The sequence below is a fragment of a genome, unplaced genomic scaffold, assembly GCF_019419815.1.
Source record: "Pyrus x bretschneideri cultivar Hongxiangsu unplaced genomic scaffold, Pyrus_bretschneideri_v1 Contig29, whole genome shotgun sequence".
Lineage (NCBI taxonomy): Eukaryota > Viridiplantae > Streptophyta > Magnoliopsida > Rosales > Rosaceae > Pyrus > Pyrus x bretschneideri.
The window spans coordinates 1,743,033-1,797,016 of NW_025999601.1; the positions used below are offsets into that span (position 1 = coordinate 1,743,033).

Consider the following 53,984-nt stretch of genomic DNA (forward strand, 5'->3'; position numbering starts at 1 on the left):
CGTTCTGTCACCCTAGCATTTTAATTAGCAAAGGAATGGTGTATTTTTCTTTTTTGAACAAAAGATATTATTTACACAAAAGGATGATGTATTACTCAACTAATATTTTTATACCATATGTTTGACACCGTTATTTTTTCTAAACTCCATATAAATTCATTCAACCACTGAAAAGTATTTCGTAAAGTACTATGAACTCGTAGGGCTTGTTCGGTATGGGATACAAAACCGAAAACCATGTCCTGATTCCGAAACCAAAGTTTTCAAGAATCCCAATTTCAAGACCAATCCAAAAACCAATTCCCGTACCGAAAGTTTGGGATCGGTTCAGTATTGGGTACCGAAATTTTTGGGATTTTCGGTTTGGTTTCGAGATTTTTTCGGTTCGGTTTGGAATATTCGGTATTTTTTTTTGGGGCATTTTGATATAGGTGCCTCGTTTTTTTAATTTTTTAGACTAAACATACACTCCTTTTGAAGATTTGATCAAACATTTTCCTAAAATTTTGGTTATTAATTTCAGTTTTTCACATAAGTTCAATTTTGTTTAGAATTTTAGTTTTTCACGACTTATCCTGGGCATTTCATTTTCTTTTTTCTTTCTTTTCCTATTATCCCCATATTTATGCATTTATTATCCATCTCTATGCATTTTTTTATTGTTTGTTATAATTTTTACCTTTTTGTGAATATAGTAGAATATTTATTAAAAATAAATTGTCAAATTTTATTATTTAGAAGACCCAAATCATAATAAAGATTTGTTTGATTATATAGCTACGTCTAGTTACCTATAATATGGACACATTTAGTTTTATAGTGGATTTGATTTTTTGTATTTCTCGGTACATTTGGAATGTAAATGTACCAAAATGGTTATCTGATATAAACATTTGGTTTTGTGGTACATTTGGGATTTTTTTGTTCATTTGGTCTTTTGGTACAATAGGAATCTAAACGTACCAAAATGGTTACCTGACAATGGGCACATTTGGTTTTATGGTACATTTGAAATTTTGGTACATTTGGTTTCTTTGTATATTTGAAATCTAAACGTACCAAAAAGGTTGCATAACAATGGATACATTTGGTTTTATGGTACATTTGTTTTCCTGGTACATTTGAAATCTAAACATACCAAAAGTCAATACTTTTGTTCTCAAATGTACCATAAGTTTTAAGTGTATTTTTTATATATCTAGACAGGAAAAAATACGTATTGAAGACTTTTATTGAGACAATTTTAATAGAAAGAAATTTTATTAAATGAGGAATTAGTTAATTAATTTTTTATTTTATTTTATTAAAAAATGTCATTTAATGTAGAAGGGGATTGACGAAATTAAATTTCTATATTATAGGAAATTAGTTGTTAAGGTACCTTATGCCTCTATATAAATGCATTTAAATTAATGACATGGAAATTAAATAAATAGAAAATTATTGAGGTGACAATTGATTGAAGCACATTAATCAAATCTTTAAAAGGGATAAATGCTTAATCTAACAACTATAGAAAAGATGTAGGGCATTTTAATTTTCCCTTTTAATAATTCATTGGTCACTTTCCACCATGATAGTTACTTTCGATTTAAAAAAAAAAAAACAATTAAATAGTTATTCAAAGACTTATCAATTGACCATATATTAGCGTTAGCATATACTTCTTCAACCTTAATTTGTCAAACCTAATCTTATCCTCGTCAAACTGATATTAATTTACCTATCAGATAAGTGGAATTTCCTTTTTATACTTTTGTCCAAAGCCCTCTTGAATAATGAGGTCATTCATCACGCCTATTTATTTATTTATTTATTTTTTCTAGTAGTTCTTGGAAATCCATGGTTTAACCTAGTGCCGGTGGGATTGTTGGGAAAAAGAGGTTTTGTCTTTTAGTAGTCCTCTCTATGGGATCGTCCGGCTTTTTATCCATTATATTGACAAGTAAGAAAATAAAAGTATTTCTTTAATTTTATTATGACTATTTATTTTTTGCATTATTTAATAGTTCTGAAGAAAAATTGAACAAAAAAATAAGGAAATATTTATGAAAATATGAAAAAGGAAGAAAGATAATGTGTAAGCCTTAGTGAGAATTTGAAGTAAGCATGAGAGTATTAGGATGTATTTAGAAGTGTTTTTTAAATGACTGAAAACGTTTTTAATGAAAGTGTCTGATTTTTTTAACAAACACACTAAGAGGACAGGGTGGGCTTTAGCCTCACAATGAACTAACAATAATGTGGTTTAAATTCGTCTTTGGTGAAAATCAAACCTAAGACCTCTCACTTATAAGTAAAGAGGACCGTAGTACCAAGTGGCAATGAAAGTGCCTTTAAAATCAATCATCAATAAAATTCAAGTGCATCTTGAAAAAGAATTTGAAGTGTTTTATGCAAGAAGCATATAACTGGTGTACTTTCGTGTTTTTGAAACCCAAAAATATTTTCATTAAAAAATATTTCAGTCATTTTAAAAATGGTTCCCAATAACCTTAGATTTTTCAGTGAACAATGTTTAACTACTCAAGGATGAGTAGAAACTACAATTCAAAAGTCTTCATGTTCGAATCGCAGAGTTTTATGCTTATGATCAGAACCATTATATTATGAATCACTTTGTAAAGATCATCTCTGCAAAAAATGAATTAAAACTAAGGTCGTTTAGTTAATCTATTGTAGCAATTACATAGATGATTCAGAATGTTTTTACCACTTTTGTTCATCTAAATTTATACAATCCGATGACTAAACGACCTTAATTTTAATTGATTTTTTGTAGCTCGATCTTTATATCGTGATTTATTATATCAACGTTTCCAAGAATAAACACAAAGTTGTATGAATCAACAATAAACATATTTGAGTAGGAACTCCTACTCATCCTTTGGGTAACCAAGTACTATTCTTTTCAGTATAATTCTTTACCAACACTAGGAGAAATTCTTCACACCTTGCAATTAATGTTAATTACCTAGCAAGGGTCGCAAGAAGATCAATAAAATGGCATTAACGTTCCTTGTAGAAACATATTGTTCACCGCCAACGTTTAATATGGTTGGGAAGAATAAATTGGTGTCAAATTAAATTTGTTATTCATGATATTCAAATATAAAATTTCTTACTTACAAGTGAAAATTGACTCATACATATTCATTTTAAGTAACACTTTATATACAAAAAACACCCGTGCTCCCATAATACACTACCATGTAACATGGAACTATGGGTAGTAAGGTTATCTCCAATGAAGAGGGTTAAAGGTCTAAAAGTCAAAAAATGACTTGATTTGCTCATAAACTCATCTCTAACCAGTAGCTGAGCTACAATTCTATGGAGCCCACCAAGTCATTATTTGGTCTCTCTTAGCCATTTTTTTTACACCCAACATCTTAGTTGCAATAATTGGTTCAAATTCAACATATAGATTTAAAACCATCCAACGTAGTTAAATTAATTAACCAATAAATTTAATTTAAAACTTAAATTAATAAATCAAGGGGCTATATTTAGCCCCTTCAATTAGAAATGGTATATGAATATGGCCCAACATTGTTCATAAAAAGATTTTTTTTGCAAAGCTATAATTTTGGACGGAGTTATGTTTATGTTGAAGATGGCCTAAAGTGGATGGATGGAGCACAAATTGCTCTACGTACGGTTCATACAAATTAAAGAGTAAACAATATTTTGACATTATTTACTTGAAACCCTAACACTTTAATGTAAATTATACATAAAAATGCGTAATGTGCTCGTTTGTTATAATGTTGATGGTCGAATTTATTACTCGTGAGTTCTAATAGATTTCACATTATTTACGTGAAACACGAATGCATTACACGCATTTCATATATTTTTATCGTAACTTTTCGTTTTTTCGGGATATATCTTATCAAGGTGTGAAATAAATTTGATATAGGTTAATTTTAGTAATGTTCTACAAACTTTACCTCTAGTTTAAATTTGGTCTATAAACTTTCATATTTGTTTTTTTTAGTTCTTGAACTTAACAATGTGTTGCACCATTGGTCATTTTCACTAACCTCATCGTTTTTTTTTTTTTCGTTAAATCTAGAGGTATATTAGGAACTTCAACTTAAAACTTCAAAAAAGAATAAAAGGAAGCTAAAAAGCAAATAAAAATTTATAAATTAATATCTACAACTTAAAACAAAATGAACTTTGAACTATAAAAGTACAAAATGAAAATGGTTGGACTTTAGCAACTTGTAAATATTAGGCAAAGTGATTTCAAAGTTGATAGGAGATCGAACTGGGGCTAGACTTAAACAACTAACAAATCACATATTGAACTATGAAAAACAAATTCCTATGTATTCAATTTTCTTAGGAAAAATATCTGATTTTTTTAAGGTTTTTTTTTCTTCTCATTTCTCAAGAACTAAAAATCTAAATGTGAGTTCAAGGATTAAAACTAAACTACGGATAAATTCAATTACCATTGTTATAATTAAACCATTTGATATTGATGAAACGGATTGTGATCGATCAATTGTTACACACAGTCTACATCAAATGAATTGCAAGATAGGATCCAATTGTGGCCTCCTCTAAACTTTTTCACTAAAAATGGTTTATGCCATCAAGGTGTGTCTCTTCTTTTCTGGCTTAAAAGAAAAAGACTTCTATGAAATGAACTCTCTCATGTGGCGTGTGTTGGTTTAATAAACCATTGTTATGTGGGATGAAGTTCCTAATATGCCCCTAAATATAATGGAAAAATGGACAATAATAGTGAAAAAGACCAATCATACAACACATTGTTAAGTTTAAAGACTAAAAACTAAACGAAAGTTCAAAAACTAAAACTAAACTAGGGATAAAATATAGCGACCATTGTTATCACTAAGCCATTTATTGATGGAAATGGATTGAGATCAATCAATTGTTCCACACAATCTACATCAAATGAATTGCAGGCTAGGATCAAATTGTGGCCTCCTCTAAACTTTTTCACTAAAAATGGTTTACTCCATCAAGGTGTGTCTCTTCTTTTTTGGCTTAAAAGAAAAAGACTTCTATGAAATGAACTCTCTCATGCGACGTGTGTTGGTTTAATAAATGCATTGTTATGTTGGATGAAATTCCTAATATGCCTCTAAATATATTGGAAAAATGGACGGCAATAGTGAAAAAGACCAATCGTACAACACATTGTTAAGTTTAAGGACTAAAAAACTAAATGAGAGTTCAAAGACTAAAATAAACTAGGGATAAATTTCAGAGACCATTGTTATAATTAAGCCATTTATTGATGGAAACAGATTGAGATCGATTGATTGTTCCAACACAATCTACATCAAATGTATTGCAGGATATGATAAAAAAACAGTGGCCTCCTCTAAACTTTTTCACTGAAAATGGTTTACTCCATCAAGGTGTGTCTCTTCTTTTTTGGCTTAAAAGAAAAAGACTTCTATGAAATGAACTCTCTCATGTGGCGTGTGTTGGTTTAATAAATGCATTGTTATGTGGGATGAAGTTCCTAATATGCCCCTAAATATACTGGAAAAATGGACGGCAATAGTGAAAAAGACCAATCATACAACACATTGTTAAGTTTAAGGACTAAAAAACTAAATGAGAGTTCAAAGACTAAAATAAACTAGGGATAATTTTCAAAGACCATTGTTATAATTAAGCCATTTATTGATGGAAACGGATTGAGATCGATTGATTGTTCCAACACAATCTACATCAAATGTATTTCAGGATATGATAAAAAAATTGTGGCCTCCTCTAAACCTTTTCACTGAAAATGGTTTACTCCATCAAGGTGTGTCTCTTCTTTTTTGGCTTAAAAGAAAAAGACTTCTATGAAACAAACTCTCTCATGTGGCGTGTGTTGGTTTAATAAATGCATTGTTATGTGGGATGAAGTTCCTAATATGCCCCTAAATATAATGGAAAAATGGACGGCAATAGTAAAAAAGACCAATCGTACAACACATTGTTAAATTTAAGGATTAAAAACTAAATAAGAGTTCAAAAACTAAATTAGAAATAAAATTCAGCAACCATGGTTATAATTAAGCCATTTATTGATGGAAACAGATTGAGATCGATAGATTGTTCCACACAATCTACATCAAATGAATTGCAAGATATGATCAAATTGTGGCCTCCTCTAAACTTTTTCACTAAAAATGGTTTACTCCATCAAGGTGTGTCTCTTCTTTTTTGGCTTAAAAGAAAAAGACTTCTACGAAACAATCTCACTCTCAAGTGGCTAAATGCATTGTTATGTTGGATGAAGTTCCTAATATGCCCCTAAATATAATGGAAAAATGGACGGCAACGGTGAAAAAGACCAATATACAATACATTGTTAAGTTTATGGACTAAAAAATTAAATGAGAGTTCAAGACTAAAACTAAACTCAGGATAAATTCAGCGACCACTGTTATAATTAAGCCATTTGTTGATGGAAACGGATTGAGATCGATAGATTGTTCCACACAATCTATATCAATGAATTGCAGCATAGGATCAAATTGCGGCCTCTTCTAAACTTCTTCACTAAATAAGGTTTTCTCCATCAAAGTGTGTCTCTTCTTTTTTGGCTCAAAAGAAGATTTCTATAAAACGGACTCTCATGTGAAGTTTTAGTCTAATCATGCATTGTTAGGTGTAAATTTTTTCCTCCGCATGACTTCCACCGAAATGCTGTAATGACAATCTATCCGTACTACGTGAGTCGCTTTCCGACTCAGAACTTCAAGAAAATGACATGTAACGGTCGCTCACCTGCCCCACCTACCATTCCATATTTTTCCAATTTTCTCTCTTCCCCGATGAACCATAAGCCAAGCCACCATTTTTACAGCCCCTACTGCTTCTTCGGAAGCGCGTTTCCCGCAAAAGCACTTTTATATTCCCACTCCTGCCCCTCCTATATATGCACACTCCCAAATAACCCCATCTTTCTTGCCAAATAAATTTTCCCCAATTTGCTCTCCTGCCTTCAGGTTTTTTTTCAAATTCCCTCCTCCCAACCCCTACCCCTTACCCTGGGGAGAATTCAGTTCTCGCGATTGCACCATATCTAGGGTTTCCGTTCCGGAGTCCTCTCTTTCTCAGGTAAATCTTTTCCAATCTCATCCTCCTTGATTCCAAATTTAGGGTTTTTAATCCCAAATTTTGTTTCTTCTTTCTGTTTCGTTGTGGGTTTTCTGAATTCTTTGATTTTCCAAATTGGGTTGATTTCTGATGGAGTGAAAAGTATTGAGATTTAAAAAGTTTGGATTTTCTATCAATCACACCCCTTTTTTCATTTGAAATATAAATGGTAGAATTGGGTTTTTTTATTTGTATTATTTGCTTATTGTAAAGTATATCGATGTGTTGCTTGATGTGATGATTGTAGTCTGAGAGTTCCACGCAAACCTGTCCTTTTGTAAATTTCTGCTGTCTTTGTTTAATGGGGTGTGCTATATTGTTAATTTTTTATTTTATTGTTAGATTTTTTTTTTTTTTTAAATTTTGATGTTAAATTATTGAAATTCTGTGTCTTTGTGTAATTTCGGACAGGGTCAACGTATTTTTGGTTGGGGGAGGTGTGGGTTACAGCCTGCATTGGAGGATATATAAACTGGAGTCATCGCGATGCTGGGTTTGAATCGTGATGGCTTCAATATCGCGAGCTGTTTCTTTCATTTGGCTGAATGGCATCCACTTGAATAGCAGAGTTCAATCGGGCTATTGACGCCCTCTCCTCTCCCTCTGTAAACTCAGGTTTGGATTCACTGCCACAAACCCAAGTTGTTAAATTGTGATTGGTACGGTAGATTTTCACCCATTCAGAATTAGTATTTAGTTTAACATGAAGAAGAATTTGGAATGTACTTATCTGAAATGTTAAATGAAGAACAAGAAATTCTAACAGAATGGCTTGGTTTGGCTGTTGCTTGATATGATTTTGCAGAAACAAATTGATGGTCAAACAAGAACCTTTCTTTCTGACTTTCTGTTTCAGTTCTAATTGAATTTTGTGAAGGCTAATATGTTAAAGTTACTACATATATGTGTGTGTGTGTGGACGCGTTACATATATATGTCAGTCATGAAATCTATGATTTGTATAATTATTTGATATGTTCTTGTGCAGGCTTCTGGAAAACATTTCGTTTGTTGGTGGGAGCTATAGTAATTACTACAAATATTGAGTTTCTAATGTTCCTTAAGAGTTCCTCTCTTGCTAGAATGATGGGCTGCTGCAGTTGCTTTGGCTTCATCAGAAAACCCAAGCGGAAACCAATGCCTAATTATGGATTTAATAATCACTGTTCCCAGGAGCTGTTGTTGGATGATGATATAGACAATGATGATGATGGTTCATATAATGGTGAGGTTACAAGAACTACTCACGCTGATGAAAGTGAGCCACAATGCTACGGTAATCGTTCTGAGGAGATTCTACACATCAGAGAACTGAATGGAATGATTTGTAGGCCAAGCCCTGTGAAGGAAACCTGCAAAGTTGTTCGCACAGAGGTAAATATTTTATGTTCTTTTGGGGTACAAGGTACCATAGGTTTAGGTTCAAATTCACTTCTCATACCAGTTATACATTTTTGCATGCAATTTCAGGATGAAAATGGGAATAAGATGGTCAATGAGTATGTTCGTGAGTGTAAGATTGGTGCAGGAAGCTATGGAAAAGTGGTAATTTTTGTCACTGATAGTGGTTTTTCTCCCTACTGCTTACTGGAAATGTTTCTTCACTCCTTTTGTGTTGACATGTGCAACAGGTTCTGTATCGAAGCCTTGTAGATGGACAGCATTATGCAATTAAGGTAGTTTTTCTTTGTCTTAAATTTCTGGCTTCAGCATTTTGGATGAAAGAGATCACTCTAGTCATGAAAAGTGCTTTTCCTGCTCCTAGGAAATTTCTGTGCAGTAGATGAAAAACAGTTTTGATTGATGATAACTTTGTAAAACTAATTTGCTTAGATAAAGGCTAAGATAGTATTTAGTATTTTCTTGGTATGTTCAAGGTAGAGATTTGGTTGTGTTAATATATGATATGAGCTATTTATTTATTTCTTATAAAGGTTAAATGAGTTGAATTTTTGCAGGCCTTTCATAAATCTCATTTATTAAAGCTTCGAGTTGCACCTTCAGAGACAGCTATGACAGATGTTCTTCGTGAGGTATGCCTTTTATGTCTTCTTGTGTGAGTACATTTCTAGGTTCATAATGGGAACTCTTAAACAGTTGCCTTGTAGATTATGACTATTATATTTTCTAGATTCTTTTATTTCTTCTTGTTCAGGTGTCATATAAGTTTATTTGTGTGCATATCTTGGGTCTGTAATTTATATTTATGTTGTTCTAGTTGGCCAACAATGCTGCATATTCTACTCTACTAGAGCCTAACATTTGTTATACTTTCGGGTTTGATTGTTTTGCTTTTATATTAATGAAAGATAACTTAGGGATTCAATTTTTATTCACTCTATTGATGAATGCTCACTAATACTGTATTCCTTTACCATACAGGTTCATATTATGAAAATGTTGCACCATCCTAACATAGTTAATCTCATTGAGGTGATTGATGACCCAGAAATAGATCATTTCTACATGGGTACTAACTGCCTCTCTCTCTCTCTCTCTCTCTCTCTCTCTCTCTCAATAAACTTATTTGCTTGATCCGGCGATGATGTATGCTGTTCCAAACTTATCTCAAAAAGAAAAATGATTTTAGAATGTGGTCCCTTACAAGATTTTTCTGGAAACTCTGGTGGTTTTTAATTTTTATACGTCTGAGTCGCTACAGAAATTCACCATACAAGTACGAAAAAATCAACAAAAATATGACCCAGTTGCCAAAATTAAAGGACACCATTGTCATGTCTTAATTTTTCTCATCAACATTATTATTGTTATTTCGAAGATTGAAGTATCAATATTTTTACAAAGTTTGTATTTTTGGACAACATACATGGAGATGTATTGAATAAGACACATGGTAAGTAAAAAATTATCTGGAAAAAGAAAGTGAATATCTTGTGTTTGTGAGATTATCCTAATGCAATATAGTTCACTTTTTCACATTAGGATTACTTTCATGATCACATAACAGATATGTTATTCCTCATATTTTGAAAAATTACAAATTTTACGGCAAAATAAAATAAAATGAAAGGTCAAAAGGTCATAATATGTTAAATTTTGAGAAGAAAACAAGATAAAGAAACGGTGTGATATTAGTGTTAATTAGGTGAAAGGATTGGTTAGTGTTTTTAATTGTTAGAAAATGACAATGGTTTTCTTGGTAATTTTCCAAGTTGATACAATCAGCCCATATAAATAAGCATGTGCATCACTGAAGGTGACATTAAACCTTACAAACTCTATTAGACAACGGACATAACTAAAAAGGAAAAGAAATCATATTTCCATGGCGAGGGGACTTTAGACTAATTAATAATCACTATGCTTTAGTGTTAAATGTTACCAATACCATTTGTTTAGGCCCATGCTTAACTGCAAGTTGTTCTTTTTCTTTTTCATATTCTGTTATCAGTTCTTGAATATGTTGAAGGCAATTGGGTTTGTGAGGGCTCTGGTCCACCAGGTGGCATAGAAGAACATACTGCAAGGAAGTACTTGCGGGATATAGTTTCAGGGCTAATGTACCTCCACGCTCATGTATGATCTTTAAAATTCAGTTCCATATATATGCTTGGCCGAGCCCTTCTCTATTTTCTGCTTTTGATGGGGATACATATTGTAAAGGAAATAAGTTTAATCCTTGTTTATCCATTTGGCCATATTTCTGGTGGTTAACACGTGGAGGATTTTATTTAATTTTCATGTGAATAATAAAACCATCTTAATATAGCAGGCACAGAATTCAACCCTTTTTAGTGTCAACGTATGTGCGCTTACTAGCTTGCATTGGTTATAGAAACAGCTGAAGCCAAATAGAAAGAACATTACAACTCTTTTTTCACACACACGTACGCTATAATTGGGGATGTTAGTTGAGTTCTCTGAGTCACAGAACATTGCTTTTTCTACTCTTTAACATTAGGGTACTTGTGTTTTCTTTATCGTGTTTGGGGTAATCCCTCTTAGGTAGATCTTGTGCATTATCCTATTTGATTGTTAAAACTGTTAGTTGAGTTCTCTGAGTCACAGAACATTGCTTTTTGCTCTTTACATTAGGGTACTTGTTTTTGTATATTGTATTTGGGGTAGTCCCTCTTAGGTAGTTCTTGTGCATTGTCCTATTTGATTGTTAAAACTGTTGAATATTTATTTTATAACTATGATTGATGTTCCATTGTGTGCGAATGCATGACAACAATTTAGATTATCCCAGAAAAACAGGACTACGCGTACAGCACTGTAGTTTTTTTCCACCACATATGATATCTATCTCACTTTAATGCACATTGGTTTTCCATTTTTACTGTTGTGATTTTCTTGTGGTTCCTTTGACAACAGAATATAGTGCATGGCGATATCAAACCTGATAATCTGTTGGTTAGTCGCGATGGTACGGTGAAGATAGGGGATTTTAGTGTCAGTCAGGTTTTTGAGGTAATGGAACTTCTGAATGTTGTACAGTTTAGACACTCTAAGATTTTTCTTTATTTCAATTCTGCTGAAGGAGACCATAAGAGCTATTTTGCTGTATAATTGTCATTGACTTGAGTTTATTGTTGTTGTGGATGTATTGCTACCTTGTAATCCTATGTTTGCGTGGGGGACTTTCAAAGTCTAGGAAATTTTAAGTCAATTGGTAAAAATGCAATATAAGAAGATTACCAATGAACTACTTAAGCACTACAAAACTATGCACTAAACAAAGGACTTTCATAATGACACCTTTGAAGGTACTTAGCCTAAGGAATTTAGCCCAAGTTTCATGGAACTTTGAAGTCCCTTATCCAAACATAGGGTTAGAGCAATAAATTACTTTTCTGATTTTATCTGTTTAGTTCTTTTTTTTACTTTTGTTTAAGCCATGTTATTTGGAGTAATAATAGTTCACAGTTACAATTAAGTGTTGTATTGGCTTCATGCAGGATGATCATGACGAGCTGCGGCGATCTCCAGGAACTCCTGTTTTTACTGCACCTGAATGTTGTTTAGGTTAGATTTTATTGCTATAAGATAGGTCAAATTTTTTTTGCAAGATATAAAAATGTGCAAGTAGGTCTTCCAGTGGCCTTTTTGGGCCTAAGGGCACATCCTCCTCCTCAAGAGAACTGGTGGAAGCTCCTGGATTCAATCTATCTAGCGTGAGCGTGCGGTTAATTAAAAAAACAAGTAAATATCCATCTGCAGTGAATAAAGAAAAATGGCATATAAAAAGTACCCATCTGCTTCGAGTGCGAGTTCTCGGTTGACCTGATTTGACGTATAGCTTGATCAGTGCCTATTAGATTTAAATGTGGACTTGAATAGGTATCTGCAAATTGCAATTGAGTTCAGATCCATAAAAACAAAACAAAAATGTCTAAAATTGATATGAATCTCAGTTTATATTACATACACACATCTAATTTTTATTCCTTAGGGGATATCCTAGTGGTTATTGTTCTAACTTCCTCAAGTAATACTTGAGTCCAAACCTTGTTCAGTGTCATTTCATAAGAAAATAATATTGTATAATTTTTTTTTTTTTTTTTGTGTTCTTAGATGGCTAATTAATCATATGAAGTCATATGAGTATGCCTATGCTATTATTGATTTTTCAACTATAAGTTATTTGGCCATGAATTATTCCATTATCTTGAGTCTAAGTTTAAGAAGATTCCAGGTTTTGATCTGATATCCGACTGCTAAAGTTAAAAGTATGATGATAGAAAATCTTATAGTTTAGTAACTCAGGAAGATTAGTACCTTACAATTATTTTCTGATCAACAGGGCTAACCTATCGCGGTAGAGCTGCTGACACATGGGCAGTAGGGGTTACTTTGTACTGTATGGTATTGGGACAATACCCATTCCTTGGAGACACACTTCAGGATACATATGACAAGGTATGAAGACACCAGTATTCCTATGCAAAACCTAAGTATGTCATAAGTTTTTAGCCGGTGTTTATGGTGTCCCCTATAACTTATCTGAATGGAACTTTCTCCTTGCAGATTGTTAATAACCCTTTAGTACTTCCAGATGATATGACCCCACTGTTAAAAGATTTACTTGAAGGTCTTCTTTGCAAAGGTTGGTGACAAGCAATATTTTGATTTACGGTTGGTGCTTTTCAGTTTTTCTGCAACTCTGTCATCCTTATTCCTCCACATCTTCCCCCCCGTTTGTATCTTATGTAGACCCAAACATGAGGTTGACACTGGAGGCTGTCGCAGAGCATACTTGGGTTATTGGAGATGATGGGCCGATACCTCAGTATTCATGTTGGTGCAAGGGTAAGAGTTTGCGAGAGGAATCTAATGGGATGAAAGATGAGTGTAGCATAACCAATACTGACTAGAGTGTTTAGGTTGGATTTGTTTATTGTACAGTAGAAAACTTAGGTTTTGCTCCTTATATTTTCTCTCCTTGTGCTTGCTCTATGATCTGCAACTGCAAGGGAGGTAAATCGTGACAAAAACAAGTCTCAAAGAAACTATCTGCAACTGCAAGGGAGGTAAATCGTGACAAAACCAAGTCTCAAAGAAACTTTTCTGGAAGCCTGGAACACGCCTTGCCTTGACCGAAAAAGGAGGCAAGATGTTTCGGCTTTCCAATTTTGGTTTTCCAGTTGCAAAAATTGTTCCGGTATTGTCATGACTTTACTCTGGATTTTCGGAATTGTCATGACTTTCGTGAGAAAATGGTGTTGTAAGTTATACTGCATCCGGCCCTTGGAAACTTATCGTTTTTGGAGTACCTAAATGAGAAACAGAACCTTTTTCTCTGTTGTGTATTTTGTGTTGCTTCTTTTCCTCTGGTTCACTTGGTTTTATAGAACAACTCATCCGGTCTGAATAGTGGACCATTCCTATCTCTGCATAAGCTCATCCAGAATCTCACAAGTCAAATGAATGGCCACTTTGGATCTATTTTAGGAAGTACTTCTGCTTAAAAGTGCTTTTCTTTGTATCGGCTAGTGCCTGAAACAAAGCTAATTTTTGTTACACAAACAATCTGGTTGCCGTAGACACTACAACCAATGTGCAGGAAGCGCTTTCTTTAGAAAAGTGCTTGGGAAGTGCTTTGTAATTTAAAAGTATTTGAAGTTTGGAACTGCCTTTGGAAAAGTATTGCTACACTTGCCACATTTGTACAACCTACTTGATAGAAATACGGCCTGCAACACGTGGTATGTAGCACGCAACAAATCGTCACACAAGGAAAACTCGAATTTTATAGCCACCATTGTCCTTCTAGACGGACAAAATTATGACTTCTTGTTGATCCACAGAGATTCGGAGGTAAGACGTCTGGTGGCAGCTGCAGTTTGTCCAACATGGCGTTGCATAAGTAGAGGGCAAAATCAAAGATTTTCTACTTGTGTGAGGGGGGAAGGTGATCGGAGCACATTTTCCATTCGTTTTTGTCATCCGCCATGTCGAAGTAAAACATTTTAGAATATAAAGACGAGACAAAGATTGCATGGTCGAATGCAATAGGACTGCCACACTCTTCTGGGCCTGGATAGTACGGCTTCAAAACTGGAGGTTCCGGCGGATCTAACCAGACCAGCGTCCGATTTCTGCCGAGAATACCTCAAAAGAGGGGACGAAGTGGACACCAGCAAGGCTAATGGGGCGATAAGAAAGAGCGAAAAGGCTGGAACTTCCCTTGTATTAAGGTTGGCTCCATTTGCATGCCCAACTTACGCGTATCAATATACCAGACATCTTTGCATGGATGGTATCTCATTTGGCCTTTTACGGGGTCGTATCTGCTTCTCACACCGCCGGCCATAACAATGCGGTTGCCATAAGCACCGCAACCCATGTGGACCGGAAGATCGGTGCCATGAACAAACCATGCTACGCGTAAACTACCTTTGCAGGGCGATGAAGATAACAATTCGCTCAAATCGAAAGAACGAACGGCAAAAACAACTGTGCCATCAATTTTGTACTCGGCAAAACATAACAACAAGACTCTCTCCCATAACTTCTTCTCAGGATTGCACGGGCTTCACATCCCTCTCGCCAAGGTATGATCCTACGATCCGTATCGCAGGAAAGAAATCCTAAACTAAATAGAAAGAAGAAAAAAAAAATCTAATTAATCGTAATCCCAATAAGCTCAAAATTTTATGTAATTCATGAACTCTTGACTAATTTATCACAATGCGATAATGATCTCGCATCAATAGTTTAGGGTCATTAGCTATAGTTTGGATGAGATGTGGTGTAATTGTGACACTTTACCATTGTGGTTTAATTAAATGTTCGGTAGAAAAATATTGTGGTTTAATTAACCACTTATATAATTCATAGTGAAACAACGAGATGGACTCTCTGTCCACAAATAACCATAGGTCAACGTTCCCGTTGGCTTATGGTGATTCCTGAAAACAGCAGTCCCATTCATCATCAAAACCAAAGGCACACCTACCACCTTACCCTACTTTGTTAGGGAAGTACAACCTTGTGGGTCAATGAAATTCATTGCCAATGTATTTCACACTCTCTTCTTAATTTTCGATCGTCGAATTGAATGAATTGAAGAAGATCAATAACAAAAAATTAACAAAGTTGTCTAGACGTAAAAATCAATATGTAAATATCACTTTCCTTCATGTATTCAAAGAAGGAATAGAATTTTCTCTCGTTAAAATATTTTAAGAAGATAATATAAGGTAGTTGATTTTGATTAAACAACTTGTAACTAAATACTATGTTCAATATTTTCCTCAAAACAAAAAGAATTTGTTTCTCCACTACAAACTGATTAGATTAGTGTGTGGTGTAGAAACAATTTCTTGATTTTGCTGTACATATATATTTGCATTGTATGTTTGTTTCTTGTTTTTGTTGTATTTTTTGTATGCATTTTGAGGAAAGGCTCATAAATGAAATTCACTCATGCTATCGGTTTTTATTATTTGTTGTATTAAGAGTGTTCTTTAACAAGTGATGTAGCCTAGAGTTATAGCCCACCGGAGAAACAAATTTTCAGGATTGGATTTGGTTTCCAACTGCTAAACTTGAAAGAAAGATGATTGAACCTTCATTGTTTGGGCAGTGAGCAATGTTAGTAGACTAAAATTTTAAACCAAATGATGTGCCTGTTGATCATTGAATTATTACTTAAGTTTTGATTAACGTGATTAATTCTTATTGCTAGCACATTATTTGGTTTACAAATTTAATTTACCTAGCATTACCCTTGGGCAATAAAGGTTACCATGTTGAGTGGCATTTGAATTTGTTCCCTTTATATCCTCACCCTAATCAGGAATTTAACAAGTCAAATGAGGTCGTATTGGGAATTCTCTTCTAAGAAGTACTTCTGCTTAGAAGTGCTTTTATAGGAATCGATTTTGCTAGGGCGCACCACTTTTCCTTCTTACTTGAGGAAGGAGCAAAGCCAACACACAAAAATGGGCTGGCCCGTCAAAAGCTCGGGGCTAATTTCCTTCTGGGGTAAAACAACGCATAGAAAAGTGTTCGGCTATCAAAAGATCGGTTTCTTCGCAATCAAAGTAAAAACATTTCTATTTTTATATTGTAAGAAGCATGTTTAATTGTCTGAAAACGCTTTTAGTTTTTCTAAAAACAACATCAAACGTGCTAAAAGACTATTATACTTTACCACCAAGGATTATTCAGATGTATGTGCAAAACTATTTCTAAATTTCAACAAAATACAACAATAAAGAACCATATGATTCATGCTCTCCACCAATTATTTCCTTTTTTTTTTTTTCAACAAAAGACAAACAAAATGAATGCCACTAGCAGCTCTGAAGTTCTTGTTTGATGGTTTAGTTTGCTTTTTTGACTTAGCAGACTAATTAATTATTGAAATATTAAGCCAACAAACACATCACATTCTCCACGTCTCCCTAATGTCAAATTATTCCACACGCCTCATTTTCTGAGTCTCTTTTTCTTCCTTTGGAAAACGGAAAGCATGAAAGCAAAGCACAACCGACAACACGTGGAGTTGGTTACAAATATTATTGATGATAAAATATGAATGGCTCATGCATGATGACAAAACTAATAGCCTAAATTTGACGAGAGAAGAGCAATTTGCATGGTGCGGGTACAAATACATCGTTATTAGTATCCTATGTTTATTAACATGAACACAGAGGGAAAAAATTCTTATATTATTGAAACAGAATAGTAGCGTGATTGTAACTTTGCTCCTCAACCTAAGGGTATTAGCAGCAGTTTGCAGTTGTTGTTCCCCTCAAAGCCAATTCGCTTTCGTTTTGACAAAGTGTGTGCTACCTTATTCTTTTTGAGCTTTGAGCTTGGCTCCTCGCAAGAGAGATTGGGCCAAAACAAATCATATTTTGACTATTAACATTCTTCAATGTACCCATGCAATACAAGTCATTCTCCATAATTAAAGAGAGAGATAAAGACAACAAGATTTTAGAGGTTGCATGCCTGTCATTTAATTTGACTCCTTATTTGATAGGAAGTTTTGTTTGTTTTCATTTTTATTCAAACCACCCGGAATCATTCAAAGTCGCATGCTAAGGATGTAGGCTGTAGTAGTGGTGTGATTTTCAAACAAAAATCTTTACACAACAAAAGAATAAAAGAAAAACTGATGAAAAAAGTTTGAAAACTTTGAGTTTTAACGATAATGATAAAATAAAAGGTAAAGTGAATAGTATCATGATTGACTTTTTAATGTAAAAATATGATTTTTCATTAAAGAAAACAATACTGAAAACTTTTCGTTAAAATTCCCTAATAAACCCTAAAAGAAATCTGGAACATCGTCAAGCTGAGTTGCATTTTTGAATTATTAATCTTTTGTTACTAATTTGGCATGGCGTGGCGATCAGCCACAATTTCTAAAAGAAGAAAGATAAAGCATGACAAAGGAGTTGAAGAAGAAGACAAGGACATATATAATATACATTATTAATTTTTTATATGAATTATATGCGAGAGATATTCAAATTTGAGATCTCGAAGGTAGGCGAATTTGAACAAACATGATGTTAGGCATGTATTTTTTTTTTTTTTTTTCGGTCGAACGTACCACAATGATGTAGAATTAGGGATGATTTTCGGTTTCAGAAAAACATGTTTCCCATTCTTTTAAAAAAAAAGGTTTTGAAAATGAAGAATATCATTTCCAATTTCGGAATTGAAATTTCAAAATTTTATAAACTCAAGACGATAATTTTAAGAATTGGATTAATTTTGGAATTTCTATGGGTGTTGCATGGCTTTGATCTATACCAAAATCAAGAGTATCTTCATGGCTCCCTCTGGTCTCTATATAATATATGTTTTATAGTGCTGATTTTTGTATGTAATATATTAAGAGATTTGTAATTGAGAAAATAGAATCATTTTAACAACGCATGAAGCATCTCCTATAATCAATAATCTATAAGTACATAATTGAGTATATGTAATAGTTAGGCAAGCTTTTTGACACACCCCGACCGAAATCAGGGTATGCTGGCCATCACACGAAGGTGACGTAGCCATGTGCGCGTGTGGAAGCTATTAAGATAGTAATATAAAAGTATGAATAATTAAAAACTAGCATACAAAGTACTAAAACAAGTGCTAGCGTATGTGAGACGCAATTTCAGAGCAAGTCTACAGCAGTCGAAAAGGAAAGATACGACATAATTACACCCGAAGGTGACCCTACAATGGTGAGTGTCTGTCAGAAATGCCGGGACGCCCTCTGGGAAAAACCACTGAACCTGCTAGACCACTAGAACCTGGAGGGGCGCAAAAACAAAAGCGTGAGTGGGCAAAAACAAAGCTCTTTGAAAATTCTTTAGCAAAATACATTCTAACCCCTCGCCGTAAAACCTGTATACTTCCCAGAAAATGAACATATATACGTATGTATAGGTATGCCAATTATGCTCCACCATATGCCATTCATGCTCACAATATGCCATCCATGCTCACAATATGCCATTCATGCTCGAGAATATGCCACAACAGAATCTCATAATCAAATATAAATGCTCAAGCGTAATTCACATCAATAACATATAATCTGGCAGTCGGGAGTCACCTAACGTGACCTGTACGGCTGTATATAGAGCTCCAATCTCAACTCAATATCTGAATCTGCACACGAGTCGGAACCACCTAACGTGGTTTGTACGACAGGACTGGGTGTAATATATACGCTCTAGTGCTACGATCACGTGAAGACTATGCGAATAATCGCGGGTCACCTACGAGTCGGAACCACCTAATGTGGTCTGCACGACAAGGCTATGCACCTAGTTGGATCCAAGGCGAGCGTGTGGTGCGGGTGAACATCACGTGAAGGACTCTGCCCCTCTCTGGGCGGGAGCACTAACACCGGGGGTGCAGATTATGAGCTCTCTAAGCATCTCAAACTGCTACAGAAATACAAACATGAATACCACTTACCTGGCACTTACCTGTGCGTCCACAGCACCAAATACACATATATATATGTATGCCACTACTAATACATGCGATGATGCGTAAGCGACATTCATATGATGCATGGCATAAAACAAATAACCTTTTCTATTTAATTTCTGGGAATATAAATGTATATAGGTATATACGGAAAACAAAAGCCCACTCACTGATAAGTGGAAGGGTCGTAGCCGCCCTGCCTCGAGTGTGAACGCTCGTCCTCGGAAAACGAATCACCTATACGCGAAAAAGCTACGAAAACGTTAATTTAAAAGCACATAACCAACTTCTCGTAATAACTTCTCATACATTGCTCAAATTGGACAATTGAATATACCAACGTGCTCTACACAACCTCAGGATCACACCCATATTTTTAAAATAATTTTTGGACCACGCACGCGCCCCCACGCGCCTGAATAGTCACGGACCTACGCGCCCCCACGCGCGGCCACGTGCCATGCACACTGACGGCGTCAACTGGCGCCGTCAGGAATATTCCGTTAAACTGACGGAATATTCCGTTAGACTTAACCGGACGCCGTTAACGGCGTCAGGAATATTCCGTCAACTTTGACGAAATATTCCGTCTCCTTCTCCAGTCTGTCACCGACGCCGGCGCCGTCGCCGTCGCCGTCGCCAACGCCGTCGCCAACGCCGTCGCCGGAAAACCTGCAACTCACTATTTCTCTCTCGTTTTTCAACCGTTTTTCATGATTTAAACGCCAAAATGAAGCTTAGAACTAGTAGAACAACGTTAGACCACTTTTACAAGCTAAAACTCACTAGATCATACCTGCAACAACAATCCAAGTTCGGCCAACTTTGAACAGGACGATCCCGACGTCCAAACTCGTCCAACGAAACACTCCCAAGCTCCTGGGAACCTCACAAACACAACTACAAGCTTAGAATCTCCTAAAACAAGCTAGATTAGGTTTGCATGAACAGTGTTCAAATCGGCCATGGTGATATCGACGTGAAAACATCAAAGTTCTTACCTGGAAATGGCACCACTGGACTCCTCTCAGTCTCACGAGCACGAGGGTGGTCTTGGTTTCTCGATTGGTGAAGATTTGAGTATGTTTGTGTGTATGTCCGTATGTAGAAGAAGAAGAAGAGAGGAACTCGGGGAGAGAGAGAGAGAGAGAGAGAGAGACAGAATGACAGATAGTGAGGGAAAGAGGGAGGGAATCCCGGGAGAAAAGTGAAGGTATGAGTGTGTGTGGTCCTACAACACCACACAACACAACACTAATGTGTAAACGAACAAATTAGGGGTAAAATTGTAATTTCAAATGTACGTTTCGTTAGTTTTGGGACGGGATGTTACATTTTTGTTTTACGAAGTGATTCAGAATATTCAAATAATTCCAATTGCTATCTAATTCCTGTCTTTTTTTTCAAATATTTTGAAATTTCGGTTTTGGATTTAAATCAGATAGAATAGTTTGAAACTTTTTCAGCTCATGTGAAATCTCATTTCTGGATTTCACTGTTATAATCTACGTGTTTGTATTATTAAGCTTTTATATTATTTTTCACGAATTTATATTAATTTATTTAAATTTAGATTTTAATTAAACTAGTTACGAAGTTTGAAGTTCAGAAATTAATTATCTAAAATCTGTAGACCTTTCAAGGTCACAATTTATATTTTCGAATAGAGATTAATCTCACAAACACGTAGGCGTAAACCATTCATGAAACGGAGTTATAACGAAAGAGTTATTAACGTATAAAGTTAGGGACTTTTTTGTAATTTGGCCCTCATTTAGAAGGCTCGGGCAAAGAGATGTGACACGTGTGTGGCTGGGATGAAATGAAAAGAAGAGAAAGGAGAAAGATGGATGGTTATGATGGAAGGGAAGAAATAGAAGGGAGAGAAGGGATAAGGAAGGGACCGATCAGAAAAAGAAGAAAAGAGGGAAAGGAAGGGGGAGAGAAGAAGGGGAACCCACACCTCCCTCGACCCGGTTCCTCCCCACCGACTAGACTCGGTTTCTTTGCCCTTCTCCGACGGTTTTTCATCGATTTTTCCAGCAAACCATGTCAAGCAACCACCTGGGAAACACTCCATGACCTTCCCTCTACCTATTCCACCCTAAAAATTGATGAAAATGGCTTTGAAATTGTGAAAACCGCACCAATGGGTGTAGGGGTCCCTTGCCATCGATCGACCAATTCTGAAATGATTCCCTTTGATCACCACCACTTATAGCATCATCTTGAGCCCAAGAACAAAGCCCAAACAATTGTAGGGGCATCAAAGCACCGGAAGTGACAGATCAAAGCCATCTATTCTTAGGGTTTTCGGCGGGTTTAAGTTAAATTGGGGCTTTTCTTGGCCAAATTGGCCTTGGTCACATGTATGAAACTTGCTCTACTCATTGAGATCTACAATTCTGTGAAAAAATTGATAATTTTTGGAGTTAGTTGAAATTTCCGGCGAGTCGAGGCGGCTGATCGCAGTGTGTGGCGGCGCATGGGCCAAGGCACTCCCTGACCTTCCTAGACTAAATTTGATACCCCAATTCCATATGTGAAGTCCGATTGACAAAATCTCATTGTTGGAGCATAGTTTTAATAGAGACTGCCACTTAGACATTATATGAATTGACGATCCGACCGTCGAATCAGCACCAAACTTAAATACGTAATAGTACATAATAATTGAGGATATTAGGAACTAATAGATTAGGAATCTAACTTACGGATCTTCCCGAATTGGATTTCTAAGTTTGTAAAATAAATTGTTGACCGCTACCTAATCCTAGTAATTGGCGGAGATCTGACCATCGGATCGTGATGAGATTTTAGCATGTTGTTCCATGAGTATAATGTGGACCTTAGGAAGTCACGGATTCAAAATGTGATGTATGGATCTTCCGGATTAAATTGCTTGGGTATGGACCCCACCGTTGACTGAGAGTTGACTTTTGGTCAATAGGTCTTGAACCATTTGACTTACAAAAACTAGTATTACTAAAGACTCAGTGAGGGTTTACGGGCTTATCTCGGTGAGTGACTTTAATATATGTGATATGGTTATTACCCTGTTTTCTTATATTAGTATCCTTTATGGATATGACTTGGATTTATAAATGTGATTTTTATAATTGGCCATCGATCTATTTTTTTTAAATGTGATTTCATTCATGGATTGGAAATATTTGTGAAAAGGTGATTTGAAGTGCATATTGAAATGTTTGTTAAACTGAGGGCTAGTAGATGACCGTTACCCTAGTGTCACAGGGTTAGGTGACATCGAGTCTGCACTATGTAATAGTGGTACATGGATGGTCATGTTTAGTTAATCCACGATAAGGGACCATACTATTTATGGATCATGCTTGATTAATCCACGATAGGCGATCCTTATATCTTTGGTATGGCCATACACTACACATATACTTAGGGGTGATCATGCTTGGTTAATCTGCGATAGGTGATCACTGCCTAACAGTTCTGTAGGTGTGACTCTGCTTGGTTAATTTGTGATGGGGGCTCATTACCTACTTGGTTATCTTGGTCCTGCTTGGTTAATCCGCGATAGAGGACCATATTTTCTATGGATCGTGTTTGGTTAATCCGTGATAGGCGATCCTTATGGCCATACATACTTAAGGGTGATCATGCTTGGTTAATCCACGATAGATGATCACTGCCTAATAGATGCGTAGGAGTGACTCTGCTTGGTTAATCCTATATAGGGGGTCACTGCCTACTTGGTTACTACAGGGGTGGTTCTGCTTGGTTAATCCGCGATACGGGCCACTTCCTGTTTGGTTACTTATGTAGGCTTCAGCCGAACTGCGTCACTCTAGCCCTAGTTTTTAGTGTTTTCATGAACTATAGTTTTGAGAACTTTGTGTTTTGACTTAGAAAAGCAGTTGGATGTCTGGGTGACTCCTTCGAAGATTTCAGAGACTTGATATTGATTTCTTACTAATGATTTATATTCGAGGTTTATAAACGGTGATTGATGGTCTTTCTTTTTATTGATTATCACATATTTTTATCATTGTCACTCACCCGAGATTCGCAGCTTATCCGAGTTCTGATTTGCCCAGTGCACCATTCCCATGATGTAGGCACTGATTATACATGTGATAGATTTGGGTAGATTACGAGAAACTGCTAGATATTTTGGATTCCATCAAGTGGTCTGAAATCCTTGCTTTTGATCATTTCCGTAAGGTTAGTCTAGAACCCTGAGTGAATGGGAATTATCCACAAAAGACCTTGTGAAGATTCATTTGATTCACCATGTTTAATTACTTATAATCCAAGTAGGGAATTATGTAGAGTTTCTTGATTAAATTCGTGAAATGACAGGTTTTCGCATGGATTGATTAACGTAGTTAAATGCTAAGATCATTCATCTTTGAGTCATGAATTGATTAATTGACGGGATTGTGGAATGACATTGGATATGATTGTTATTATTATGATTATTTTAGTTGATCAATGTGGCTTAAGAATATTACTGTGCTTCGTTGGTTATTTGATATACATGTTGTGGATGGAGGTATCATGTTGAAAAAAAAAGTGAATTATGGGATGATTGTTTGAGTGTAGTGAAGGATGAACTACGAATGATTTGATCCCTGTTCAGGGTACCTAGGCAGTCTAACGAGGTGGTTAGATGCAGCCATAAAGTATACGGAAAAGTACTATGCGATTCGAATCTTGAGTTATGCTTTGTCCATATCCGGGAGGCGAGGTATGTGAGATATACAGGTATTTGGTGACGTCACATGTCGATCCTGGATGTACGTCGGGATCAGGACGTGACAGCTCAAATTGATCGGAATTGGATATTCCTATCTAACTTACACTTGTAGTTAAAGAATCTCCAATGGAGTAGGGAAATGGGTAGTCAACCCCATTTTGATAAGCCACGTAAGCATGAAAATAAAATAATAAAATTTGCTTACTTGATTTGCTCAACTCCATTAGGTGTATTTTTTATTACCACCCTCAAGCGTTGTTAATGCTTGCATCCGTACTTATCGTCATTGGTTTAGCTTAATTTTTGATGTTTATATTTAGGTATTACACAGATCTCATTACTTGAACTTATCGAATGGTGATAAATAACATAATTAGCAAAAATAATTCATATTCTATTATAGTGACATGCTTTTTTAATGAGGTAGTTGAGTAGATAATTTGTCATGTCAACAATTATAGTACAATTTTGCCTATTTCATTTGCCTACACGGAAATTCTCTGAGAACTCTCAAAGATTAAAAGTAAAATCTGGTGTGGAAATGGGAAATCTGATGTGGTGCAGGTACACCAGTAAGTAGTAACCACATGTAGTGGGACCATCTGCATGCGTGGTAGAAGATACTTCGGATCAATGAAAACCACTGGGGTTTTCTAACATGTAGGCATAGAATGAGAAAAAGAACCGTAAGGGCATACAATACAGATATACTTTCCGATGGACCCATTCCATGCCCATCACTCGGGCAGGGATCTTCTCCGAATCATCTTTGTGGGGATTCAGAGATCAATTAATCATGTCTGTTTATCGTACATCGTGCGATTAGTTTTTATTAGGTACTATTTATATTTAATTTTAAATTAAAATTTTAAAATAATTTCTAACCGTACGATATATGATGAACAAACACAATTGATTGATCATCTATATCCCACAAAGACGATCTAGAGGGAATCCTATTTCCCATCACTCCTCAATCCACAAGAATTACATACTAATTCCAAAATATTGATTATACAAAGAAAATTAAAACAAAGAGGATTTTGTCCCATTTTTTAGTATTTTTATAGTTTATTTTCACCCAAAAATAATTATTGTCACTCAAATAATAGGATAACTTCGTCAACTAGTTCTTAGTTACTCGACCAAAGTAAAGGTTAGCTCTCTGAATTATAAATTTTGTTCCATTTTGAACTTCGAATTTTCAATTTCGTCTTGATAGCTCTTAAATCTTTTTAGTTCTTATGATAAATTGTGGAATTCATATGCCTCTAAAAGTTGGTTATGTACTTAACACTTAATGGAATTATGAAAAATTGTGACATATCGTTAGTAGAAAATAAGTTTAGCTCAAAACCAAATCGAATGTTCGTTGGGTTAAGTTAAGTGGAAGGTCTATAGTTCATGAGTCATTGCTAAAGTTTTCCTTTGAATATTTCTTTTATTTTTTCACATTCACATAATGTTTTTGTATATCAAAATCATCGAATATCTCCAATGAGCTCTTAACTAAAATTTAAGAAGGATTTTAAAAAAAAATTCTAAATTTAGAAGCTTTTAGAAATTTTGCAATTCCAGGAGCATGATAGTATGATTGAAGATGAAATTTTCCTACTTCTCCCTATATTTTAGCTAAGAGCTCATTTAGGAGCCCATTAAAATGCTCTGAATTCATCTTTATTTTCTAATAATTAGAAGCAATATATGCTTGCTAATAAATTACTCGAGGTCATATGTTTTAACACTTTCATGCAATCAGGTAGTTAATATGTGAATAAAATTACACATCAAGTTTAGGTTATTGGATAAAAATTAATAGAGTAGCAAGATGCATGTTACTTATATACTAGCGAGTGTCGATTATATACGATGAAATATTCTCTTCTCGCCCTGTTTAAACGGAAGTTTTACAAGAGAATGCAAGAGGTAGAAAAATATCTAGCCCGACCTATTGGCAATTGGAGTGAGTATTGAAAAAAGTTTCCAAAAAAAAGAAAAGAAATTAATAAGTGGATTTCGTTCGTGCCCGACCTATTTACCAACCGAGAAAAAAAAGTTATGGTGGCTTTGGCACCCTCCAAATTGTACTTTGCATGGAAAAGGCTGCGTCTTTTGACATTTTGATGAGTTTCTTGTACTTGTATGCTTTCCATTGGTTACAGCTGCTCATTGTACTTAATTGGCTTGTCCTAGAGAGAGGAATATTTATTTAAAATATATTTTGTGATCACATGATGTAGCCGGTTGTTATCTTGCCTAATGAGTGTTGTGGTTGTGCTGCTTCAATGGCTAGATATGGCTTTGGCGTTGAGGGATGTATTATCTGGTCTCATTTACCTACGATGATTTTATGTGGTTTCACTTTCGTGGCGACTTTATGTGATTTCGCTTCTGCGATAACTTTATGTGACCTCACTATTCGGCAGTGGCCTTTTGTAGTCAATAATACAAATCTGTTATATCTATCGCTTTGTGACAGATTAATATGGGTGACTGTAAAGTTTTTGTACATGTGGTAGTTGTTTAGCTGGTTGAGGAAAATGGATCATCACCAAATCCTTTCTACCAAATACACCCAATCAATCAATTCAGATTCTTGAAATTTGATCAAACGGCTACAAACAATGGCCCTTTTAAAAATTATAATAACTTTAGCTGTTAGATCAAATTTCAAATATTCAAATTAGATGATTAGATGGATTTGAATGAATGGATCCGAAGGAAAGAATCTAGAGAGGATTTCTTTTCCTGGTTGAGTAACGAGTTACTTTTTACCATCATTTTCAAAACCCACTCAACGCCGCCATATTGACTGCTTGCTATGGTTGCCGAGTTTACCATGCGTAATTTGACCAAAGATTGCCATTCAGATTTGACCAACTGCAAAAGGGTCACTTTATCCACATTTGACGATTATCTTGAGGAATGACAGAGAAACGTGTGCTTTGTAACTTTAAGAAAAGTCCATGCGGCTCCTTGCTATGGATTACAAGAATATTATGGTCCTCAAAGTCGTAAAGAATTGGATCATGCTATACAAAAATATAGTTTTGCATTTGATATGTTTCATATGACATTTTACTGCAGTGACTAAAAGTAATAATTTTTATGTATTTTGATATAAGTTCGATCTATATTGATCATCTTCATTCTTAACATTTAACAATTTAACTTACTAGCGCTATCGTTTGTCCAAATAAATGATGACACGATCGGGCATTATTTCATTATTTTTAATACGTTTCGAGACATTATGGTTATGTTATAGATACCTTCTTAATCATTTGATGATGCAACATGTCACACTCCAGTTTGGGTATGCCTAAAGTATTATTGGATTTAACGAGTTATTCATGAAAGCTTGTGAATGTACAACAAGGATCTTGAAGCTGTTTGGGTTTTGTTTTGCTTGGAGGGCTCATATCTTGTTTTGTGCTAAACTTGTAGTCGATCCTTCTATTATGTATATTTGTTGTGTTGGTAATGAAATTTACCTTCGAAAAAAATTACTGTACTTCAAAGTAAAATATGATTGTATAAAAAAATATATAGCAAAGACTCTTGACAAAGTTTGCTATTCACATGGAAAACAAAGAAAACATTTACGCGACGTTGTCATCAATTATCTAAACTTACATGGATTTAATCAGCATATGGTGGAATTATATATTTATACTCACATGGGCAAGGCACATCTCAATTTACCGGTTCTTTATTGGATTGTTTAAGATTGGTTAATGAAGGTAAACAGGTACCAATTCGACCAACTTAAAATCATAAGGTCCAAAGTAACCGATAGGATAAAACATATGTACGATTTTGACATTTAAGTCTTTTTATATTCAGAGTAAAATCTACCCCAACCTTTGTCCTCAGCTCAGCTATATATGACTTACTTCAACCCTCTTTCACGCTCTCCTCGCTCTCCTCATCTCTTTCTCTCCCTCCCGGACTCCGGCAATATGCCGACGGAAAATTTCCGGCCAAACTCGCCGGCGACCTGACTGTTGAGATCCGAAATCGATTCTTCTCACTTTCCAGGTACGCAAACATTTCGTTTATTTTCGTCTTTATTCCTTGAAGCTGTTGTTTTTCTCAGCTCTTTTGGGCGAGATCCGAACCACTACCGATTCGGATCGGACCTTAGCTCTGTGCATAGTTTTATTGATTTTGTTTGCTTGCTGTTGATGATGTGTGTTTTTTCTTTCGTAAAATTTGTGTCTTTGGTATTGAATTTGTGCTTGATTTTGTGAATATGCAGATTTTTGTGTTTGGATTGACGGAAATCATCCGAGAAAAAGTTGTTGGAATTCTCGATCGTTTGGTGAAATAAGCAGATTTCTGAACCATTTTGTTTGCAATATTTGTTTGTACTGTGAATCCGATTGGGGATGGCTTTGAGATTGTTCGAATTTCGTTTTCGATATAGAAATTAAGAATGGAGTTTGCCTTGGAATGTTGACTTTTCTTTGATTGATAGGAAGGACTAAATCAACGGAAATCAATTGCCTGCAAAGAAAGGATTTGTTTTTTGGGTATCGGGGGTTGATTGATTCGAGATTTGTGTAGTAGGGATTTTTTTGGAACCTGTATAAAGATTGTTTTTTGTTTGGGAGTTTTGATTGGGATATACTGAAGTTTTGTTAACATGAGAAACATGCCTTCCCCGGTGGCTCAGTATGGGAAAGAAGAAAAAGATGAGAGAGCAAATGTTATTTCGAATTTGAAGGGGAGAATGAGTGATGGTCGTCGTAGGTGTGGATCAAGTGATTCGCTTGTCCCTGGTCTTGTTGACGATGTAGTTTTGAATTGCCTTGCTTGGGCTTCTAGATCGGATTATGCTTCGCTGTCATGTATTAATACAAGGTTTAATAAGTTAATTAAAAGTGGGTATTTGTATGGGTTGAGGGAGCAGTTGGGAATTGTGGAGCATTGGGTGTATCTGGTGTGTGATTTAAGAGGGTGGGAGGCATTTGATCCAGTGAGAAAGAAATGGATGACATTGCCTAAGATGCCTTGTGATGAGTGTTTCAATCATGCGGATAAGGAGTCTTTAGCTGTAGGAAGTCAGTTGTTGGTTTTTGGCCGCGAACTGTTGGATTTTGCTCTTTGGAAGTATAGTGCAATACATCGTAGCTGGATAAAATGTCAGGGAATGAACCAGCCCCGCTGTTTGTTTGGGTCTGGTAGCCTTGGTTCAATTGCTATTGTTGCGGGTGGGAGTGATAGGAATGGAAATGTTTTGAAATCAGCAGAGATATATGATTCCGTATCGGGTAGGTGGGAGATGCTACCCAACATGCACACACCACGTAGATTGTGTACTGGTTTTTTCTGGGATGGCAAATTCTACGTTATGGGTGGAATGTCAAGTCCTAATGATTCACTGACTTGTGGGGAGGAATATGATCTTGAGACGGGGAAATGGAGGAAAATTGAGGGTATGTATCCATCTGTCAATATAGCTGCACAGGCTCCTCCTCTTTGTGCAGTTGTTGATAACCAATTGTATGCAGTTGAGTATTTAACCAACATGGTGAAGAAGTATGACAAGGGGAAGAACACCTGGGATGTTTTAGGAAGACTTCCAGTGAGGGCTGACTCTTCAAATGGCTGGGGCCTGGCCTTCAAGGCTTGTGGAAAGGAACTTCTTGTCGTGGGTGGGCAACGAGGTCCCGAAGGTGAAGGTATTGTTCTGAACTCATGGTCTCCGAAGTCAGGGATCAAGAATGGCACTTTGGATTGGAAAGTTATCGGTGTGAAAGAGCACGTTGGGGTGTTTGTGTACAACTGTGCAGTTATGGGTTGTTGAAGATTCTTTTTAGATTAACACAAAAGAATGTTACTGGTTTCTGCGATCTGACGTGGCCCTTCCCAGATGGTTCCTTGTGCATGTATCTGATTGACTAGGATTAATTGTTGCTGAGATAGCATTTCCCTGGCTCAGAATTTGGTTCTCTTAACATGCCTGCATCTGGAGATGTTTCATACTTCCATGATCCTGCATAAGATTTGCTCCAAAAAGATCGAAGTAGGGACACATGGGTAGTATGCTGCTTCCTATTTATTTTTCAAGTTGTGTTTCTCGTCTACAGCTTAATTGTTTATTTTAATAAATTGAAAGCGTTATTGTCTAATGATTTGTTTTTATAAATTCGATGCTTGATAGTTGATAATGTTCTTTTTGTCACAATTTACAGTTTTCTCGACCAAGATAATGAAATGTTACCTATCAGCTTCTTGATTTTTTTTTTTGGGTCGAAATCTATCAGCTTCTTGTTTAGCCTTACTGTATGTGCTTCAGAAATGTGTCAATACATATTCAGTTTTGTTTAGAGGGTAATATTCCCTTGCTAGCAGATATCTAGTCAAAAAATTATGCTCCTAAATGAGAATCTGCTTCAGCAGTATTCCAGATTGATAGTTTGGGAACATAATATGTCAAACTTCATGGCAGAAGCATATCACCGTTTGTTTGCACATGCACAGGCACAGGCACACGCACACACGTCTGTTACTTATAGTTTCTATCTAGATATTCTCTGGGCAATTTTCTGTGTAGATTTAGATCCTAGTATTTATTCTAGAAGCCTACAATGTGAGATACATGTCGCCATGAACCTAAACTAAGGATGATTTCCGTACATTTAATTTAAATTCGTTAGCCATTTCTGTACTTGGGAACTTAGTTTTTTCTTCAATTTGTTAAATTTTGATGTGTGCTTGATATTTTTACTAGCTTGTAGGTTGAGGTATTCTACATTGTGGTCAAGATGTATTTTTGTCTAGGTACTGAGATGTGAATTTTGCATTTAGAGCATATATTTCTTCAGTGAGACTTTCCTGGTTTAACGTATCTTCTTTTCCTGGATCAACATCTTATTTTCCATATTCATCTGGATTTTCAATCTTCAATGTTTTTTCCCAGTAAATAAAAAACCATTGCTAACTTGCCTTACGCTGACTTTTACATAATTTTTGTTCAATTTTTTGTTGTTACGCTATCTCAGTTTATCCATTTTCTTCAAGTTACTTTGACATCTGTTGTTTTCTTCCATGCTTACTTCGTATTTGCATTCCACCGATATGTCTGAACCCTTTTCTTCCTCTTTGAAAAGAAATGACAATCCAAAACTTTTTTGTTACTATGGTTGGCAGAGTAGTTGTGAAATCCCGTTCCTGGATTTCACTGTTTAAAATTACGTATTCCGTATTTCGTATTCTTAGTTGCGATGCTTTTATATTTACAGCATATTTGATCCCTACGTATCGTTCCACTTCTCTTTATACATTTGGATAGTACTCGTTGATACGAACGCGTGGGTGTAAACGGATTGTGATTCGGAATTATAACGAAGATTTTATGAGGTTTTGAACGTCGAGGATATTTTGGTAAATTGATAATTAGTTGAACGTGTGATATTTTTGTCTGATCATTGGATGAGTCCCACATGGGCCACCCCCACTTTTCTAGAACCCTCTCTCCTTCCTCTTCTTTCCCGTAACTCTTCACTCTCTCTAAGTCCCTAACTCTCTCTCGGCTCTCCCTTTTCTCCCAGTGAAACAAACCACCATCATCACCAAAAATTTTAGCTTGTTGAACACCAAAACCACCATTATCTGCATGTCTTCACCAAATAAACCCAGTTTTGAGTTTTGTTCCATTGAAAACGAATCCCAACCTCGAGTTCAAAGAACAAGGTTTTGGACCGAGACTTCTAGGCGTAATTCAGGCAATTTCCAGCCATCTTTTGAACTCAAAACAGGCATAAATCGATTCTTCACGTTGATTAGATAAATTTTCATGTTTGGATCGTGTGATTTGGTTGAAAAATGAGAAAGTTCTAACGATTTAAAGTTTGCCCAGTTTCCGGCGAAAACGTGACCTTCTAGACCATTTTCCGGCCAAAACACGGTGAGTTAGCTGATGTGCAAGGTACCAATCTCTTTGTCTTTGTCTTGTCGAGAACTACGATTTTCATTTTTGAGTCACTTGATTTCGTTGAGCATTAACAAAGTTACGGACGTTTAAAGTTTGCCCAGAAATTCCGGCGAGTTACCAGTTTTTCCCGCGGACAACCCTCTTTCAGGCCATTTTCCGGCCACCTCCGGCCACCATTTGGACTTCAACCTGATATAATCTTGTTCTACACTTCCCTAGCTTCGTTTTGGTACATTATGGGTCGAATTTGGGTGAGATATGGAGTTCTAAAGATTGCTCAGAAAATCTGCAAAATCTGTAGAATCCGGCAAAATTTCTTTAAAGTCCGCCACTTGAACATTATAGCAATCGACGATCCGACCGTTGGATAGTCACCAAACTTTGATACATTATAGTACGTATTATTTATGGACCTTAGGAACTTGCGAATCGAAAATATAGTGGTTGGATCTTATGGAGTAAGTGACGTAGGATCATGGACCCTACCTTTGAACGACGGTTTGATTCTCATTAAATGTTGTTGTGGCAGGCATATGAGAGTTTTTGAGTATGTGAATTATCGAAGGAAATCTAAATGTGGACTTGTAATTTGTTTTCGGCGACGATAGTGCGTGATGTCTCAATTCTTGTGCTAGGGTGCGTTAGTGCGGACTCCAGGTGAGTGCCTTTAATGTATGTGATATTGGTGATTACCCTGTTTTCATAATTGTTATCCTATGTGGATATGACTTGGTTTTCTAAATGTGTTTTCTATTGAATTGTTATTTTTAATACTTAGCCATCGATTTATGTTTATGAAATAAGATTTGATGTGTATATTTGAAATATGGTTTAAATTGTACGATTGGCATGTGTGATGAAATGTGAGGGCTAGTAGTGGACCGTTAACCCATTGCCATGGGGTTTGTTGCTTCAAAGCTTGTTTCATAACCCATTTCATTATTTCATTTCTCGCTTCGTTGATTCGTTCTAAATTTAGTATTTGTACCTTGTTTCACTTTGTTGAGCTTTTGTAAATTGAGTAACTTGTGCCTTGTCTCGTTTCTTTGAGCCGTTGTACATTATGGTTGTTGGCCTTCCGCTCGGTTCCGTTGAGTGATTCGGAACTAAGTTTCCGCTAGTGTTCCATTGAGTGGTCCGGTTCCCTGCTCCGTCTGGATTCCGTTGAGAGGTCCAGAATCGTATCCACTCGGATTCCGTTAAGAGGTCCAGAATCCTTTCTACTCCGCGATTCCGTTGAGTGGTTCGGAATCCCATTTGGTATTATCGTTCTGTTGAGAGGTTCGGAACCAGATTAATTGCTTTGTTGATTCTTTGAATTGAGTTTGGATTAAGATAGCTTCAGAGATGTAGGCTTCGGCTGAACTGTGTCGCTTTAGCCCTATGTTTCATTGTATTATATGAATTTATGGTTGTGAGCTTTTGTGACTTGTTTCAGACGAGCCGTTGGATGTCTGGGTGACTCTTTCAGGATTTTCAGTGACTTGATGATGATTTCATAAAATATGATTTTATATTTGACGTTTATAACCGTGATCGATTGATGGTTTTTAATATTATCACATACGTTGAATTATTATCACTCACACGAGTTTTGCAGCTTATCCGGGTAGTTGTTTGCCTGGTGCACCATTCCCATGGTGTAGGAGCGATTGTGCAGGTTTTAGTAGATACAAGGAGCTTTGGGGTAGCAGACAGAGTTCAGAGAATTTGGAGTGTTAGGTGACCCCTGTACTTTTCCTTAAACAATTGTAACTATTGTTATTTTCAATTCAGTATTCCAGTTTGTATTTCCTGGCATCCCCCAACAGTCTACTGTAGCACGTCGATCTTGGACGTATATCGGGATCGAGGCATGACATTAGTAGTTAAAAGTGAAGATTGTGTTTGATATGTTTGAGACTTTGTTATATGCCATCGTAGGAAAGGATGAATACTTGGTAGTTGAACAATTTATGAGACATGTAAATGGTAAGTGATTCCTTAATTGTCTACCACCAAGCCATTTGGTCTAGCGGCACCTGTTTTCACTTTGTTATAGAAGGGCTAGAGTTTAAATCTCATGACGAGAGTTTGATTGAGCTTATCCAAGTTTATGCAAGAAAAATGATTGAGTGAGGGTGTCAAATGACTACATATTGTAGGAAAAGTTTGAAAATTAGCTATTTCTTGCCCCCATTGAAACCTTACCTACAATTTTCAAGAAATTTTTGAAAATTAGCCATTTCCCATTCTCAAAATTCATCCTTGACTGAACTGTCAAAATTTATCGAAGTCATCATTCACATATAAGTACTCCTCGTCACAAATTGAAGTTGTCGTCGAGACTCTTGCCAGGCGAGGAGTACAAAACGTCAGAGAAGGCATTTTCCAAATCTGCCGACATAAGAGAAGGCATTTTCCAAGTTCTGAAATTCCACTAGCATCATTAACTTAAAGTTGAATGGAACATGTAAATACATTACCAAAAATCACCTATATTCCCGTTTGCATTAAATGTTAATAATTTTAGTGTTTCTTTACAGAATCGTATTTATTCATTTTCTTTACTACTCTTAATAGTTTTGGATATATCTGATTTTTTTTTTTTTACAAAAATAACCTACGAATGATGAATTGAAAATAGATATTATCAGATTCTTGAAAAAAGTTACGGAGTGAGAATGTGTGTTGAAAAATAAAGTTCCCCAATCCTAACACAATGTAGAATCCCTAAACGGAAGAGAAGTGATATATGGATAAGATATAGTATTCCGTATCTTAAATTTATATGTGTTTGAATGAATAAATCTAAGATTAATAAGGATTAATGAATTTTAAAATAATGGAAATTGAAATGACTGTTGTAGGCATAATTTACTGAACAATTATACAGGCTAGAGAGAGAGGGAAGTTGCAGTATAGAGAAAGAAGAGAGAGACGTAATTGAGGTATGTTTTATTCCACCCCATTGTACCTTTATTTATAGTAGTAGGATAGCTAAAATCCTTACCATTTTAGGATTACAACTCTTAATAGGTAATAAACTCCTAGTAGGAATATAAGACATATTCCTAGATCTACTAGAATTTACACAATCATATTCCTAATCTAATAAGACTGCAACACTCCCTTTTGAGTGTGTAAATACTCAAGTAAATGGCATATTAGGTCTTTAGTGATGAAGCAAGTACAGTTGATGAAGTCGTTGGCATAATGAGTGAATGCGAGTCTCAGATTAACGGAAGAATGCATAAAAAAAGTAAAACTCACAAAACCTCGCTATGGTAAAACCCAAGGTAGGAGAAAAACCCATAGACTAAGGAGAAAAGTGAGAAGTTGCATTAAGTCAAAACTATACGTCTTTTGGACACAAGTAGAAGAGCTTACAAGGGTATGATCAGCATGGGGTGGGTGCCTCGTTAAAACCTAGTTAGGTAGCAAAAACCCAGTGGGAAAAATGCTTCTAATTGTGGGGAAAAAGAGTACATTAAGATCAAGTGAGTATACTTCTGGATACTCCCCCCTGAGTTTGACAAAACTTCCAAATGAGAACTACAAGCATTGCATATGATAGTTAGGCATACCAATTCCTCGGACAAGCTTCTGGAGGTTGACTTCGACAGTGACGTTGTGTAGAGGTCTGCAAGGTTGTCTGGGATCTACTTGCATGACTTCAATCTCCTGATGATATGCTGATGTAGATGTAGACACAATATATCTTGGTGTTGACTTCGTTGATGTTTCATGGCTTGGTCGGGTTGATACATGTAGCATAATCTTCATGGATCGTTGTGGGGACTCAACGATGGATGAAAACATAACAAGTACTTTGAATATGCTTAACAAGAACTCCTAACCATGTCTCACTTGTAGCGTAGTGAAGTAAGGTGAGTCTTGGAACGATTTGAAGATTTCGCAACTAAGGTCATTGTAGACATCGAAATTTCAGTAAAACAAATGTTCACCAACGCATTAAAGTTTTGACATGTCAGGGCATACATGGCATACGCCACGTGCCGTTCAAATTGTACACATGGCATGTGACTCAACAAAATAGGAAGAAATACCCTTGGATGATTAAACAAGTTTTTTCTTCTCAATTTGGGCAATGACAAGGTAAGCACATTTCAATCCATTGAGGATCAAAACAAGTTTTTCTTCTCATGTTGGGCAATGACAAGGCAAGCACACTTCAATCCATTACGGATCAAAGCAAGTTTTTCTCATTTGGGCAATGAAAAAGCATACACATTTCAAGTTTAAAATGGTGTTAAGTGGGAAATTAGGCCATAAGTTAGACCACTTCAAGTTTAAAATGGTATTAAGTGGGAAATTAGGCCATAAGTTACACCACTTCAATTTCAATATTGCATTAAGTGGGAAAATTAGGCAATGGTGCTTGGAAAGGAAAAAAATATTTTGTGGTGGTGATTCATTCTCAAAGCCTATAAATAGGCTTCTCCATCAAGGTATCAAGCATCAACCAATTCACAAATACATTTCTCTACTCCCAAATTGGAAGAGAATTCCCCAAATCCTTGAAGCTTTGAAACTCTAAAGCTTTCAAGCAAATCCCGAAGGATCAAGAAAGCTCTCTTCGTTCTTCGTCAAATCTTCCTTCAAGATCAAGCCCAAAAGCCCCTTGAAGAAATCCACACAACCATTATTCAAGATCAAGCCCCGACGGCCCTTGAAGAAAGTGTTCATCCGTTCATCAACTGTTCATCCTTAGATCAAGCCCCGACGGCCCTTTGGATCAACAACTCATCCACAAACCTACACCCTACGAAGATAGAATCAGAGGACCAAATTTGAGAGAGATCGTAACCCCAAAATCATAAACACAAAAATATTATTTTGTACACGTTATTCTAGTTTCTTGTTTCAAGGAATCTTTCGTGTTCACAGTCATATCGTGGACCTCTAAGATATTGCGATATCCCTAACGGTAAATACATAACCATTTAGGGATTTTTCCTTGTGCGGGTTTGATAAGTAACCAGTGTCAACATAACAAACAAGGCAAACATCATTCCAAGGATCAGGGGGGTTGGATCCGCTGAAGATGCGTTGGGATTTGATTTGCCCAAATTCGTAGTACCTTCAGGATAGGTCTTTAATACCAATTCAGTGGTTGTGTGTAGGTATGGTGCTGCATCTTTACAAATAGATCAACAGAGAAGGAGATGTCCTGTCTAAATACAATGAGCTAAGTACAACGAAGTGCAAAGTTGAACTTAGATATGGAATTTCATATTCCATAACCTCTTCAAGGATCTCATTTGCATATAACGTATGGACGATCATAGGTATACTCAAAGGTGACACTTTCAGGGTGTAGTTTGACTAGTAGACCAAAATACCATTAGAACAAAGTTTCAACTTCAGGTCAAGGCATAAATGAGTTTTCCCAAGATCCTTCATCTCAAATTCCATCTTCATGTGCGAGGCAGTTTTCTCAAGCTTTTCTAGAGTCTTAGTGAGATTCGTGTCCACAACATAAACTGTAACTCTAGCAATTTGGAATAAGACTTCATAGTTTAACACGCAAGGGCATAATTCATCCCTGACTGATCAAATAATCACTTAGACGGGTATACCACATTTGTCGGATTGTAAGTGAACGCCTCAAACAAGTTAAAAGGGTGTTCCGTGGTTTGGAACTATTTGAACTAGTCCATGTAATTCTTCAGTATCCCCATGGAGAAACACTAACCACATTTCATAATGTTGCTATTAATCACAAGATGTTTGAGAGAAACCTTGCACCGTAAGGCGTGCTTTATATCACACTATTTCATTCATCTCATAACGCTTCTTTTCCCACTTGTAACATAACAGGGTTACCTTGGGCAATGTAGGAACGACAGGTCCAAAACACACTTTGGTAAGGAATTTGACCTGGATTATAATTTTAGTTGTCTAATCAGTTCTACGTTGTCACTTAATCAACATAACACAATTCGATATCGTCGCTTTTCATTTATGTCGGTAGCTACCATATAATGAAAACATCATTGATGGTAATCTCATTTCAATTCCATTTAGCTTATCCAAACTAGTATAAGGGACCAAGAACTTCAAGTCTCGGGAGTAATGCGGATTAATCTCATAAGATGAAAATGATTTGAGATAGCGATCGAGTTTAGATTCATTGTTGTGCCATGTCTTCCTCTCCTAAAGAAGTGAATCCTATGAACCGAGTGATCTGTCGTGCTCCAGGCCAAGACAGATTGATGGGCTATCCGTCGTTGTACCGGGCTGTCCAACAGGGGCGTCCAAACCATCCAACGGGGGCGGCACACCCTCCAGGGATGTTGACTCGACATTCGTTAAGTACGTCTATCCTTGCAGGCATGTTTGTAGCTGGTATATGATCTTGTCACTTTAGCTAGATCAAAAGAATGCATCTAGAGCAAAATTCTGAAAGCTAGAATTCATCACACTTGTTTATCACACTTGTGCGGTACGAGGATAGAGATGAGACATAGTGGGCAACATCCATGCAAATTTGCACCGTTCTTCAAGAACGTTGACATTCTTATCTTCCCCTAACGGCAGAAAAACTGTCTCATTAAAGTGATAACCGGCAAATGAGCGATAAAGAGATCACGTACAAAGGCTCTAAGAGAGCTAGTGTGAAGGCGAATCATAATCGACAAAGATTCACATCCTTCTTTGGGGACCCATGTTGGTACATTATGGTGGTGCAACTTGGCACATGGAATCTACACCCAAATGCGTAAATACGAAAATCGTCAGGTTCTTACCTAGTAACCAACTGTAACGTCAAATAGGTTGGGTGGCAATGGGCCTCAAGGCGGACTAACATAACTGCGTACAAGATTGCATAGCCCTAGGCAGAAACTGAAAACTTGGTACGTTTACCAAAATCTGGGCAATCATTTAAATTGCGCTTTATGATTGCTAGGCGAGGCTATTTGGGGTGAACATGGGAATTCAATGTTCAATTGCAATACTTTATTGAAAACCGTCGATATAAACTCTCCGGCATTATCCAGTCTCCCAGATCTTAAGGGATAAGTATGGTGGTGAACCCCAGGAGGTTTAGCAGCCATGTGTGTGGACAAACATATGACCAGTTTGTTGATTCATCAACCAAAACCATAAGTATTTATATGGTCCACATATATTCCCTTGAATCCATTGTGAAAAGAGAGTCGTTTCATATCTTTGCGAGGAATGATATAGAAATCAAATTTCTCAACAAGTGGGCTTTGGCAAAGTGTGCTTTTAGGCACAAGATCCTTACTTCGGGTAAGGAGATGTGTTGTAGCATCATTGTTCAACCTAAGTGTCCCAAAAAAAATCATGCCAAAGCAAGTAAAAGTACTCAATCACAAAGCTCTAGGTTAGCCATATGTGGCTTGTTCCCAGTTGGGAGACAACCCATTGGCCCCAAATCAAAGCTACATGCTCATGTTTGGATGTGGTGCAAAGATATTCCACTATATTTTCTTTAGTGGTTTCATTTATGATCATTGTTCTCTTGAATATCCTTAAAAACTCAACAACAAGGAGAATTTAAGGTCCCTTAAATGGTAATTCGGTACCGTTCATACAACGAGGAGCGTGCCAATGCTCTTAATCAGGTTGGATAAACTTGAAGTCGTTGTTAGAGATGTGATTTAGGTGTAAAGTTAGTGTACGTAGTATCGCATTCATCCAGACAACTAACTTTCCTACATTCATACCCAATCACATGTTTAATTGAATCGGTCACATGTATTAAGAAACATGATTCAATTAACTCATATTCGAGGACAATATCAATAAGATTATCCATAAGTAAAACATACACCAAACTTGAATCCAAGAACATAGAAAAATGTTCACAAAGTAAATGGTTTACTAAGGGATTCGGCCAACAAAGCCATCCATGTCAAAATTCTACTCTTCCAATGATGTTTGATGGAGCACAATTAGTCTCACATATTGACTATAAGAACGGTACTCCTCAACGACATTGGTAGAACATAACCAATGATCTATTTCATCAAGATAGAAGTAAATTCTACAGGGTTGAGGTTTGGGAATATTATCCCTTATTCTTTGAAGTTTTAGGTCTTAGGTACCAAGGATCATGCTTTGGGCATGATCCCCGATTCTACCATATGTTGTAAAAAACAGACTCAAAATTGGATTGTGAGAGAGACAGACCCCGAATTGGATTCAGTATTCTCTAGCCGAACTAGGTCTATACCTTTCTCTCATGTTTGTGGTAGTAATCAGATCCGAGAATTAAGTAAAATCCTGCTTTCTACACTACTATTTCAGGGACAAGTTAGAAACAAGGAAGGACGAGAAAATTATTCTCTAGTCAAAATTCGATCGAATTTATAAACTTCAAAATTGTACTCATTCATGGACGTAATCATGGTGTGCTTTAGGCAATGTCTTTCATGATTAGACGGTCCATATGAGCGAGCCAAAGAGCCATGAAATCCTCGTTCAGGAGCTACCTTCGTTGGTAATGCTTCGGGCATAAGGCTTCAAATGAAGATCATGGCGGAAGCTTATACATCTATTCCATGCCATTGTTGGCTACAATGGTTTCTCAGCTTTTTGATAGTCAAGTGGAGATTCACATCTTGTACCCCACATAAAATGGTTTCTAATAGAAAACGTCTAAATCAAGAAAATCAAACTTGTGACGGTTCGACAATCCATTGAATTGGAGGGAACAAGATTATGATTGGTGCTATGGGAAGGAATCATCCATAAACATCAAAGTTGGAACATTCGAGTTCTAAGACATGGTTTTCATGAAAAAAACGTCGGGTTTTCATATGTGTATTGTTTTGTGAAAACTTTGGGTTTCAAAGGCACTAAATTTGAAACTACAGGTTCAATTTAGTTCATGAACGTTTAGTTCATAAAAGAGAGGTTCCTGCAAGAACACAGAATGCAATATGTTGATTTAAGTGTAGTGGATTTGAGTTTCTTCAGGAACTCAAGTGTTAGAGTTTCATTACTATGAAAGTATGTCAACAGTTCAAAGTATAAAAATAAATTATTGAATCGTTAATGTCCAAAGTGATCTTTAGGTCAATAATTTTGGATTCATTATTAGATTAATGGACTGCATGTCACTTTTAATTAATTTAATAGATTGAGACCAAACAGGTTAATCGTAGAAGCAAAAATAATAATAACATTCAGGTTAAAATTATTTAAAATTATTTACACAATCATACTCCTAATCTAATAGGACTGCAAGAATGATTAAATTTTATTTTAAAAACTTTGTGAACTTCTTGTTTGCTTAATCTTCTAAAAGAAATTTCAAAGTGCATAGAGAGTTATTAATATATAAAATGAGAGATAATAGTTAGGAAATATGCTAGTAGTGGTGGTGAAGATGGTGGGGATGATGGTGGGTGTTGGCATCGGCAACAGTGTGGTAGACAGCAGTGTGTAGTGGTGGTGGTAGTCGTGATGGTGATGATGACGGTGGGTGGCGGTGGCAGCCACTCATGGTTGAGTTATTTTGTATTTTTTTTTATGCTTTCACTTACGGAAATATGGAGGTGACAATTATTTACATAAAATTTAAACTTGGAAATTAGAGAAATGAAATTCCAAGTGTTATTGTATGTCGATTTCTAAATTTCGACTTTTGTCTAAATTCAAATTTATTTCTCGCATCCAAACTTTGTAATTTGCAAAGAACAAAAGCAGAAACTTTTTCATTACCAACCAAAAAAGCAAACAAGTAAGTGACATTTTACAACAGTAGTGAATATGTATTAAGCCATTGTATGACGGCATAAGTTCAAATCCCGCTGGTAGGTAATCGAACATCTAATCTAACAAAAATAAACAAAAACAAACCAAAACAAAATAGTGCAATTTAATTTAGGATTGATCCAGATACACGGTGAGATGGCACTTGAAGCAAGAATAGAAGAAGAAGAAAGTTTACGCGTATCTTTTCTTTCCCAAGGTTGTCGCGGTGGACGTAGGACGTTGTCGCTAGTTGGGTCGGTGGACAGACAGACACCCCAAATATCCCATTTCCAGATTCATTCATTCAAAAATCTCAACCTCCTCTCTCCCCTCTCTCTCTCTCTCTCTCTCTCTCTCTCTCTAGAATGCAAACAACACATCCACAAGAATTTCTCAAGGTGCGTTTTTCCTTTTCATTTCAATCTCATTTATCATTTTTCTTGTTGGATTTCGTCATAATTTAATTTTCTTAATTTGTTTTGTGAATTTGATCGTATGTGATTGATGGAAATGATTTTCTGATCTAAAAATTAATAAATTCCAACATTTTCACTGCATCTTTTCTTCAGGTTTCTCATCTGCCAAACGAAAGATTCAAAATTTGAAGGTTTTTTTTTATTGTTCAATACAAAAAAAAGTGAAAACTGAAATTCCAAATATAGAGAAAATGGGAAATTTTGGAAGCACCACCTCCGGGGGTCGCCGGAGGCACCGCCCGCAACCCCAAATGTCTGGGGGCACTCATGTTTTTGCTGCTTCACCACCACCTCATGCATCTCAATATCCCAACGGACCAGACTCCAATCCACCCCAGTACCATCAATACCCGTCTCTATATCCAAATGGATCAAACCCAAATCCGCCCCAGTTCTTCCAATACCCCGGATTCCACCCGCCGCCGCCTGTGCCGGTCCCGTATCCGCAGTCTTTTCACGGCACCGGGGTCTACATGGGCCCCACTCCCGCCAATTGGGTTCACGGGCAGTTCCCTTTCGGTGCACCCCCTCCTCCCCCTCAGGGTGCTCCCTTTGTGGAACATCAGAAGACGGTCACCATTAAGAATGACGTGAATATCAAGAAAGACTCTTTGAGGGTTGAGCCGGATGAGGAGAATCCCGGGAGGTTCGTTGTTGCTTTCACGTTTGATGCTGCTGCGCCCGGAAGGTAAATTTCTTGAGTTCATGGACGCCTGTTTTATGAGAGTATTTTTTCGTATGCTTTGATCATTGGAGCAGTGATGTTTGACTAAGGATTTGAAAAGATGTAGTTCGTTGATGACATTAGATTGGTTGAATTTGTTTCGAGCTGATTGTGCGGTTTATTGGTGATACTTAGTGGTTGTGTTAGGCAATATATACATGCCTCTTCATTGCGAGTTGCCATAGTCAAGTCAACTTTTTAAAAACATAGGTTTTTCCACTGGACCAAAGAAGGAAACATATAGCTTAGCTCAACCGTCAAGCTTATTACTTTGATACAATTGTCTAATGATAGAGGTTAAGGGCCTAAGGCAGATGAACTACTAAATGAAGTTATGAGGCTTGTGCCCTGGTGTAAAATGACATACAAATCTGTCGACGTTATTTGTGACAGACATGGAGACGATGAGAGTCTAATATTTCTTGATGGGAAATAATCAATTGTTTGTTTTGCGCTAAAAGAAATAAGAAATGAAACATAACCTCTGTACTTATGCGTCTAAAATTTCTTATTCAGTTGTTAAACCCCTTCATATGATGCTGTTAACCATTCCGTTGTTAAATACATTCATTTGATGGTTCTTCTATATGTGATCCTTTTACTTATTTATTTATTCCCCTTTTTGTGCCACAGCATGACAGTTATGTTTTTTGCTAAAGAAGATGTAGACTGTAAACTGACAGCAACAAAGGAAAGCTTGCTTAAATCTGTTACAGTGCCTTTTGAGAAAGGTCTTGGTCAAAAGTTTAGACAACCTTCCGGAACTGGGATTGACTTCTTGGTGTTTGAGGACATAGGGTTAACAAAAGAGGGTGACGTAGAAGTTTATCCTCTTGTGGTGAAGGCTGAATCCTTCCCCTTGAATGATGGTGAGCAGGAATCGGATGGAAATTCCGCTGGGAATTCTCAGATCACCCAGGCGGTGTTTGAAAAGAAGGAGAATGGGGAGTACAAAGTGCGGGTGATGAAGCAGATACTGTGGGTGAATGGTATGAGGTACGAGCTGCAGGAGATCTTTGGTATTGGGAATTCAGTTGAAAATGATCAAAATGGAAATGATTCTGGCAAAGAATGTATAATTTGCTTGTCAGAACCTCGAGACACAACTGTCCTCCCATGCCGGCACATGGTACGTAGAGATTCTATTCTTTACCTCGTCTTCTATTTGTAGTTTGGATGAAGACACGTTTTATTGAAGTACTATTTTGTTTTTGCTTACAAGAGATATTGAATCTAAGTTCTATCCTTATAAACCTCCACACAATTCCACTCGAACTGCATAGTTTGTTGGAGACGTCCCTAACTTTCATAACTTTTGTGGCTGAAAAAATGCATCGTCCCCCTCCACCCTCGCGCTTTCCTCCAGACATTCATTTAGCCCCACAAAACATTGTTTTCCCACAGAGAAATATAAAGGAGTGTTGCGTATGGGCCAAAATCCACTTTGTATAACTCCCTTGCAGGATTTATCTTTATCCGATATTTACAGTATTTTGGTTGGTGTTTCATCTTGTGAGCTGCATACTAGCGTTGTAATCTGAGTATGAGTAAGGTATGTCTTGATTTTTTCTTCTGGCTAATATTTTGTTTTTTGACTGCAGTGCATGTGCAGTGGTTGTGCCAAGGTTCTGAGGTTCCAGACAAACAGATGCCCCGTCTGTAGGCAACCAGTTGACCGACTCTTGGAAATCAAGGTGAACAATTGAGCACATAGTTCAGGATAGCATGCTATCAACTACATATTGTAAACTCCATATAATCAATCCTATAGAAAACGATACTAGAAAAGATAAAACATGACCCGACTTTCTCACATACGATGAGTCCAACACAGATGTCAGAATCGTACGGATCTCATCACATGTGAGCGAGTTGAGAAAATAGTTGCGCTATACTTTTAAAAAGAATAAAATTGCCAATTATACTTGTATTCTATTTTCCTTTATAGAAACCCCTTGTTTTCCCTTTCATGAGGCGTGGGGCGGATGACTCTGGCGCCACGCTTCAGCTTCCTTGTATTTGAGGAAGACATGTAGAGTTGGCAAATTCCTCACAGTGATCAGTGTTTAGTAGCGACACTGTCGTGTCTCAACAGAATGCATTTTTATTTACTTTTAACTTGTGTTAACCATTGTTGTTTTTCCTACTGACGCCATTGTGGATGGTTCGGATCATTGTGAGCTCGACTAGAGTGCAAGTTTTTTCACCGTTGGGGTGGATATACGAAAACCCGGATTGAAGAGTACTGTTCATTTTAACGAAAAATTACATTTTTACACTAAAAAGTCAAACTTGATACTATTCACTTTTCCTTTTATTTTATCCTTATCGTTAAAACTCAAAGTTTTCAAGTCATTTTTATTAGTTTTCCTTTTGATTATATATCTTCAAGCTAGTTGAGATTCTTCAGTTTGTACTTTGTGTGATGGCAATGTTCAAGCTAGTTGAGATTCTTCAGAAAACAAGGGTATTATATATCTTATATGATATCGAATTGAAATTCCATCTCATCTCACTTTCTTTGATGCGCTCATGCGTTCAAATTTCGTTGAGGACAATGGTTGTTGGACGACTTTATGTTTTCAAATCTCAATGATGATGCGAGATGGAGTCTGCTTAACCCTATCTTCTCCCTCCACTTTGTGTGTGAACAGGGAGAAAGAATGTGAGTGGGGTGAAGAAATTTTTCATTATGCCTGGAACACAGATGGGTACATTATGTGTCATTATATAAGTGGATGAAAGTTTTATTCTTTAGGTTATTAATTTTTTAACATAAACATCTCAGCAATTGTATAATATATCACCTCGTATTCCGAGTACACTAAAAAATCTCTTGTGGGAGTGAGGTTTTTTATTTTATTTTATTTTATGCTAGATATATCTTAACATTACCTTTAAATGAGACTTTAATAAAAACAATAAAATTTGGATTTGTGAAATTATATTATTAGTTTTTTTTTTTTTTTGTAATAGAAGACTAAATAATATTTTTATCATCTTTTAGTTGACAAAGATAGTTTTATTAATAGAGAGTTTAGATTTGTGTAAATAGTATTCTTTTTTTTAAAATATTAAAAAAAATAAATATTCAATTTGAAGGGTAATCTCTGTAATACTTAGACACTCTCAAATTTGTAATCCACCCGTATAGCAATTACATGAAATAAAATAGCAACGAAGTACGCAGGTAAAACATTTTTTTTTTTTGAAGAGAAATAATATATTTAAAAAAAATATTGGATATAGTTGTACGTAACTTAGTTATCACATAAAAAATTATTGAAATGTCATATAAACTTATACGCCTCTGTCAATTTCATATGAACTAAAAATTTTAAGCGATTTATCATACCAACTTTCTGAATCATTAAGTTGTCATCTTATGCTGACTCTGTTGGTTTTCCATTCAAAATAAGTCATGTGCTTTACACATAACTTCCATTGAAGATTTTTTTTCAAACATTTTAATATGAATATATCATCTAACTTTAAGTGACTATATTTTGAGCATTCACTTAGAAATACAAAAGTGAGTGTATGTTATTCCCTTTTTCTTAACGTCAAACCGTTAAATCATCATATCCGAGATCAATTATTTATTTTGAAAAAAATCTAGAATTATTTTTGTCGAAGATAACTTAATAGAAAGAAAGTGAAGTATTGAAATGATCGAAATAACACTTAACAAAATTCATATGCAACTTATTCTTAAACTTATGAGATGATAAATTAATAATTTTGAAAAATTAATATGACAAATCGCTTTGAAATTTAGTTAACTGGTCAAATTTAAAAAGATGTGCGTTTATTTAACATTTCAAAAATTTTCCCAAATTACATAAATATAGTTACAAAGTGCAAACCTAAGTACAAGGAACCACTTGACCTCCAAGTTAGCAGACAACTCCATTACTTTCGCAATGTCTTCAACTCCAACTCCAACTGCCGAACCGTCCGCAACTGAACTCCTAAACCCACCATCCCCACTCAACGGGCACGGTTCAACCGATCAACCCCAACCGCCACAGGACCCAGCAACCCAACCGCCCGACGACGTCGTATCCGGCGACAAACGCAAGCGAGAGGTTAACGACGACGTCCAAAACCCTTCCGCCGCGCCCCCTCTATGGAAGACCAGCCTCTGCTCCTTTTTCAGGCGCGAGGCCAAAACCTGCGGCCACGGAAGCGAGTGCCGCTACGCACACGGCGAGGCGGAGCTCCGTCCCCGACCCGACAACACGTGGGACCCGACATCCGAGCGCGCCAAGAAGCAGAAGTTGGAGGAGGAGATTGAGGGGTGCGTGGCTTTGGACAATGTGATGATGACGGAGGCCATCGATGAAGACGGAGACGGCGGCGATGCTGGGGGTTTGGATCCCGAGCTGAGCAAGTGCCTGGTGCATTTGCCGAGGAATTGGAAGTCCGAGAAACTGAAAGAATTTCTCAGTGAGAAGGCAAGTATTTTTCTTAGTGATTTTTATTTTTCGGGTTTCGAATTTCGAAGTTTGGGATTGTGATTTTTTGGTAGTGCATTGCAGGGAGTCGGATTTAAGTCGGCGAAGAAGAAGAAAGGCATGGCTTTAGGTTTTGTGAGTTTTGAGAATGCAGAGCAATTACAAAATGCTGTGAAGGTATCCCCTGACTTGCACAAACATATAATTTCAAACTTTATTGTGTTCAAATTGACATGTTCACTGTCACTTGAAAATCTCTATGTGGCAGGACCTGGAAGGAATATCGATTGGCAACAAAGTTATGAAGGTTGCGGATGTCATTCCCAGATCATTCGAAAAGAGAACGAAATCGATAATGGCACCTCAAATCCCAGGTGTTGGATTAGATGGGGAGAATGTGGAAGACTCTATGACTGCAAATGGGGCTGAGGATGGTGATGGGCTTACTGGACGAAGTGCCCGGAAAGTCGTGACTCCCCTAGCTCATATGTCTTATGATGATCAGTTGGAGCATAAAAAGAGCTCTCTTATGCAGATTCTCAAAAGACTTGTCAGTGGTGCTTGTTTATATTATTTCTTTTAACATCGTAATTTTTGGTATTATTATTAGCATCTATAAATTTGTTCACACGCACCGAAAAATGACTTATTTACTGGTGCAACTTTTATTTTGCAGACGAGGAACGCTCGTAAAGCTTGTCCTGATGGTATTCCACTTCCAGAATGGATACTCAAGTCTAGGGAGATAGGTAATCTTCATACATTACCTGTGAACTTATTGAAACTCATTTGATTGTTTTATTAATGTTTTAGAGATGATAGTGGGTCAAAGCGCTTGATTGCTCCAATTTTTCCGTTGTACTTGCAACAAAATTTGACTAGGGATTCACCCTTTGCATTTTGATGATTGTAGGTGGCCTTCCCTGCAGTTTAGAGGGTATACTAGCGTCCCCAGTTGTAAAAGGATATCGGAACAAGTGTGAATTTTCGGTTGGGTATTCTTTACAGGGAAAAATTACTGTGGGGTTTATGCTTGGAAACTTTAGGTAATTCACTGTCAATAGACTTTTCTGTTGTTGTTTTTTTTTTTTTTTTTTTTTTTGTTCTTCGAATAGATTTTTCACTAAATTAAATATTTCCAGGGAGGGTGTTACAGCAGTTGAAGAACCCTTTGACTGCCCAAATGTTTCCAGAATTTCTTCCCAATATGCTTCAATATTTCAGGAATTTCTGCAACATTCAAGTTTACCAATTTGGAACAGATTTAAGAATATTGGATTCTGGCGCCAATTGACGGTAGGTGTTGTAAAATAGAGGGTATACTTGGAAAAAAATTTGTATGACAAGTATCACTGTCTTTCGAAGTACCCAATGCTCATATACTGTTGATATGCACCTGATAAGTAATATTGTTCTCCCAATCACTGAATATTCTGTCTCGTGATTTTTCTTCTAAGGTTCGAGAAGGGAGGAAACCAGGCATTGCTACTGATTCTGAACATTGTGAGGCCAATATTATGGAGGTCATGCTTATTGTTCAGGTTAGTGTGTGCGAACCTGCATCAGGATTTACATGCGTCTTTTCTTTATTTTCCCCTATAAGCCTTCTTTTATAGTTAAAAAAAAAATTGAATGGTAAAACCATGTAACTGTAATTTTGATGTTTTCACCCTCTCTGTACATAGGTTTCCAGTAGCGGATTTGATGATGCACAAATAACCAGTGAATATGAGAGGTTGGCTCAAGCTTTTGCTGCAGGAGCTGCTGCTAGCTCTCCATCTTTGCCACTAATGTTTTTAGTTATTCAGGTACTAAATCCTTATTTTTTGATAACCAGGTACAAAATCCTTGTAGTCTAGGTTTGTTATAAACTTATCCCAGCTGAAGGTAGTAAGAATGTCATGGCTGAATTCGACTCGATGATGCCTTAGTCTCATGACAGACTGCTACCAAGAGAATATGTTGCTCCCCTTAATTGATGATAGAGCAATATTGTCTCTTCAGTTTTTAAATGTGTTGTGCTCAGTATCATGGTTTACCCTTTTTTCAGGATCACCAAGGAATATCGAATGCAGCTCCAGCTGATGCTCCACTGCGCTCATTATCTATACCTAAAGCTGAAGGTGGTTCCGAAACGCAGTCTGCTGACAATGTTGTAGAACCAAAAATTCATGACTATATAAACAATCTTAAGTTCTGTATATCACCAACAGCCTTTTTCCAGGTTGGTCATCAGCTTGCTATATTGATCAGCTCATCTGAAAAGAGTTTTCCTCGCAATATTAATTATTCCTGAATCCAACTCTACTGCAGGTTAATACCCCTGCTGCAGAGAAGCTTTACTCGCTTGCGGGGGATTGGGCTCAGTTGGGTCCTGATACCTTGCTATTTGATGTATGTTGTGGGACTGGAACAATTGGGCTGACTTTAGCACACCATGTTGGTATGGTAATATTCGAAATCCTGATTCTCATTTTTTTGTCATTTTCCCCCTTTTGGAGCGGTTAGAGTATCTTATAAAGTTGAAAAACGTATGCCTATTATATTGGTGCTATGAACTTTTCAGTCCTCATCATTCATCATGAAACACAGAGAAGGAAACAGAAACCAGTTTTATTTCATAAATAAACTGATCAGTCCGTGCCCTTCTTTTAGAGTCGGTAAATGATAGAAAAATTATAACTCTGTCAGAATGTCAGGTTCCATATCATCTGCATATGAAAACAAAAACTTGTTATTTTTTATTTTCCCCCTATGGACTAAGACTGTTTTCCCTACGAATGTTTTCCAGGTTGTTGGCATTGAAATGAATGCTTCTGCGGTTTCAGATGCTCGTAGGAATGCTGAAATTAATGACATAAATAACTGTAGATTTGTCTGTGCGAAGGTGAGAATTCGGGTTGTGATTTATATTACGTTATCCATTGCGCCTTTGGATCTTGTGAAAAATACAATACACCCTTGAAAGAAAATTGGAGATAATAAATCCCTATACTATTTCTTATCTTCCAGTCAATTCATTATTTTTTTTTTTTGTAGAATTTGCAGTTTCTTTGAGTAAGGTAGCTGAGGTAATAAAGTTTTTTTTTTTTTTTTTAATGTTTATTTTGTATTATTGTCATCTGTGAAACGACAGGCAGAGGATGTGATGCGGTCTTTGTTGGAAGAGTACGCAATTGCACCTCAGAAACAAGACGATCATGTCACTGAAGGTAGTGACAAAGTTATAGTTACCGAGGGTGAGAAAGCAATCTCAATGGACAACAAACCCAACCCTGAGGAGAGTTCAAGCCATGAGCTTGACACTGCATCTGAGGGTTTAGAAATTGACAAGCAGGAAGTGAGAAGCCAACCTCAAAGCAGTTGCACTTCTGAAAAGGGGAAAACTCCAGTCAAATGTTTCAGTAATGTTGTTGCTATTGTTGATCCTCCACGAAACGGACTTCACCCCACTGTGAGTAACACTCTGGTGCATTCCATATGAATCTCTGAAAATTTTGCACCCTTTTTGACTCATGGTTTGCTCAACCAGCATGTGAATTTGATTGGTAAATTTTCAGTTTGGCCCATGCGAGCCTTGAAAACTTTAACCTTTTTTAAAAGGTCAGGTTTGTTTGGGCTAGCTTGCCCACTTGAAATCTTTGATCAGAATATCAAAGACTGAAAAGTATATGGAGGTAGCAAATTTGTCTAGTGAACCATGTTGAAGTGAATGAGTGGTTTTTCAGAAGTTTTGGAGACCCTTCCACTGGTAGCCTACAAGCTGTTTCTTGTTCTTATCAAATACGCTCATCTTTTTACGAGTGCGTCAAAATTTCTTATCCATTAACTGGTGTTAAATACTGCAGTTGTGGGTTTTTTTTCCTTCGACTCACAAAATAGGCTCACTTCTGGAAATGTTCGGAGTAATCGTCTTTCCATGGTTCTAAATAGTCTTTTTTACTTCTTTTGAAATCTAGTAAACTGTTTATGCAAAAATTATGTTCTTTTTTGTTTATGTTTACCGCTGAACAACATTTCCTAATTGGTTTTCTCTGATTGAGGACTGTGATTTGATATTGGCTATTGACGTGAGCATCAACAATGTCTATATGTTTAGTAGCTTTTGTTGTATGTTTGTGACAATATATTTCCCGAGACTGTTGAACCTGATGATTGGTCTGAAATATGTAGGTGATCAAAGCACTGAGGACTCATGCTGATCTACGGAAGCTTGTGTAAGTTCACATACTTTGCCGTGTTTTTTTTGCCTTCATTTATTTCAGTACCGGAAGCTGACTTTCTTTTCCTATTTGGTATAGCTACATTTCCTGCAATCCTGAAACGTTGGTGGCAAATGCGATCGAGCTTTGCACACCTTCTCCTGAGAAAATCGACAAGAACAAGAACAACAGAGCATGGAGAAACATGGGCAGTGCTGGCCTAGCACGGCACAGAACCAAGTCTATGCCTGCTTCAGAGCCTTTCCGTCCTGTGAAAGCAATGGCTGTCGACATTTTCCCACATACCGTACACTGTGAATTAGTAATGCTCCTTGAGAGGTAGGCATGCAGCTGATCACAACAATCTGAATGGTTCAACAAATAATTTATTTCGTTTACTAACAAAATTTTGACAGAATTTTACAGTTAGTTTTCAATTAGCATCTACCAGTTTTGTAGCGTTGAAGTATTTGAATGCTCGATAGACTTTCGTTTTTCACGAGTGCATATTTTCATTTGTTGAATTAGTGTCACCTATGCACATTGATCCAACGACCAACTGCTCTTTGACGGTGAGAGGAGCTGGGAGGTGGCGTCCCAAAAGTGTTTTACATGTCCAAACTTCAATGGCCTAGCCTTATGAGATGTGCCATCCTTTAAAAACGATGTTCCAGTGGAGTCCTATTAGGAAAGAAATCCAAGAGGAAAGAAATCTCACACTTTTGATAAAAAACGATGTGACTGGATGGTTAATTCAACAACATAATATTTGGCTTGGGCCGTTTAAACTACAACCATTATTTCTCATTTAATGAAGGAGTGAAATCATTTAAATATACAAACGTCATATTCAAAATTATTCATCCTCTTTATCAGCGTTTAAAGGGCATGCATAGGAAAATTTATTCATTTTGTAGATTGTTTAACAATTCATGTATTGAAGAAAATGATGGGTTATGATAACAAATAACATCTTTGTGATGAACAGTTAATTTGTTTGATTTATATGGATGACTAAATATTCTTCAAATCGAATGAATGTTTTTAAGGATGGTCTTTAGATGATCATAGAGTTCCGATTATGATATTTGAATACTGCTTTTCCTCATGCTTCTTTTTCTCTCTTTTGCTTTCTCTTCTTTTAAATTCATTGGCCGCTGACAGCTAAGGATACCTCCCGCATAATTTGTACTGGAAAGGAGGAAAAAGCATAACAAATTTTTACTTTGGAGTTTGTATTAAATAACTATTAGTCATATTCAAACAGTATTTTAAATGAATTATACGTTGCTATTCATTTTAACTTTTCAATATAACATTTTAAATGAATCATACGTTGCTATTCATTTTAACTTTTCAATATAACTATATGTGATTGACTTATTCTAATAATATTAACTTATCACAATAACACCTTGTTACATGAAAGTCCTTCGTATGATGGAGTATTTCAATAATTTCAATTAGGTTTGGAACATTATTGTTTAATTGGAAGCTCCATTGGGTTTCACTTTTTCAATTTAAATCATTGTTTTATCTTGTTTAGCAGCCATTTCGGACTTTAAGCAGGCACGTGGCACTTGGTAGGCTTGTTTCTTCCGACATATGATGATCTCTAATTTATGATTTGTGATAATATTTGTGGTGAGAACAACAACTAGCACCACCACCGTGAGAAAGGCGCAAGTATGATTGATTTGGATTATACTACGCACTAGGTTACCCATAACTTTATCAAAGCCTCTCTCTCTCTTTTTCCTCAATCAAGTTTACCGTCTAACACAAGAGAAAGATTCGGTTGTAACCGAGATTACCTCATTTTATTCTTAAAATACTTATCATTTAACTGACTACATGAATTGTATTAGATTATAATTATCATAAAACACTGCCTCAAGCTCGTCTCTAATAAATAATAATCAATAAGAATGCAAACATTTGAACTCTATTATGTCTATATAGCGTAATAGTAATATGTAGATTAAATGTCTTAATCATGTTAGGGAAGCAACAGAGACTGTTGACTCAAGTCTAAGTGCTTTTTTAACCAGCAAGGAAGATGGAACTTTGAAAAGCAGGGTCTCCCGCCCAAGAAACTGGAGCTTGAGAGGCCCTTTATAAAAGCACTGCAGGGAAAAGCGAAGTGC

General features: G+C 36.4%; 4 protein-coding genes across 5 annotated transcripts; all 4 read left to right on the forward strand.

Annotated features, from left to right (window-relative positions):
• Positions 1-6,766: 6,766 nt before the first annotated feature.
• On the forward strand, positions 6,767-13,907 carry LOC103927839 (serine/threonine-protein kinase GRIK1). Its single transcript, XM_009336796.3, has 13 exons — positions 6,767-7,104; positions 7,555-7,758; positions 8,132-8,517; positions 8,614-8,688; positions 8,775-8,819; positions 9,102-9,176; positions 9,526-9,613; positions 10,556-10,680; positions 11,482-11,577; positions 12,066-12,132; positions 12,911-13,026; positions 13,135-13,213; positions 13,321-13,907. Exons 3-13 carry the CDS (start codon positions 8,197-8,199, stop codon positions 13,479-13,481), a joined length of 1,248 nt encoding a protein of 415 aa, XP_009335071.2. The 5' UTR covers positions 6,767-7,104; positions 7,555-7,758; positions 8,132-8,196; the 3' UTR covers positions 13,482-13,907.
• A 14,223-nt stretch (positions 13,908-28,130) lies between these two features.
• On the forward strand, positions 28,131-30,539 carry LOC103927840 (F-box/kelch-repeat protein At5g60570). 2 transcript variants are annotated; one of them, XM_009336798.3, is made up of 2 exons: positions 28,131-28,345; positions 28,566-30,539. In XM_009336798.3, exon 2 carries the CDS (start codon positions 28,953-28,955, stop codon positions 30,114-30,116), a length of 1,164 nt encoding a protein of 387 aa, XP_009335073.1. In that variant the 5' UTR covers positions 28,131-28,345; positions 28,566-28,952; the 3' UTR covers positions 30,117-30,539. The 2 variants fall into 2 exon arrangements, with proteins under 2 accessions (XP_009335073.1, XP_048444812.1); XM_048588855.1 differs by having other exon boundaries at positions 28,785-30,539.
• An 11,649-nt stretch (positions 30,540-42,188) lies between these two features.
• Positions 42,189-45,296, forward strand: LOC103927841 (probable E3 ubiquitin-protein ligase LUL2). Its single transcript, XM_009336799.3, has 4 exons — positions 42,189-42,376; positions 42,548-43,142; positions 43,812-44,307; positions 44,780-45,296. Exons 2-4 carry the CDS (start codon positions 42,646-42,648, stop codon positions 44,882-44,884), a joined length of 1,098 nt encoding a protein of 365 aa, XP_009335074.2. The 5' UTR covers positions 42,189-42,376; positions 42,548-42,645; the 3' UTR covers positions 44,885-45,296.
• A 1,564-nt stretch (positions 45,297-46,860) lies between these two features.
• LOC103927842 (zinc finger CCCH domain-containing protein 24) lies at positions 46,861-52,336 on the forward strand. Its single transcript, XM_009336801.3, has 14 exons — positions 46,861-47,635; positions 47,720-47,812; positions 47,904-48,185; positions 48,312-48,384; positions 48,549-48,681; positions 48,778-48,931; positions 49,093-49,176; positions 49,321-49,443; positions 49,686-49,859; positions 49,949-50,083; positions 50,427-50,522; positions 50,772-51,089; positions 51,809-51,852; positions 51,937-52,336. The coding sequence occupies exons 1-14, from the start codon at positions 47,102-47,104 to the stop codon at positions 52,178-52,180; spliced, it is 2,487 nt and encodes an 828-aa protein (XP_009335076.2). The 5' UTR covers positions 46,861-47,101; the 3' UTR covers positions 52,181-52,336.
• Positions 52,337-53,984: the final 1,648 nt, after the last annotated feature.

Bases quoted from the DNA above. Each gene is read 5' to 3' on its own strand.
- LOC103927839 (XM_009336796.3), top strand. From the start codon at position 8,197: ATGTTCCTTAAGAGTTCCTCTCTTGCTAGAATGATGGGCTGCTGCAGT. The intron at 8,518-8,613 runs GTAAATATTTTA...ATGCAATTTCAG, and splicing joins GCAAAGTTGTTCGCACAGAG to GATGAAAATGGGAATAAGAT. The intron at 8,689-8,774 runs GTAATTTTTGTC...CATGTGCAACAG, and splicing joins CAGGAAGCTATGGAAAAGTG to GTTCTGTATCGAAGCCTTGT.
- LOC103927840 (XM_009336798.3), top strand. From the start codon at position 28,953: ATGAGAAACATGCCTTCCCCGGTGGCTCAGTATGGGAAAGAAGAAAAA.
- LOC103927841 (XM_009336799.3), top strand. From the start codon at position 42,646: ATGGGAAATTTTGGAAGCACCACCTCCGGGGGTCGCCGGAGGCACCGC. The intron at 43,143-43,811 runs GTAAATTTCTTG...TTTGTGCCACAG, and splicing joins GATGCTGCTGCGCCCGGAAG to CATGACAGTTATGTTTTTTG. The intron at 44,308-44,779 runs GTACGTAGAGAT...TTTTGACTGCAG, and splicing joins TCCTCCCATGCCGGCACATG to TGCATGTGCAGTGGTTGTGC.
- LOC103927842 (XM_009336801.3), top strand. From the start codon at position 47,102: ATGTCTTCAACTCCAACTCCAACTGCCGAACCGTCCGCAACTGAACTC. The intron at 48,186-48,311 runs GTCAGTGGTGCT...TTTATTTTGCAG, and splicing joins TGCAGATTCTCAAAAGACTT to ACGAGGAACGCTCGTAAAGC. The intron at 48,682-48,777 runs GTAATTCACTGT...AAATATTTCCAG, and splicing joins TTTATGCTTGGAAACTTTAG to GGAGGGTGTTACAGCAGTTG.